At 44.6% G+C, this 71,215-nt stretch overlaps 2 protein-coding genes across 6 annotated transcripts in view; both read left to right on the forward strand.

Annotated features, from left to right (window-relative positions):
• Window positions 1-17,015: 17,015 nt before the first annotated feature.
• Window positions 17,016-58,254, forward strand: AGO1 (argonaute RISC component 1). Of its 5 annotated transcripts, none has more exons than XM_058442203.1 (19): window positions 17,016-17,232; window positions 22,191-22,374; window positions 26,475-26,595; window positions 27,023-27,204; window positions 27,599-27,735; window positions 27,962-28,096; window positions 28,240-28,327; window positions 29,044-29,191; window positions 35,445-35,564; window positions 35,919-36,050; window positions 36,175-36,308; window positions 40,876-41,060; window positions 47,826-47,985; window positions 48,165-48,255; window positions 49,330-49,524; window positions 51,569-51,703; window positions 52,298-52,399; window positions 52,982-53,229; window positions 53,473-58,254. In XM_058442203.1, exons 1-19 carry the CDS (start codon window positions 17,208-17,210, stop codon window positions 53,579-53,581), a joined length of 2,631 nt encoding a protein of 876 aa, XP_058298186.1. In that variant the 5' UTR covers window positions 17,016-17,207; the 3' UTR covers window positions 53,582-58,254. The 5 variants fall into 5 exon arrangements, with proteins under 5 accessions (XP_058298186.1, XP_032016123.1, XP_058298187.1 ...); XM_032160232.2 differs by having other exon boundaries at window positions 53,030-53,229; XM_058442204.1 differs by having other exon boundaries at window positions 35,919-36,041.
• A 5,579-nt stretch (window positions 58,255-63,833) lies between these two features.
• Window positions 63,834-71,215, forward strand: part of LOC116472417 (protein argonaute-3-like) — a 41,749-nt gene continuing 34,367 nt past the window's right edge. The window contains exon 1 of the mRNA XM_058442213.1: window positions 63,834-63,906. The gene's annotated coding sequence lies outside the window, so the exon portion shown is untranslated. The remainder of the gene's footprint in view (window positions 63,907-71,215) is intronic.

Below are 71,215 nucleotides of genomic sequence, written 5' to 3' on the forward strand. Positions count from 1 at the left end.
ACAAAAAATTAGCCAGGCGTTGTGGCGGGCGCCTGTAGTCCCAGATACTTGGGCCGCTGAGGCAGGAGAATGGCGTGAACCCAGGGGGCGGAGCTTGCAGTGAGCCGAGATCCCGCCATTGCACTCCAGCCTGGGGGACAGAGCGAGACTCCGTCTCAAAAAAAAAAAAAAAAGAAAAAACAATAGGCATGGCGTGCTCCTATAGCCCCAACTACTCAGGAGGCTGAGGTGGAAGGATCACCTGAGCCCAGTAGGTGGAGGCTGAAGCCATGATTGTGCCACTGCACTCAAGCCTGGGCGACAGAGTGAGACAGTCTCAAAAAAAAAAAAAAAAAAAAGAAAGAAAGAAAGAAAAAGAAAAGAAAGAAGAAAGAAAATAGCACCAAAAATGTAAAATACTTAGGGATAAGTTTGAAAAACAAAATGTGCAAGACCTGTACATTGAAAACCAGAAAACGTTACTGAGAGAACTGAAAGACAACCTATCCAAATGGAAAAATACACTATGTCCATGGATGAAAAGACTCAATATTGTTAGGGTGTTATTTGTCCCCAAATTGATTTGTAGATCTAACACAACCCTAATCAAAAGTCAGCTGGCTTTTTTTTTTTTTTGGTAGAAATTTATGGTTGATTCTAAAATTTATAATGGGAATGAAAAGGACCTAGAATAGACACACACACACACACACACACACACACACACACACACACACACACACTTTAGAAAGAAAAACCTAAAAACATAGTTGGATAACTTATACTACCTGTGGAGGGCAAATTCTAAGGTGGCCCCATGACCATCTATTGCTTCTAACCAATAGAATATGGTGAAGGTGATGGGATGCCATTTGTGATTGCGTTAAGTTATAAAAGACTCTCTTGCTAGCAGATCTACGCTAGAGTCTCTTCCTCTTCTCCTTTCTGGCCATGTCGAGGAAGCTTATGTAGCAAGGAACTGGGGAGGCCCCTTGAAGCTAAGGGTGCCCACCAACAGCCAAACAACAAAAAACTGAAGCTCTCAGTTTCCGTTTACTAACCACCATGTGAGCTGGAAAGCGAATTATTTTTCAGTCCAGTCTCCAGATAAGAATCCAGCCCTGGCTTATATACACCTTGACTGCAGTCTCTGGGATTCTTCACAGAGGATTTAACTAAACCATGCCTGGATTCTTGACCCACAGAGACTATGAGATAATAAATATGTGTGTGTTAAGCCTCTAAATTTTTCTTTTCTTTTCTTTTTTTTGACACGAAGTCTCACTCTGTCGCCCAGGCTGAAGTGCAGTGGCACGATCTCGGCTCACCGCAACCTCCACCTTCCAGGTTCAAGTGATTCTCCTGCCTCAGCCTCCCGAGTAGCTGGCATTACAGGCTTGTGACACCATGCCCGGCTAATTTTTGTATTATTTATTTATTTATTTATTTATTTTTGAGACAGAATCTCACTCTGTCACCTAGGCTGGAGTGCAGTGGTGCAATCTTGGCTCACTGCAATCTCCGCCTCCCAGGTTCAAGCAATTCTTCTGCCTCAGCCTCCCAAGTAGCTGGGACTACAGGCATGTGCCACCATGCCTGGCTAATTTTTATATTTATTTATTTTTTTGTTTTTAGTAGAGACGGGGTTTCTCCATGTTGGCCAGGCTGGTCTCAAACTCCTGATCTTGAGTGATCCACCTGCCTCAGCCTCCCAAAGTGCTGGGATTACAGGTGTGAGCGACTGCACCTGGCCAAGCCACTAAATTTGTAGTAATTTGTTATGTATCAATAGATAACTACCTTACACTATCTGATCTCAAGATTTATTATATAGCCACAGTAATCAAGACAGTATGGTATTTGGCATAAAGAGATATGCGGAACAGAATAGAGTCCAGAAATAGGCCCAGACATACATAACCAGTTAATTTTCAACACAAGTGCTAAGGCAATTTAATGGAGGCAATGCTTTCCACAAATGATGCTGGAACAATTGGATAGCCATGAGCAAAAAATTGAACGTTGATCTTTACCTTTCACCATACACAAAAATTCGCTGGAAATGGATTAGGGACTTGCTGGGCATGGTGGCTCACATCTGTAATCCCAGCACTTTGGGAAGCCAATGCTTGAGGCCAGGAGTTCAAGACCAGCCTGGGCAACATAGCAAGACTCCATCTGTACAGGAAAAAAAAAAAAAAAAATTAGCCGGGAGTGGTGGTGTGATCCCAGCTACTCCGGAGGCTGAGGTGGGAGGATGGCTTGAGACTGGAAGGGCGAGGCTGCAAGCTGCAGTGAGCTATGATGGCACCACTGCACTCCACTCTAGCCTGGGTGACAGAGTGAGCCATTTCTCCAAAAAAAAAAAAAAAAAGGAAATGTTTAAAAGACTTTTATAGACAAATGGTCATAGTAATTTCATTTGTAATGGCATCAAGCTGAAAACAACCCAAATGTCCATCAACATGTGAATGAATATACAAATTGTCATATATCCATACAATGGAGCACACTCAGCCGTAAAATGGAACAAACCTTTTTTTTCTTCCTTTCTTGTTGGGAAAAGTGATGGTCAGGTCCAGGGAGACGAACTATTGATTTACACAACAACATGGGTGAATCTCAAAATACTTGTAGTGAGTGGAACAAGCCAGACCCCCTCTCCCCCAAATTATTCCAGTTATATAAAATACTATAAAATGAAAACTTATCTATGGCGACAGAAAAGAGATTAGCAGTTGCAGAGGGAAGGGCAGAGGGGGAAGAGAGGCAGGAAACAAAGAGGCAGGATTAAAGTTTGGCGGGGAATGAATAGGGTCGTTATATTGATTGTTGTGAAGGTTTCATGTGTGTATATTTGTTTCAAAACTCATCAGACCGCACACTTTAAACGTGTGTAGTTATTTTATTTTTTAATTTTTAGTTTGACTCTTGTTGCCCAGGCTGGAGTGTAGTGGTGCGATCTCGGCTCACTGTAACCTCTGCCTCCTGGGTTCAAGCGATTCTCCTGCCTCAGCCTCCCGAGTAGCTGGGACTACAAGTGCCTGCCACCGCGCCCGGCTAATTTTGTATTTTTACTAGAGACAGGGTTTCGCCATGTTGGTCAAGCTGGCCTCGAACTCCTGACCTCAGGTGATCCACCCGCCTCCGCCTCCGCCTCCCAAAGTGTTGGGATTACAGGCGAGAGCCACTGCGCCCGGCCATGTGCAGTTTATCGAATGTCAATTATGCCTTAACAGAAGTTGGGGGCTTGGGAAGGGGAAGAACTCAAACTTTCAGCTACTCCAGGATCTAAATTTAGGGACGGAGGGAGGAGCTAGGTCGCGCATGCTCAGTCCTTCCTCCACGCTCACCAATCAGATGCCAGTTGCGTGCGGCGTGGGTGGAGCCAAATGTGGAGCTGTGAGGACGCCACGTGAGAGGGAAGCCCGTGAGGCCCACGCAGAACTCGGGAAGCCTTTTATCCTGAGGACATAGGGGAACAATTGAAGGACTATATTCAGGCAAGTAATTTAATCCGGTGTGCATTTTAAAGCAGCAGTTTGTAGCTGTGTTGAAAATGGGCACAAGAGGGCGGGGAACGACCTGTTGTTGGCAGGCTGTGGAGATATCTATATATTTTTCTTTAATTTTTAATTTTTATTTATTTAATTTTTTTTCCTGTCAGCCTTCTCTTAAACCGTGGACTCTAGAGGGAAAGGACCCATATTTATCACCCAAGCGTTCCTGCCCTGCGTGTACCCCTCCGCCTGTGGCTGGGAGTCCATGTTTTTGTTGAAGGGGTTGACTAATCTCAGGTCACACTGCTTGTTAGAGCCTGGATTCAAATCTAGGTCTTTTTGTCGTCAAACCTTGAGGTCTTTCCTTTAAAGCACAATGAAAATCTAAAAATATTTGGTATTCGTTCTAGGATTCGTCAGTCGAATCCTTTCAATGGCATTGCTGACCCTAAAATGCCCACCTTAAGAAATGCGAGACCTGTGAGGGGGATTTGTGTGTTTTCAGAAATTACACAAGATCGGCCCAGCACGGTGGCTCACGCCTGTAATCCCAGCACTTTGGGAGGCCGAGGCGGGCAGATCACTTGAAGTCAGGAGTTCGAGACCAGCCTGGCCAACATGGTGAAACCTTGTCTCTACCAAAAATACAAAAACTAGCTGGGCATGGTGACAGCTGCCTGTAATCCCAGCTACTCGGGAGGCTGAGGCAGGAGAATCTCTTGAACCTGGGAGGCGGAGACTGCAGTGAGCCGAGATCGGGCCACTGCACTCCAGCCTGGGCGCCTGAGTGAGACTTTGTCTCCAAAAAAAAGAAAAAAAATTAAGAAAAAGACTATAACTTTTTTTTTTTTTTTTTTTTTGAGACGGAGTCTCACTCTGTCGCCCAGGCTGGAGTGCAGTGGCGCCATCTCGACCCACTGCCCGCTCCACCTCCCAGGTTCACGCCATTCTCCTGCCTCAGCCTCCCTAGTAGCTGGGACTACAGGCGCCAGCCACCATGCCCGGCTAATTTTTTGTATTTTTAGTAGAGACGGGGTTTCACCGTGTTAGGCAGGATGGTCTCGATCTCTTGATCTCATGATCCACCTGCCTTGGCCTCCCAAAGTGCTGGGATTACAGGCGTGAGCCACCGCGCCCGGCCGTATGTATGTTATAAAGGAGAGTATTTGAACAGACACCTATTATCCACCATTCATTTTATCTCCTCCCTACTGAGAGAGAATATGAATATTATTTTTACCTTTATTTTGCTTTTTTACCTTTATCTTTTGAGATATTCTGTGTGCTACTTCATAATCCATTCCCATTCTTTCCCCTCTGGGATGTAACTACCATCTTGACATTTGAGTTTACCCTTGCTTTTTCTGTATTGTTTAATATGTATATTTGTATCCTTAAACCACATAGTTTACTTTTGCATAGTTTTGAATTTTACAAATTAGAGTCATACCATAGCATTCTTCTGCAGCTTGTTTGTTGTCACTCAGTATCATGTTTCTGAGATTTATGTATATCACAATTCATTTATCTTTTCTATTATGGATGGATTTAGTGTAGTTTTCAATATTTTGCTATTACAAACAGTGCTGCTAAGAACATTCTTGTGCCTATCTCCTCTTGGCAATGCAGAAGATTTTCTGTAGTGGAATTGCTGTTTTATAGGGTGTGCACATCTTCAACTTTACCAAAGAGTCTATTGGTTGTACCAGTTTACACTCTCACCAACAGTATCTAATAGTTCTCATTATTCTACTTCCTTAACTTTTGCCTGATTTAGTGGGTGAAATTGATGTCTCATTGTGGTCTTTGTATTTTCCTTATAAATAATGAGATTAGGCTGGGTGAGGTGGCTCATGCTTGTAATCCCAGCACTTTGGGAGGCCAAGGTGGGTGGGTCACCCGAGATCAGGAGTTCAAGACCAGTCTGGTCAACATGAAACCCCATCTCTATTAAAAATATAAAAATTAGCTGGGCATGGTGGCGCACACTTGTAGTCCCAGCTACTCGGGAGGCTGAGGCAGGAGAATCACTTGAACCCGGGAGGCGGAAGTTGCAGTGAGCCAAGATTGTGCCACTGCACTCCAGCCTGGGTGACAGAGCAAGACTCTGTCTCAAAAAAAAAAAAAAAAAATTAAACTTTAAAAACATGATTTTTAGTCTGGGTGTGGTGGCCCATGCTTGCAATCTCAGCACTTTAGGAGGCCAAGGTGGGAGGATCACTTGAGTCCAGGAGTTCAAGACCAGCCTGGGCAACATAGTAAGACTCCATCCCTATAAATAATGATTTTTGCCCTTTTCTTCTTCTGTGAAATAGCTGTAAATAACTTTTGCCTTAAAAAAAAAATAATTGTTGGCTGGGTGTGGTGGCTCAGGCCTATAATCCCAGCACTTTGGGAGGCCAAGGTGGGTGGATCACAAGGTCAGGAGATTGAGACTATCCTGGCTAACACAGTGAAACCCCATCTGTACTAAAAATACAAAAAAATTAGCTGGGCGTGGTGGTGTGCGCCTGTAGTCCCAGCTACTTGGGAGGCTGAGGCAGGAGAATGGCGTGAACCTGGGAGGCGGAGCTTGCAGTGAGCCGAGATTGTACCACTGCACTCCAGCCTGGGCAACAGAGCGAGACTTAATCACAGAAGAAAAAAAAAGAAAGACTGAAGTGTTCTGTTATTCCTTGAACATTTGGCAGAACTCACCTGTACCATTTGAATTTTATTTTTTTGTGGGAAGATTTTAAACTACTGACTCAATTTCTTTTTTTTTTGTTTTGTTTTTTGAGATGGAGTCTCGCTCTGTCACCCAGGCTGGAGTACAGTGGCATGATCTCGGCTCACTGCAGCCTCCGCCTCCCGAGTTCCAGTGATTTTCCTGCCTCAGCCTCCTGAGTAGCTGGGATTACAGGCATGCGCCATCACACGCGGCTAATTATTGTATTTTTAGTAGAGACGAGGTTTCACCACATTGACCATGCTGGTCTTGAACTCCTGACCTCAGGTGATCTGCCCATCTTGGCCTCCCAAAGTGCTGGGATTACAGATGTGAGCCACTGCGCCTGGCCCGACTCAATTTCTTTAATCATCCTGGCTAAACCATTTTAGCTAATGGTTTGAAAGTTTTATTTCTATTCTTTTAAATTTTATTTCTATTCTTGTTTTTTCTTTTAGAGACAGGATGTGGCTCTGTCGCCCAAGTTGGAGGGCAGTAACGTGATCATAGCTCACTGTAACCTCAAACTCCTGAGCTGAAGTGATCCTCCTTCCTCAGTGACCCGAGAAGCTAGGACTATAGTGATGTGCCACTGTGCCCAGCTAATTTTTTAATTTTTTTGTAGAAACAGAGTCTTGGTATGTTGCCCAGGCTAGTCTTGAACTCCGGGCCTCAAGCGATTCTCCCACCTCAGTCTCCCAAAGCACCAAAGCACTAGGATTATAGGTGTGAGCCACCATGCTTGGTCTATTTCTGTTCTTTTCAGTTTTTATTTTGTGTGTGTGTGTGTGTGTGTGATGGGGGCCTTGCTATTTTGCCCAGGCTGGTCTTGAACTCAGGGCTCTGGTGATCCTCCCACCTCAGCTTCCCAAGTAGCTAAGATTACAGGATTGCGCCACCATCCCTGGCTACTTTTTTTTTTTTTATTGGAGTATTACTGTCTATGCTTACCAAAGTCTAAAGTTAATCAATACCTTTATCCTTGTCCTAAACAGTACAAGGACCTCCAGAACACTTTAGCTCTGATCACCCCATCTCCCAACTTACATGCTGTTGACCAATATTTTAGTTCTGTCCCATCAAAAAAATAATCTCTTTTTTTTGGATACAAAAAAGTTTTATAACCAAGCTGTATGGACATTAGGGGGCTTAGGTCTTGGCAGCAGGGCACTGGCTATGTCAAAACTGATTGCTTACTCTAATACCTCAGACCACTGATAGCACTGGATGTCCTGGAAGCTCTTCTTAATGGGCTGTATTGGTCAAGAGTAGATCTCACTCATCTCGATGATGGTGATGAGTTGAGATAACTTATATCGTGGTGATAGTCCCTCAGTTGTTTTGTTTCATACCAACTCTTGGTTTCATAGCTATAAGCTTTTTTCAATAAAGGCAAATTTCCTCTTTCAGTTCCTTGTTGCCCCCTCTGGTCTGTTGAGAGCACTGTGGTATAACTTACGGGGTATGACCAATTAATCTTCCTGGTTTTTCAGTCTGTCTTGACAGTTCTTTCAAAAGCCTCTGTTTTCCCGATCAGCTTCACCTCTTCTCTCGTGAAAGAGTACTTTTCCTAGATCAAAGTGATGTTTTTGCAATCCTTTTTATACCTAATTGCAGGAAAGCTTCAAATCTAGTCTTGTCAGCTTCTTCAGTGCTCTCCAAATATTCCTCCATACTTCTTGACCACTTATATCAAATATGCATATCTTGTTTTATCATGCTTTGCTTTACTGCACTTTGCAGATACCGTGTTCTTTTTATTTTGTTTTGTTTTTACAAATTGAATGTTTTTACCAACTGCACATCAAGCAAGTCTATTGGTGCCAATTTTCCAACAGCACGTGCTCAAATTGTGTCTTTTTCTCACATTTTTGTAAATCTCATGATATTTCAAATGTTTTCATGATTACTGTATCTGTATGGCAATCTGTAAGCGGTGACCTGTGATGTTACTATTGCAATTGTTTTGGGGCACCATGAACCATGGCCAAATAAGATGGCAAATTTGATCTATCAATGTCATGGGTTTTGTTGTTGTTTTAGAGACAGGGTCTCATTCTGTCACCGGGGTTGCTGAAGTGCAGAGGCACGATCATGGCTCACTGCAGCCTTGACCTCCTGGGCTCAATCAATCCTCTCACCTCAGCTTCCTGAGTAGCTGGGACTACAGGCATGCACCACCATGCCTGGCTCATTTAAAAGTTTTTTGTTGTTGTTGTAGAGATGGAGTCTCACTATAGTGCCTAGGCTGGTCTCAGACTCCTGAACTCAAGTGATCCTCCTGCCTTGGCCTCCCAAAGTGCTGGGATTATAGGCATGAGCCAACGTGCCCAACGTGTCCAACCTCATGTGTATTCTAACTGCTCCATGACAGGCCACTCCCCCATCTCTCTCCCTCTCCTTGGGCCTCCCTATTCCTTGAGACACAACAATACTGAAAGTAGGCCAATTAATAACCCTACAATGGCCTGTAAGTGTTCAAGTGAAAGGAGGAGTTGCACATCTCTTGCTTTAAGTCAAAAGCTAGAGATGATTAAGCTTAGTGAGGAAGAGATTTAGAAGGCTGAGACAGGCCAAAAGCTCGGCCTGTTGCACCACACAACTAACCAAACTGTCAATGCAAAGGAAAAGTTCTTAAGGAAATTAAGAGTGCTAATCCAGTGAACACATGAATAGTAAGAAGCAAAATAACCTTATCTGATATGGAGAAAGTTTTAGTGATCTGGAAAGAAGATCAAACCAGCCATAACATTCCCTTAAGCCAAAACCTAATCCAGAGCAAGGCCCTAACTCTCTTCAATTCTGTGAATGCCAACAGAGGTAAGGTAGCTACAGAAGAAAAGTTTGAAGCTAGCAGAGATTGGTTCATGAGGTTTAAGGAAAGAAGCCATCTCCATAACATAAAAGTAGAAGGTGCTTATGTAGAAGCTGCAGCAAATTAGCCAGAAGATCTAACTAAAATAATTGATGAGAGTGGCTACACTGAACAACGGAGTTTCAATGTAGATGAAACAGCCTTCTGTTGGAAGAAGATGCCATCTAGAACTTTCATAGCTAGAGAGAAATCAATGCCTGGCTTCAAAGCTTCAAAGCACAGGCTTACTCTTTTATTAGGGTCTAATGTAGCTGGTGACTTTAAATTGAAACCAGTGCCCCGTTACCAATATGAAAAGCCTAGAGCCTTTAAGAATTATGCTGTGTCTACTCTGCCTGTGCTCTGTAAGTGGAACAACAAAGCCTGGATGACAGCACGTTTTTTTTTTCAGCATGGTTTACTGACTTATTTATTTAGTTTTTGAGACAGAGTCTTGCTCTGTCACCCAGGCTGGAGTGCAGTGGTGGGATCTTGGCTCACTGCAACCTCCGCCTCCTGGGGTCAAGTGATTCTCCTGCCTCAGCCTCCTGAGTAGCTAGGATTAAAGGTGCATGCCACCATGCACGGTTAATTTGTGTATTTTTAGTAGAGATGGGGTTTCACTATGTTGGTCAGGCTGGCCTTGAACTCCTGACCTGGTGATCCGCCTGCCTTGGCCTCTCAAAGTGCTGGGATTACAGGCATGAGCCACCACGCCCAGCTGGTTTACTGAATATTTTAAGTCCATTCTTTAGATCTACTGCTCAGAAAAAAAGAGTTCTTTCAAAATATTACTGCTCCTTGACAGTGCACCTCGTCAGCCAAGAGCTCTGATGGAGTTGTACAAGGAGAATAATGTTGCTTTCATACCTACTTATACAACATCCATTCTGTAGCCTATGGATCCAGGAGTAATTTCAACTTTTAAGTCATTATTTAAGAAATACATTCCATATACAATGATTCCCATAATGGATCTGGGCAAAGTAAATTGAAAAACTTCTGGAAAGAATTCAGCATTTTAGATGCCATTAAGAACATTCATAATTTATGGGAGGAGGTCCAAATATCAACAAAAATAAGAGTTTGGAAGACATTGATTCCAACTGTCATGGATGACTTTGAGGGTTTCAAGACATCAGTGGAGGAGGTAATTGCAGATGTGGTGGAAACAGCAAGAGAACTAGAATCAGAAGTGGAGCCTGAATATGTGACTGAATTGCTCAAATCTCATGATAAAACTTGAACAGATGAGGAAATCCTTCTTTTTGTTTGTTTGTTTGTTTTTGGTTTTTTGTTTTTTTTTGAAATGGAGTCTCACTCTGTTGCCCAGGCTGGAGTACAGTGGTGCAATCTCAGCTCACTGCAAGCTCCGCCTACTGGGTTCACACCATTCTCCTGCCTCAGCCTCCCGAGTAGCTGGGACTACAGGCACCTGCCACCATGCCCAGCTAGTTTTTTGTATTTTTAGTAGAGGCCGGGTTTCACCGTGTTAGCCAGGATGGTCTTGATCTCCAGACCTCGTGATCCGCCTGCCTCGGCCTCCCAAAGTGCTGGGATTACAGGTGTGAGCCGCTGTGCCCGGCTGTAAATCTTTCTTATGGATGAACAAAGAAAGTGATTTCTTGAGTTGAAATTGACTGGTGAAAGTGCTGTGAACATTGTTGAAATGTCAACAATATATTTACAATATTGCATAAACCTAGTTGATATGGCAGTGACAGTGTTTGAGAGGATTGACTCCAATTTTGAGGGAAGTTCTACTGTGGGTAAAATGCTATCAAACAGTATTGCATGCTATAGAGAATTTTGTTTTTTAAGAGACAGGCTTTGGCTGTGTCCCCCAGGCTGGAATGCAGTGGTGTGGTGATGGTTCACTGCAGCCGCGACCACCTGGGCTGGGCTTAAGTGATCCTCCTGCCTCAGCCTCCTGAGTAGCTGGGACTACAGGCATGCTTCTCCACACCTGGCTAATTTTTGTATTTTTTGTAGAGAGGGATCTCACTCTATTGCCTGTGCTCATCCAGGGCAGGCTGTCCAAAGCTGCTAGGCTTTCCTGTTCTGCCAGGCCAAGTTTAGGGTTTTGGGGCCTTCATGTATGCCAGAGAAGATGCAGGAAAATAGGCTTGATCTGGGTCAGTTCGGTTTCAGGCTGGGTGAAACTGAACTGTGAATCTGCATAGAGTGTCAGAACCAGGGACAGCTCCTCCTGTCACCTTTGCTGCCTTTCCTCTGGCTTGGGCTAGGGAGCGAATGGGCAGATTTCGTGATGGTATACTTCTCTAGCTTCTTTTCTCACTGCTTCTTGCTTCCATTTTTATGCAAGAATATTACTACTGATAGTTCCTGGTGTAATGTGCTATTTCTCACTTCATACTTTCTGTTAATGCTGCTTAGTACAGCTTTCTCCCATCTTTCCTTTGCCTGGCTAATTCCTGCTCATCCTCACAGGCCTGTTTAAGTAGATATCTCTTCTGTGTAACCTACCCTGATTATCCCAGACTAGATTAGACATACCTCCTCTTAGTTCCCATGTCAACCATGTGCCTCTGTCATTACACTTAAAGTTTCATTGCAATTATCATCTATACTGTCCAGTACAGTAGCCACTAACCACATGTATTAAGCATTTGAAATGTGGCTAGTCTGAATTGAGATGTGTTATGTGTAAAATACACACTGAATTTCAGACTTACATAAAAATATAAAATATTAGTAATTTTTCTTTTTGAGATGGAGTATTGCTCTGTCACCCAGGCTGGAGTTCAGTGGCATGATCTCGGCTTACTGCAACCTCTGCCCCCTGAGTTCAAGCGATTCTTCTGCCTCAGCCTCCCGAGTAGCTGAGTAGCAGGCGAGCGCCACCATGCCTGGCTAATTTTTGTATTTTTAGTAGAGATGAGGTTTCACCATATTGGCCAGGCTGGTCCTGAACTCCTGACCTCATGATCTGCCCACCTCAGCTTCCCAAAGTGCTGGGATTACAGGGGTGAGCCACTGCGCCCGGCCCAATATTAGTAATTTTTATATTGATATGTTGATTTGGGGGGTTAAATGTATTACTAAAATTAATTTCACCCATTTCCTTTTTATCTTTATTTATTTATTTATTTATTTTTTGAGATGGAGTCTCGCTCTGTAGCCCAGGCTGGAGTGCAGTGGCGCGGTCTTGGCTCACTGCAATCTCTGCCTCCCGGATTCACGCCATTCTCCTGTCTCAGCCTCCTGAGTAGCTGGGACTTTAGGCACCCACCACCATGCCCAGCTAATTTTTTTTGTATTTTTAGTAGAGATAGGGTTTCAACTTGTTAGCCAGGATGGTCTCGATCTCCTGACCTCATGATCCTCCCGGCTCGGCCTCCCACAGTGCTGGGATTACAGGTGTGAGCCACCACGCCCAGCTCCTTTTTAATTTTTATAATGTAGCTAAAAGAAATTCTAAAATTACATATTTAGCTCATATGATACTCCTGTTGGACAGCACTGATAATATGTATTTGTTTCTTCTTAGCGCTATGGACTGGCTTAGTTACATCCTTGTATCTTTGAATTTCTGGGGCACACTACATAGGGATGGGTAGGGATACCTGATGCTCATCCTCAGAACTTGGAGGCTGGAGTAGCAAATGTCCAATAGACATTATTACATTATTTTCTGTCCAGGAACTCGGCCTCTTTCTCTTCTTAACTCAGGTTATTTTGTATGTCTTCTTATTGGTTCTTATAGATTTTCTCATACAAATCACAAACATCTCATGAAGTTTATTTCCAAGAATTTTGCATTGGATTTTTTATCATATAGTTTCTAATTAGTTATTACTGGTACCAGCAGTGAATTGTACAGATTTTTGCTTATTTTTTTAATCCTTTTATTTAATCTGTTAATTATACTACATTGATTTCTTTTTTTCCTCAGGTTTTTTTTTTAATATGAAAAAGAGGAAAATGTAGATGGGGATGCAAAGTTTTCTCAGGCCATTCTGATTATATTGGCTCCAGGAAATTCTTCGTATAGAGAAGATATCTAGGTAGAAGACTCTGGCCCACACAGCAGAGGCCCTTAGGTGTGAGTTAGCTATGGACTGAGATGGAAGGATGAAATGGAAACAGAAGGAGCCAATAGGTTTGGTGGAACATATATCAGGGATTACTGAAAGAAGTTTATCAGCATAAAAATGTAAAATGCAGGGGCTGAGCACGGTGGCTTATGCCTATAATCCCAGCACTTCGGGAGGCCGAGGCGGGTGGATCACCTGAGGTCGGGAGTTTGAGACCAGCCTGACCAACATGGAGAAACCCCGTTTCTACTAAAAATACAAAATTAGCCGGGTATGGTGGTGCATGCCTGTAATCCCAGCTACTCGGGAGGCTGAGGCAGGAGAATCGCTTGAACCCGGGAGGCAGAAGTTACTGTGAACCAAGATCACGCCATTGCACTGCAGCCTGGGCAACGAGAGCAAAACTCTGCCTCAAAAAAAAAAAAAAAAAAGCAAAATACTATCTGGATTTCCATTTTACTCTGCCACTTTGCCTAGCTGAGAGTGAATTCCCTGATTATAGGTGCACTCTGCAGAAAGACTTTAAGAGGCTGGGGCCAGGCTTGACTTCACTAGCCACTTTGGAGATGGGTCAGAATAGTGACTACTGCCTTTGCACAAAGTTAAGTATGAGGTTGAGTATTTAGAATAGGGGAGTCAGACTCTTCTTATGGAATGCTGAGGTTCCAGCTCAATTACATCAGGGCAGAGGTCTTTCTGAGACCTTTGAGAGTTTTTTGAGAGAGTTTTTCTGAGTGCTTTTTGATGCCATCTTGTTGATTCAGGTAAACCTAAATTTACGGATCATTCTAGGCACAGCTTGTGCCAAGCACTAAAGGAGGACAGCAGTGCATCTGATATTGTCCCTGTTTTTAAGGAACTTATAGTGTGGAGCCAGGTGTGGTAGCTCACCTTTGCCCTGGTGTAACTGAGCTGGGACCTTTGCCCTAGTGTAACTGAGCTGGGACCTCAGCATTCCATAAGAAGAGTCTTTGGGAGGCTGAGACAGGGGGATTGCTTGAGCCCAGGAGTTCAAGACCAGCCTGGGCAATATAGCAAGACCCTCATCTCTACAATAAGTAAGTAAATAAATAAATAAAAAGTCAGGCGTGGTGGCATGTGCCTGTAGTCTCAGCAACTCAGGAGACTGAGGTGGGAGAATTACTTGCGCCTGAGAGGTGGAGACTGCAGAGTCCAGATTGTGCAACTGCACTACAGCCTGGGCAACAGAGTAAGACCCTGTCTCAAAAAAAAGAATATAGTGTGAGAGGCAAGTAATGATTATGATAGCAGCTGATACTTTGCTTGCATTCTTTTCAGGCACTGTTCTAAAGTGTTTTTGTTTCGTTTTGTTTTTTGTTTTTTGAGATGGAGTCTTGCTTTGTCGCCCAGGCTGGAGTACAGTGGCATGATCTTGGCTCACTGCAACCTCTGCCTCCTGGGTTCAAGCGATTCTTGTGCCTCAGCCTCCTGAGGAGCTGGGACTACAGGCATGTGCCATTATGCTCAGCTAATTTTTGTATTTTTAGTATAGATGGGGTTTCACCATGTTGGCCAGGCTGGTCTCGAACTCCTGACCTCAGGTGATCTGCCCGCCTTGGTCTTCCAAAGTGTTGAGATTACAGGCGTGAGCCACTGCGCCTGGCCACTGAAGTGTTTTTATGTATTAACTCATTTAATCTTCACAACAGCCGAATGAGGTAGGTACTATTACCACTGCCATTTTACAGAGGAGGAAATTGAGACACAGAGAAGTTAAATAATGTGCCTAATATTACATGTCTAGTAAGTAAATGCAGGGCCAGTATTGAAACCGAGACAGTCTGGCTCCAGAGTCTTTGTTCTTCACCTCTACTTCGTATGTAGAGCAGTAATTCTCATAGTCCCCAGATTGGCAGCATTATCAGCCTTATCTGGAAACTTGTTAGAAATGCACATTTTTGGGTCCCACCCAACACCTACTGAATCGAAAACTCTAGAGGCAGGGCTTATCAATCCAAGTTTTTTGTTTTGTTTTGTTTTGTTTTGTTTTGTTTTTTTGAGATGGAGTTTCACTCTTGTCGCCCAGGCTGGAGTACAATGGCGTGATCTCAGCTCACTGCAACCTCCCCCTCCCCGGTTCAAGCGATTCTCCTGGCTTAGCCTCCTGAGTAGCTGGGATTACAGGTGTCTGCCACAACACCTGGCTAATTTTTTGTATTTTTAGTAGAGACGAGACTTCACCATGTTGGCCAGGCTGGTCTTGAACTCCTGACCTCCGGTGATCCACCCACCTCGGCCTCCCAAAGTGCTGGAATTACAGGCATGAGCCACTGTGCCCAGCCACCAATCCAAGTTTTAACAAGCTTTCCAGGTGATTCTGATGGTTGCTGTTTGAGAACCTCTAGAAGCAAGGCATGGTATAAGTGTCAGAAATTAATCTCCTTATGAGTAAGGACTGGTTATGGTCCACCCCTTAAGTTCCCAGCCTCTGCATGGCATCTAGTGTAAAGCAGGCATCAAAAATTTGTGTGAGTTTATGGGAAAGTGATGTTTGAGCTGGGTCTCTTACCCCGCCTATCACTGCACCAGACCGAATAGGAGGGAGAATGGGAGTTCCCAGAAACTTTGAAACTAGCAAGGAAGTGGTTGTGATACTTCTGGCAAGATATGATAAGGGTCTGCACCAGCATAAGAAACCATCAGAATGGCAGTGAATCATGTGAGAGCAGTTCAGAAGGTAAACGTGTCAACACGTGGTGAACAGCTGAATAGATGGAAAGAACAAGGGATAGAGGAACTGTCATTTCTGACATGAAGGCGCTATTCACCGAGATAGGAAGCACAGGGCAAGTATGTTTGTGAGTGAAAGATAAAGTGTTTGGTTTGGACTTCTTAAATTTGAAGTGCTGGTAGGATATCCAGGTGGAGCTGTCCAGCAGACACTTGGAAATGCGAGTCTGAGACATGGTTGGAAACAGAGATTTGGAAGGATAGTTGGGCCGTAAGAGTGGATGAGACCTTCAAGGGGAGAGTGGAATGAGAAGAGAGCTGGGTTTGGAACTACAGTGAACAGTTAATGAGGCAAAAGCAAAAGGGGCCCTTTAAAAAGACTGAAAAGGACTTAGGCAATAGAAGACTGCAGAAGATGCTGCAGCCAAGTAGAAGGCTCAGAAGGGAAGTAGAGGCACAGTGACAGATGCTGCAGAGAAATAATTGAAAAGTATCCGTTGGATTTCAACCCCAAAAGTCATTTAAGTGACGTGGTGAGGGCAGAAGCTGATTGACAGAGTTCAGGCATGAGCTGTAGATGAGAAAGTGGAGGCGGTGCTTCCCAGGTCCGGCAGATAGAGCTCTGTAGCGGCACTTAAGTTCAAACTGTGACATCTTCCAGGGTAGGCAGGGTCTCTACTTATCTGTGGCCTCAGCGTCCAGCACACGGCCTGGAAGAGGGGGTGGCGTCAGTGAGTTCAGTGACTAGGGACGGAGAAAGACTTCGTGGAGGCAGTCGCTTTGCAGCCAAGGCTTGAAGGATGAGGGTGATTGGGAGGAGAGGTGGGAGGCAGGGCCCCTGGGCGCTGGAGTGCCAGGGGGTCTGGGAACGAGGTGGGGTTCCCATAATGTGTGCGCGCAGCTTGGTGCGACAGGCGGGGGCTGTGTGTAGGTTTGGAGGGACCTATTTGGGGAAAAGACACAGGGCTGAAGGCTGCTGTGGCGGGATGTCCCTTCGCCCTACCCCACTTACACCACTGCGCGGTTCCAAGGCACCTCCACCGGCGCCGTCCCGCCGGGCTGCATGGCGACGGGTGACCGCCAGGGGCCGCTGCCTTGGGTCCCCGGTGCCCCCGCCCCTCTCCATTGGCCTTTGTTGCCGTCGGAGCGCCCTGCTTGACTCGTTCCGGTCCGCCCCCTGGGCCCGGCGGTCGCGCCTGCGCACTGGCAGCTGGCCGGGCGCTCGCAGTGGGAGCTGCTGCAGGCTCCGCGGCGGCGGCGGCAACGGAGGCTGCGGGGGCGGCGGCGCGAGCGGCCGGGCTTGGTAAGGGAGCCGAGCCCGGCCCGGGAACCCGAGCAGCGAGAGTGCAGGGTACCTAGGCCCCTCACGCTGGACTTCACAGTCTCCGGGCCGCCTGACCTCCGCACGGGTATATGGGATGGAAGCGGGACCCTCGGGAGCAGGTAAGGGCCCCCAGGAGGCGGAACGGTGCATGCTCCAAGGACTGGGGGCTCCCGCTTGAAAAGCGTGGTTTCCAAGTGAGGGAAGCGCTCCTGAGTGAGGAGAAGGGCTCTCCCACGATGGGGGCCCAGTTTGAAGGAGGCTGTGTGCAGTTCCGGGGGAGAACCATGTGAAGAGAGCCCTGAGATGGGGGCTGTTTGTCCAAGGAGGCTGTATACAGTCCTGCGGGTTGGAAGTAATCTGGGAGAAGGGCCTGCACGCACGGAAGGACTCCCAGACATCCGTGGAGGCCTACGGAGAGGCCCGGCAGGTGGCAGGGGACGGGCTCCAGGTGTCCAGGAGAGGAGGGGGCGACACAGATGGGCCTGGAGCTACCGCATGCCGGGGGCGGGGGCTCCGCTGGGCTGGAATAGGCTAATGTCTCTTGGGAGAAGGCGCCAGAGCTGGACTGTGAGCTCCGCCCCACCGGGTCTGACGCGAGGGCGAGGGTCAGGGGGCGGTGGGTGGGGACCCAGTCCCGGGATTCCCCCCCGTGGGTCTGGGGAGTCGGAGCGGAGGCTCCGGAGCATGCGCGGAGGTGGCAGCTGGAAGGGGCTGCCCGACGTGGTGGGGGCGTGGCTGTCCGAATACCCCCACCTCTCCACCCGCCCCCTGCCCCCCGCCCCGTTTGGCTTGGAAAAAGGAGCGCGCTGATGGGGTGCATTCTCTCTTAGGTTATGCTGGCAGAGTGCAAATGGTTATGGTCCCCTCCCCCATTTTAGGGGCTCTTATACTTGGCCCTCAGTCACAGTTTGCTAAGAATGGGTTGAGGGACGCTGCCAAAGTGCATTTTTCTGCCACAGGAAAGGCTGGGACCGAAGCAATGGGTTCTGGGGGTGGGTCCTCCTGAAGATAGGCCTTAGGAAAGGTATTGGTTACGGAGGAATCAAGGACAGAGCAGGGGCTACCTGGAAGGAGTTGTCTGCTTGGTTTGCAAGTTTCTGCTCCAATACTGAGTAGAGATGGGAGCTTTTAATCCAAAGATAATGACCTTTTCCAATGAATTGTCTGTTAAGGTTACACTCTACATTTATAACATTTATTCTAATATTTCTTAATATTTTCATGGCTCCTGTCTTCTATGGATATCTTTCCATTTTCCTCTCCCCACTCCCCAGAAACTGTCAGGGCTGTGTTTAGAGTCAAGATCTAAACCCTACAAACAAGTTGGAGGATGGGGGAGTTTATAGCCTTCACCCTGGTGAGGCCTAGGTGATAGTCTTAACTTCTTATTTGCAGGCAATGAGGAGGAAAAGACACAGGAACAGAGGATAAACTGAGGCAGGATTGCCTCAAGAAAACTGGAGTTCTTAGGATGGACTGTGGGGTGGTGATACCTCTTGTGTCTTAAGTGTCTTACCCTGTGATGGGACGAGGAGCCTGGACCTGGGAATCCTTCAGGTCATCTCTCACCACTTCCTTACATTTGGTCTGGGGATGGGAATCAAATTTCCATTTGGGACATGAACTTCATTACTTTCCTAGTGGAATTATTTTGTTTTTTTGTAGCAGAGCTAACTCCCTCCCACCCTCCCAAGGAAATAGTTCCTACCACCTCACTCAAGTTATCCATTTAGTGATCTCTAAGTACTTAGTGACTGTTTTCCCCCTAACAACCAACCTTGTATAGACTGTGTAGTCCTAAGGATAAGAGCAGGGAGCAACTGACTTGAGTACTTCCTCTCTGTCAGGCCCCTCTCTCCATCCCAGGAACTCCTGTTTTTCAAGGCTGGGGACTATTTCCAACAACCCATGAACTAGAGTAGTGGGGTAGGTCATTGAGGCCCACATGGATTGCTGGTTGCTGGTACCCATTCTAGACTAATGATTTTTATCCTGATGAATTCCTAATAGGCTCCGGAGTGATGAAAAGTTGACTTTTTAAAAATTTGTTACAAAAAATAAGCTAGGAAAAGAGCTAGAACCTGCTGTTTGGAGTCAGCCATAGCCTTGGGAAAAGCCTAATAGAACAGGCTTTGCCTCAGTAAAGGGTATAATTGAGATTCAGTCTGGAAGCTGCAGATTGAGGGACCCCATAACTGCCTCCTTCCTAGGCCCGGACTGTTCTCTTGTAAGAAGTTAGAGTGGTGTCCCAAGGTGGCCTGAGGACATAATACATGAAACTAAAGCGTTGTGTAAAAAACAACAACAAAAAACCCCCCAAAAACTAAAGCATTGTTGCTAGCCCCACTGGGCTTATGCCCAGGTCTGCCCTCTGTGCTCAGGTGTGTTCCAAGCACATACACTGGACTGGGTGCTCCCTGAGGGTAGAAGCAGTGTCTGGTTTATTTGTAGAACTAGCAAGTGCCTAGTGTATAGGCCTTGGCACAGAATACATGTTTATTAATTAAATCAAATCACATTCAAGTGTGAACATAAATGGTTAAGCACGTATATGGATATTTAATAAAGTGGATACTCACATGGGACAGATCCTTTTTGGAGAGATTGGCCTGTTAGTCTTTGCTTGCCCACCAGCTAACCTAACCTAACCTAACCTTGAATTTGTGTCTTTTGAATGGGCAGTCTGGCTCCTTGGGAGGTGTGTGGGCCTCAGAACTGCAAGAAAGGAATCCTGAGCCAGGGCTTTCAGCTCTGTTACTTTTCCTCCTCTGGGCTCCTTGGGGATGGGGGAGGGGGAGTGTCCTTTTCAGGGCCCCTCCCTCCTTGCTTTTGTCTGAAGAGAAGGGCCCCGCCCCTTTCCCCCTAGGCCCAAGCTTTGTCCTCTGTGCTGGGGCCCTCATCTGCATCACAAAGTGGCCGTCTGTCCCTGTCTGGGTCTGTAGGGAAGTGTCTCCCTTTCTCAGACTAAAAGCTGGGGTAAGGGGGGCGGGGAGGAGACTGTGCTGTTGTTAGGCTTTCAGGGGGATGGAATGGGAGAGAGGTTCCTGCTTCCTGCTGTCTTTCCTAGTTTGGAGATGAAGTGGGGGTGTGGGGTCCCCTGTTTTCCCAAAGCCTCTTTGGAGAGGAAGGTGCTCTAAGGCTATGTGTGGTATGTAGTCGGGTTTCTGGGGAAGAGAAGGCTTTGAGGCTAGAGTGTCTGTCCCATCCCCCATCATTTCTAACTAGCCCCCCCAGCTCTCGGGGTTATCTTTTTCCCAAGGCCCCAAATGATTATTCAGTGTGAGAGGGGAAGAAGGTGAATGAAATATAAGAACTTGGGGAGCGAAAGGATGTCTCTTACTGACTACACCCACAAACATGTATGTTTGTCTTGTGTAGTGTTTATAATTGTTTCTGGGCAATTGCAGGTGTTCGTGTGTTTGTGTGCTGTGTGTTTTTGTGGTGTGTCTATGGATATGTTTGTTCATTCATTTCATATCAGTATGTTGAATACTTCCTGTGTGTGTGCCAGACACTGGAGATTAAGCAGTGACCAAGGCCTTTGAAAAACTCAGTGTAGGGCAGTGAAGGATATGTGTGTAAGTGTAAACTGCCAAGGTCTAAGTGTGTGTTTGGATGTGTGTGATGGGAATGTGTGTCTGTCTGTCCGTAAGCTTGTGTGCAATTTCTGTCCAGCACTTTCTCAGGTAGGCAGCCAGGCGCTAGTAGATAGGTTTTCACTTCCCCACGTAGCTGAGTTTTGAAGACCTTTTCCATCCGGGCTGGGCCTTCATTTCCCTGTCTGCAGAGTGGGACTGGGCTTGACAGGGGGTTAGAGGGAAACAGAGCAGCTTAGCTCTGGGAAGCTGCCCCTCCCATGAATGGTTCTGACCTCTTCCTGACCCCCAGCTGAGGATATGCCCCATCCCCCCAGCTTGTCTGACTGTGAAAGCAGAGGTCTGGTAATGGGAGGTTCTGGGCTGGTTTATCCCTCTCTTCTCCCACCTGGGCTGGTTCTCTACTACCAAGAACAATAGTAGCATATTATTCCCTTTTTTTCTCTCTTCCCTCCAAGCTAGAAAATAAGACTGGAGACAGCAAGCAGCCAGACTGGCAAAAGAGGATAAAGGAGCTGGATCTGGCCCTACCCTATCCCTTTCCCAAGGGCCCTCTCTGTCTTGAAACTGATCTCTTCTGCTGCTGTCTGGACCTTCTGTGTGGAAGGATCTGTGGGGCATGGAGAGAATCTTGTGTTATTCCCAGAGCCAGTGTCTCTTCTCCAGCATTCTAATTGCCACCTCTTCTTCCCAAACTCATTAGTTCTTTCTTTAATCGAGCTTTTTTTAATCATTGTCTCCCCGGTTGCTGCTTTGTTTCTTCATGCCTGAGCTTCCAACCCTAACCTCTTTTGCCCCACCCCTTGACTCCAGCCTTCTCTTTCTCCTGGCCTTTTTCTATTGTGACCTCCAGCTCTGTCCTCTTCTCCAACCCCCTTTCTCTTTTCCTTAGTCTCCAAACTCTATCCTTTGAGCCTTTTCTCCTTTTCCCTTTCTCCAACTCTCGCCATTCAGTTGCCTTAATCCTGCCTCAAACACTGACCCTGCCCTCCCCAGCCTGGCCTTCTCTGGATCTTCTTCCTGCCCACCTATAAAGGAATATCAAGGTTATGCCATTTTGTATTCAGCATGGTGACGAATGGAGTGAGCATCTGGCTGGCAGAGAATAGAAATTATTGGTCTGCTAGATACCTGGTGGAGGCAAGTGTCTTACTCTAGTAGAAGAAAGAAAGGGTTTTGTTACTAGGAGCCAGATTTAGTCTCTCTGCTTAACATGCAATAGGAACTTATATATTAACTTAATTAAAAATAGATGATAAGGATAATTTTCCTAACTGGAGAGAGATTAAAAAAAAAAAAAAACACACACACACACAGATGAACTTGAGGTGTCCCCTGGAAGCCCTTGGCTGGGTTGGGTAGCAGGAAAGAGGCATTCTCTATACTCTCTTGTTCCTTTTCTGGGAGGCCTTGTTCCTTCTCTGATAAGAGTAGTTAGGAGATTGCCAGACTTTACCCTCACCAGCCTCTTTGTCTTGTAGCTGCGGGCGCTTACCTGCCCCCCCTGCAGCAGGTGTTCCAGGCACCTCGCCGGCCTGGCATTGGCACTGTGGGGAAACCAATCAAGCTCCTGGCCAATTACTTTGAGGTGGACATCCCTAAGATCGACGTGTACCACTACGAGGTGGACATCAAGCCAGATAAGTGTCCCCGTAGAGTCAACCGGTAAGTGATGCACACCCAAGCCACCAAATCTGAAAGACACCAACCTTGAAAGAGGGGCCAGAAAGGTAAAAGAAAAACCAGTAGAGGCTATTATCACCAAATCTAAGGAAGTTTTTGAGAGGGAGATGCCAAGTAGGGTAAATGCTGAAAAATAGTCCAATTGGACATCGTTATTGGAAGATTATTAGTGGCTTTTGCCAGAGCAATTTCAGCAGAAAGTAGTTGATCTAGTTAATCTAACTACATTGAGTTAAGACATAAGTACAGTGCCTACTACATTTCAATATTAGTTGAATGAATAAAGAGTTTTAAAGAATGAGATATGGGTATGTTTACAGATTAAGGAGAAGGAGCTAGTAAAGAGGGAGAGGTTAAAGGTATGGGACAGAGGGGAGAAATGAATGGGATGTCCTTGATGAGGCAGAAGGACATTGTAGGATGCACAGTTGGAGGGATTAGCCTTATTTAGAGGAAGTGATATTTCCTTTTTTTTTTTTTTTTGAGAGGGAGTTTTGCTCTTGTTGCCCAGGCTGGAGTGCAATGGCGCAGTCTCAGCTTATTGCAACCTCTGTCTCCCAGGTTTAAGCAATTCTCCTGGCTCAGCCTCCTGAGTAGCTGGGATTACAGGCATCTGCCACCATGCCTGGCTAATTTTTTTGTATTTTTAGTAGAGACGGAGTTTCACCATGTTGGCCAGGCTGGTCTCTAACTCCTGACCCCAGATGACCTGCCCACTTCAGCCTCCCAAAGTGCTGGGATTACAGGCGTGAGCCACCGTGCCCGGCGTCTGTGGTATTTCTTTAATTAATTAATTTTATTATTTGAAAATTATATGTATAATATTAAAAAATTCAAATATTACAAAAAGAATGATAGTGAAAAATGTCTCCTTACTATCCTGGTCTCTAGTCCCCCAGTACCATTAATTGTTACCTTTTTTTGTTTGTTTGTTTTTTGAGACGGAGTCTCTCTCTGTCGCCCAGGCTGGAGTGCAGTGGCGCCATCTCAGATCACTGCACCCTCTGCCTCCTAGGTTCAGGCAATTCTTGTACCTCTGCCTCCCATGTAGCTGGGATGACAGGCAAACCATTCTCCTGCCTCAGCCTGCTGAGTAGCTAGGACTATAGGTGCCCCCCCACCACACCCAGCTAATTTTTTGGTATTTTTAGTAGAGACAGGGTTTCACTATGTTGACCAGGCTGGTCTCAAACTCCTGACCTTAAGTGATCTGCCTACGTAGGTCTCCCAAAGTATTGGGATTACAAGCGTGAGCCACCGTGCCTGACCAATTGTTACCATTCTTTTTTTTTTTTGAGACAGAGTTTCACTCTGTCATCCAGGCCAGAGTGCAGTGGCGTGATCTCGGCTCACTGCAACCTCTGCCTCCTGGGTTCAAGCGATTCTCCTGCCTCAGCCTCCCTAGTAGCTGGGATTACAGGCACCCACCACCACGCCTGGCTAATTTTTGTATTTTTAGTAGAGACGGGGTTTCACTGTGTTGGCCAGGCTGGTCTGAAACTCCTGACCTCAAGCAGTCTGCCCGCCTCAGCCTTCCAAGGTGCTGGGATTACAGGCATGACCCATCGTGCCTGGCCAGTTGTTACCATTCTTGAATATGCTTCCAGATACTTTATACGTATATACAGGCATATATGCACATATAACTTTTTTTTTTTTTTTTTTTTGAGGCAGAGTCTCGCTCTGTCGCCCAGGCTGGAGTGCAGTGGCGCAATCTCGGCTCACTGCAAGCTCCGCCTCCTGGGTTCACGCCATTCTCCTGCCTCAGCCTCTCCGAGTAGCTGGGACTACAGGCGCCCGTCACCACGCCCGGCTAATTTTTTGTATTTTTAGTAGAGACGGGGTTTCACTGTGGTCTCGATCTCCTGACCTCGTGATCCGCCCACCTCGGCCTCCCAAAGCGCTGGGATTACAAGCGTGAGCCACCGCGCCCGGCAACATATAACATTTTTAAACACCCAAAACTTAGAGTTCTTTATACATTGTTCTGTACTTTGCATTTTTCCACTTAACAATATATTTTTGAAGATATTACATACCAGCACATGTGGATCTGCCTCATTCTTTTGCATAGGTTGAGTGGCTGTAATATAACTTATGTAATAAATCTATTGAGGAACATTTGAGTCTAAATTCTGCTACAAAAATGAAACTGTTGAATATTATATATAGACTCATTTTTGCACTCAAATATGAGAGTATTTGTAGGATAAATTGCTAGGAGTGGAACTGTTGGCCTAATACATTTCAGAGTTTTCAGATATTGCAACTTGTTTTTAAAGGTAAGTTGTATCAACTTATACTCCCATTAATAAGGCATCAGAGTGTCTCTTCCTATACCTGAACCAATCTAATATTTCAGATTTTTTTGATCTTTGGCATTCTGATCTTGGTCTAATTTTAAATTGTATTTTTCTAATAAGTGAAGTTGAATATATTTTCATATGTTTAAAAATAATACATGGAAGGGGCATTTTGAGTGTAAGAAGAAAGGAGAAAAATTGATGCACACACATATAAATATGTTTGTGTATATGTCTGGAAACGCGAGGGTGGCCTTGCCTACTATCCTCTGCCTTTTTCAATATTAGAGCTGCTTCCTGATAGGAGACAAGTATGGGTTCTGGAGTTAGAGGCTAGTGGAGAAAGTTCTACATGGTCTACATAGTGTAGGAGGGATAGAAGTAATCAGGGACATGAAAAAGATTGCTAGGCAGCACTGAAGCCTAATTGAGATTGAAACCATACGATCACAGTTGCTTCTAATGTACCATTTTGAGTTATCCAGTAGTATTCAGGAACTTTGATTTAGAAAGTGTGAAGGTCAGTTGGTTAGATAAACTGGAATTTTGAAGGAATAATGGACACCCTGGGGTCTGAGTTTCAGAGGTCAGGAAGTAAGAGATGGTAATGGAGAAAAAATAGGATGGTGAGACTAAGTGCTCCAGAGAGATGGAAGAGATGAGATTTTTCTTCCACAGTTTATTCTTATTCCAGTTCACATCTCTTCTACCTTTTTTGCTTATCAGATCTCGGATTAGATTGGAGCAGCCTAGATTCTGTTCCTGATTTTTTTGTTTTGTTTCGTTTTAATTTTTTTTTTATTTTTTTTGAGACAGAGTCTTGCTTTATTGCCTAGGCTGGAGTGCAGTGGCATGATCTCAGCTCACTGCAACCTCTGCCTCTCAGGCTCAAGTGATCCTCCCACTTCAGCCTCCTGAGTAGCTGAGACTATAGGCACACACCACCATACCTGACTAATTTTTGTATTTTTTGTAGAGATGGAGTTTCTCCATGTTGCCCAGGCTGGTCTCAACCTTGGGAGCTCAAGCGAATTGCCCGCCTTGGCCTCCCAAAGTGCTGGGGTTATAGGCATGATCCACTGCACCTGGCCATTCTTTTTTTTTTTTTTTTTTTTTGAGACAGGGTCTCACTGTGTCCCCCAGGCTGGAGTGCAGTGGTGTGATTATAGCTCACTGTAACCCCAAACTCCCAGCCTCAGGTGATCCTTCTGCCTCAGCCTCCCAAGCAACTGGGATTATAGGCACATGCCACCATACCCAGCTAATTAAAAACATTTTATTTTTTTGTAGAAGATGCGGTCTCACTCTGTTGCCTAGTTTAGCCTTGAGCTCCTAGGCTCAAGTGATCCTCCTGCCTTGGCTGCCCAAAGTACTGGGATTACAGGTGTGAGCCACCATACTTAGCCCTATTCCTGATTCTTGATAGACCCTGGAGTCAGGCTTTTCTCCCTTTAGCCTCCCCCTCTTCTCAGAAAGCACTCACACCACTTTTTCAGGTCCATTACAGCCTTGGTGATCTGAGGACCAGCAGTGTCACTTAGGAGCATGCTAGAAATGCAGAATTTCAGGCTTCACTCTAGACCTGCTGAATCAGAAGCTACATTTTAATAAAATCTCCAGGTGATTCATAGGAATGTTAAAGTTTGAGAAGCACTGTCGTAGAGTAGATGTTAGGAGTGAGTATAATAGATGGGACGTTGCCTGGACTTTGAATTACTTCCAAAATCTTGAAGTGGTGGTAGTCTCTCAGCTTCCACAGGCCACTCCTATCCCCCACAGGGAAGTGGTGGAATACATGGTCCAGCATTTCAAGCCTCAGATCTTTGGTGATCGCAAGCCTGTGTATGATGGAAAGAAGAACATTTACACTGTCACAGCACTGCCCATTGGCAACGAACGGGTAAGGTTGGGAGTCAGGCTAGGCCTGTGTCAGGGGTCTGGGGTAGAACCAAGCTCATGTAAGCCTCTTTGGAGTCTGGTGATCCAGAGATCCTTTTCATCTTTTGTGCTGAGAAAGTATGTTTTAGGGTGAGGGGTGGGTAGGTGCTGATGTTTATTTAGTCTATCATGTGCCTGTCCGTGTCCTAAACAGATTGAGATTAGACTTAAAATAGACCTAAAGGACTTCCTGCTAGGCTAAGAGGTAGTTGAGAGGAACAGAAGCACTGAGCCAAGGTGGCTAGAACCTAAGGGGCTGAACTTACTCTGGATTTTCATTATGAGCCCCTATCAACTTGAGGAACATGTTCTCAGCAAATCCATGGAGTTGGGGGTCATTCTTGCAGAGCAATGGCAATCCTTCACCCCTTTCTTTCACCCTCCTGAAGGTCGACTTTGAGGTGACAATCCCTGGGGAAGGGAAGGATCGAATCTTTAAGGTCTCCATCAAGTGGCTAGCCATTGTGAGCTGGCGAATGCTGCATGAGGCCCTGGTCAGCGGCCAGATCCCTGTTCCCTTGGAGTCTGTGCAAGCCCTGGATGTGGCCATGAGGCACCTGGCATCCATGAGGTATTGGGTGTAGTTAGTATCTGGGCTACTAGTGTTGGCAGAACTGCTGTCAGGGGAGGAGGGGGAGCACATGTTAAGGTCCCACAGTGTGCCATTAAAAAAAAAATTATTTGAAGCCCTACCACTTGCCAGGCAAGTGTGTATTTATATTTAGATGGTTTAAAGCCCTGGCCCTGAACTTCTTAGATATCTTTGGGCCTCATCCCATCTGTCCCTGCAGGGCAGAGAGAAGGTAGAAACTTGCACAAGGTCAGTCATACAACTAGTAAAGCATCAGAGCTGGCATTAAAGCCCCGGTGTCCTGCCTTTCAGGCCAGGGCTCCTCCGTGCCCAGGATGCCTCACAGGGTGGGGGCCTGTGCCCGAGGGACCAGTTCTCTGCCTGTCCCTGCCAGGTACACCCCTGTGGGCCGCTCCTTCTTCTCACCGCCTGAGGGCTACTACCACCCGCTGGGGGGTGGGCGCGAGGTCTGGTTCGGCTTTCACCAGTCTGTGCGCCCTGCCATGTGGAAGATGATGCTCAACATTGATGGTGAGTGGGGAGAGCTATGGAGCCAGGGGCACCCCAAGTCCAGTGACCACACTCCCAGCCTCATCCCTCCCAGCTCTACAACCACACTCCTAGTCTAATTCCTACAGCCCTGGCACCCCCTTCCCCCATCCCAATGCCCTATAAGGAAGAGGGTATAAATTGCTGTGCCTCCATGTATTGTGGAAGACAGAACCTGAGCTGAGCTATCTTTACCCTGTCCCCACAGTCTCAGCCACTGCCTTCTATAAGGCACAGCCAGTGATTGAGTTCATGTGTGAGGTGCTGGACATCAGGAACATAGATGAGCAGCCCAAGCCCCTCACGGACTCTCAGCGTGTTCGCTTCACCAAGGAGATCAAGGGTGAGGACCCAACAGGAGGGGATGGGAAACAGCGCCACTTTAGCCCTAAGAAGAAATCCCCTTGGGGTATGCTCAGGGGAGAGACCAAGCCTGGGCATGTGAGCAACCTATTTTAGCCCTGACAAGCAGTGTGTGTATCTCAGGCCTGAAGGTGGAAGTCACCCACTGTGGACAGATGAAGAGGAAGTACCGCGTGTGTAATGTTACCCGTCGCCCTGCTAGCCATCAGACGTAAGTTGGCAGGGGTGCTGAGTCATACTTTGTTGGTGGAGAAGGGCTGAGATTTAAAACTCACTATCTTTCCCTCCCTTCCTCCCCCACTGGCCTTGAGAATGAGCCTTGGGGACTGGCCCTGTTTTTGAAGATAAGCTGTGGGAATTTGGCATCCTTTCTCAACCTTCTCTGATCTGTTGATATTCTCCCTACCATTTTTACCTTCTTGATCTCCTTGCCTCTTTGGTTCTTTACTTGAGAGCAAGTGTGTTCTCTGATTCCTGTTAGGGTTAGGCAAATGTTAAAATCTCTCTCAAATTATTCTTTCTCTTGAAAAAAGAAAGCTAGGCTCCTGGGCTCCTTGGGGAAGCTGTCATTGATTCCATTCCCATTCTTGACCTTAGGCTATACTAATTGTTATGAGTGTCTACTCTGTGTCAGGCTTTATGCTCAACATTGGACATAAATGAGTCAGATAGTGTCCTCACTTTTGTGGAACTTGCCTTTCAAACCTTTGGCTTCTCTCTTGGAGCCCTGTATGTCCTGTTTTCCCATGAGTGGCAATGCTCAAAGAAGTTGGATAGGATGAAGCAAAGTCTGGGACTTCCTTCCTGCACATCATATTGGGGTCAAATAAAAAAGAAAAAAGTCTGAGGCTTCCATGGTTGTGGGTCTAGAGAAGTGGGACTGAGTGCTGGGTTATGACACCGCCTTCCTTCCCTTCTTCCGAACAGATTCCCCTTACAGCTGGAGAGTGGACAGACTGTGGAGTGCACAGTGGCACAGTATTTCAAGCAGAAATATAACCTTCAGCTCAAGTATCCCCATCTGCCCTGCCTACAAGTTGGCCAGGAACAAAAGCATACCTACCTTCCCCTAGAGGTGAGATTGCCAAGTAATGGCTGGGGAATAGGCATTGTATATACCTGCATGCTGATCATCAGATGTCTGTTCTTTCATTTTGCATTTTGGAAAATTGACATTCTGAGAAGGTATGAGGTAGTTCTCCTGTGAAATAGAGGCCTCATTCTTACCTGCCAAGTTGTTTCCTTACCCCCATCCTACTCTCATGTTCTTTCAGGGCTGCCAGGCAGAGACAAGCTGAATTTACTGTTTAATAAGTAATTAGTTCGTACAGGACAGAGATTTTAGATACCCACACTCATGTTCTCTTAATTTCTCTTCCCCTGTTGTTTAGAGCTGGGATCCTAAGTGACCTGAAGATATAAGTGTACCTTATTCTACACAAACTGGTGATAAATATTACCTATAATGTAAATCATGTTTCTCCAAGGATTAATGTGTTCCTTTTGAAAAAGTTTTAGCCCCAAGATTGTCATACTTTTATAAGTCAGTAGACCTTTGGAATTCTGCAACTAGAGAAGGAATAGTAACTAACGCTAAGTTATAGAATACAAATACAGAATCACTAGGCTATATTTTGTTTGGTATATACTAGCCAAAATATTGAATGAGAAACTACTGCCTACTGCTTCATTGTCTCGTCCAGTGCTACTCAAAAAGTGTGGTCTTGTGTACCAACAGGATAGGCATTACCTGAGAGCTTGCTTAAAATTTAGATTTCAGGTTCCACCCATACCAACTGAATCAGAATCTTTTTTTTTTTTTTTTTTTGAGACGGAGTTTTGTTCTTGTTGCCCAGGCTGGAGTGCAATGGCATGATGTTGGCTCACTGCAACCTCCACCTCCCGGGTTCAAGCGATTCTCCTGCCTCAGCCTCCTGAGTAGATGGAATTACAGGCATGCACCACCACACCCAGCTAAGTTTGTATTTTTAGTAGAGACGGGGTTTCTCCATGTTGGTCAGGCTGGTCTCGAACTCCTGACCTCAGGTGATCCGCCCACCTTGGCCTCCCAAAGTGCTGGGATTACAGGTGTGAGCCACCACGCCCAGCCAGAATCTGTCCTTTAACAAGATCCAAAGGGGATGTACATTAACGTTGGAGAAGCACTATACTAGACTACCCTCTTTTTCTTTTTTGTTTTTTTGAGACAGAGTCTTGCTGGAGTGCAGTGGCACCATCTCGGCTCACTGTAACCTCCTCAACCTCCCAGGTTCAAGCAATTCTCATGCCTCAGCCTCCAGTAGCTAGGATTACAGGTGTGCGCCACCGTGCCCAGATAAGCTTTTTTTGTGTTTTTAGTAGGGATGGAGTTTCACCATGTTGGCCACACTGGTCTCGAACTCCTGGCCTCAAGTGATCTGCCTGCCTCGGCCTCCCAAAGTGCTGGATTGCGGGCATGAGCTGCCACACCTCGCCTACCCTCTTACTTTTATCCAACAGCGGAAGTCAGATAGCCCAGACCAAAGCTCTAGTCTTCTGGTGAGCTTCTAGGATTTCAGAACTAACCTGAGGGAGTTAGGCTGAAGGGAGAAGAGATCCCCAAAACCAAGAACTCTGACTTGGTTAATAGCTACTGATGCACGTGAAGGCAACATGTTCACTGAGGTATAAACAGAGGTCTTTAGGGACAATCTTAGCTAAGTAGATAGTAGCTGATATTTACTGTAAGCAGAGATTTGTTAGCAAATTAACATTATTTCTATTTAAACAATAGTTTCCAAAGGGTATAATTTATGTTATGACTTAGACCTTGATTTCTGTTGTTGCTTATTTAACATATATTTATTGAGCTCCTACTATGTGTCATATACTCTTAGGTGCTAGGAACATGGAGATTAACAAGACAGACAAGGTCCCAGCTGTTATGGAGCTTACATTCTAGAAGGGGGAGATAGACAATAAGTTGATAAACACATAAGGTAGTTTCAGATGGTGATAAGTGCTATAAGAATAATAAAATAGGTTAAGGGGATAGAAGTAAGGGAGGAAGAGGGTAGAGAGCTATTTTAGTTGTTAGGGAAGTCCTCTTTTAGGAGACATTTGAGCTAAGTCCCAAATTATGACATAGAATCAACCTTGTAACAACCTGAGAGAAGAGCTTTCCAGGCAGGAGGAAGTACAAAGTTCTAAAGCAGAAGAGAATTTGGATCTTTTTGAGGGATAGACAGAAGGCTATGGTGGCTAGAATGTATTGTGTGAGGGGAAAAGTAGTAGGAGATGATTCTGTAGAGGGTCAAATAATATAGCCTGTTGAAACCACGTGGCATTTTTTTATTATTTTTTGGAAAAGCCTTATCCAGGTTGGCTGTGATGGCTTATACCTGTAATCCCAGCACTTTGGGAGGTCAAGGCAGGAGGATTGCTTGACTGCAGGTGTGGTGTGGTCCCAGCTACTTGGGATGCTGAGGTGGAAGCATTGCTTGAACCCAGTGAGCTGTGATTGTGCCACTGGATTCCAGCCTGAGCAACAGAGGGAGACCTTGTCTCAAAAAAAAAAAATAAAAAACAGCTTTATCAAGATATAATTCACATAGCATAAAATTCACCATTTTAAAATGATTAGGTAGTTTTAGTATATTCACAGAATTGTACAACAGCCATCACCGCTATCTGATTCCAGAACATATCACTCCGAAAAGAAAGCCTATATTCATTAGCAGTTACTCACCATCCGTTCTCTCCCCAAGAGCCTGTAGTAACCACTAATCTAATTTCAGTCTCTGGATATACCTATTTTGGACATATCATATATGTGAAATAATACAATATGTGGCCTTTTATGACTGGCTTCTGTCATTTAGCATAATGTTTTCAAGGTTTATCCTCGTTCCATCAGATGGATATGTCATATTTTGTGAATTCATTTATCAGTTAATGGACATTTGGATTGTTTCTACTTTTTGGGTATCATGAATAATGCTGCTGTGAACATTGATGTACACATTTTTGTGTGAACATAAGTTTTTGTTTCTCTGGAATATACACCTAAGAGTGATATAATGTATAACAATGTTTAACATCTTTTTTTTGGGATGGAGTCTCGCTCTGTCACCTAGGCTGGAGTGCAATGGCGCGATCTCGGCTCACTGCAAGCTCCGCCTCCTGGGTTCACGCCATTCTCCTGCCTCAGCCTCCCGAGTAGCTGGGACTGCAGGCGCCCACCACCACGCCTGGCTAATTTTTTGTATTTTTAGTAGAGATGGGGTTTCACGGTGTTAGCCAGGATGGTCTTGATCTCCTGACCTGATCCGCCCGCCTCGGCCTCCCAAAGTGCTGGGATTACAGGCGTGAGCCACCGCGCCCGGCCGATGTTTAACATCGTGATGAGCTGCCTGATTGTTTCCCAAAGTAGCTATGATATTTTACAATCCCATCAGCAAAGAATGAGAGTTGTAATTTCTGGCCAGGTAGGATTTTATTCTAATTATAATATGAATCCATTGGAAAATTTTAAGTAGAAGAACAATATGGATTATTGTTGTTCTAGTTTCTAGTTGTGAAGATTCAACTAGAAACTAGAAGTAGTGCCTCCAGTCCACCTCTGTGTCTTCCTTGAATAGTTATGTAGGTCAGTGAGCGTCCACAAAATGATTTATTCATGTCAAATCACAGTTCATTCCTTCTTCCGTCTTTTTCAAATTGTGGTAAAATATACTAATATAAAATTTACCATTTTAACCATTTTTAAGTATATAGTTCTGTGGCATTAAATACATTCACACAGTTGTACAACCATCACCATGAACAATCTCCAGAACTTTTTCATCATTCCACACTGAAACTCTATACCCATTAAATGACAACTCCCTCCTTTTAATCCCTAGCAACCACCATTCTACTTTCTGTCTCTATGAATTTGACCACTGTAGGTACCTCAAATAAGTAGAATCATAGTATTTATCCTTTTTTGACTGGCATATTTCATTTAACACAATGTCTTCAAGGTTCATCCGTGTTGTAGCATGTTAGGATTCCCTTTTTAAGGCTGAATAATAGTCCGTTGTATGTATATATCATGTTTTGTTTATTCATTCATCTATCCATGGATACTTGGGTTGCTTTTTCCTTTTGGTTATTGTGAATAACGCTGCTGTGAACAGAGATGTACAAATATTTGTTGAAGTTCCTGTTTTCATTTTTTTTGAGTACATACCCAGAAGCAGAATTGCTGGTTTATATGGTAATTCTGTGGTTAATTTTTTGAGAAATTGCCATACTATTTTATATTCCCACTGGCGTTGTACAAGTATTCTAATTTCACCACATCCCTGATTTAGTCTTTTGCTAGTGTTAATTCTGTATCTGTAACCACCTGTAGAGAATGCTACAACTTTAAGACACCTTTAAGAGAGCAATCTCACAAATTTCAATAATTTTGGATTTTCATTAAGTGAATTGACTATTTTGTTTATTCTCTGGAATATGGAGTTTGAAGGCAGGTGACCCTGGGCTGGTTTTCCTTCCCATTGTTTACCATGAACTCTGGGAATTAGGACGAGAACTAGTATGCAAAGAATGTTGGCCCTATGGGAGCAAGTTCCACATTTCATCTCATCTAAATCCTTACAACAACCTCATGAGACAGCTAGTGTATTTTCTTTTTCTCATGTTTGAGATTAAAGAAGAAGATTCTCAGAGTGGTTAAGAGTCCTGTTTAAGGTAACATCACCTAGAAATGGCAAAGCTGGACTTCAAACAGAAGTATTTCCAGACCTACTGGCTCTCTCAATTCTAGAAGCCTTCCTGTTCACAGCATACTGAATATAGTATATTGGGGAGTGGAAGTCTTGTATGTCACTAGACAGCTTTTTATGATCTCTATTGTTTTCCGTTGGGCCCAGAACAGATGAAGTAAATGGCAGGATGTTTCTCACACCAGCAGAGGACACTGTCAGCCAACAGAGACAGTGATAGATGTAGGCTGGGGGCTCAGGAGTTTAGAACCAACCCTAGTCCTGATGGGTTGCAGGATGGAGCAACTGCCTACCTGCCACCATTGGACAGCTGCCTTAGAAATCTAATTTGTGTATATTGAGTTTTTCAGTATTCAGAAGAGCTCTATATATGGTCCTTTGGTAAATAATAATCTGTGCTACAATTTATTGTTTACTGTGTTCCAGAACTATACTCAGTCCTTTAAGTGCTTTATTTAATCTTGAGACAACTCTTAGATTGTTACAATTATCCTCATTTAAAATATGAAGGTCAGGTGTGGTCACTCACTCCTGTAATCCCAGCATTTTGGGAGGCCGAGGTGGGTGGATCACCTGAGGTCAGGAGTTCAAGACCAGCCTGGCCAACATGGCAAAACCCCATCTCTACTAAAAATACAAAATCAGCCGGGCATGGTAGCACATGCCTGTAATCCCAGCTACTTGGAATGCTGAGGCAGGAGAATTGCTTGAACCTGGGAGGTGAAGGTTGCAATAAGCCGAGCTCGTGCCATTGCACTCCAGCCTGGGCAAGAAGAGCAAAACTCCCTCTCAAAAATAAATAAATAAATAAATAAATAAATAAATAAATACAAAAATTAGCCAGGTGTGGTGGTGGGTGCCTGTAATCCCAGCTACTTGGGAGACTAAGGTAGGAGAATTGCTTGAACCCGGGAGGCAGATGTCTCTGAGCCAAGATTGCGCCACTGCACTCCAGCCTGGGTGACAGAGCGAGACTCTATCTCAGAAAAAAAAAAAAAAAAAAAAAAAAAAAAAAAAAAAAAAAATAGATAAAATATGAGACCTGAGCCCAGATCTGGCTCTGGATCACAAGCGGTTGAATTGCCCTTTTTTTTTTTTTTTGAAACAGAGTCTCACTCTGTCACCTAGGCTGGGGTGCAGTGGCGTGATCTGAGCTCACTGCAACCTCCGCCTCCCAGTTCAAGCGATTCTCATTCCTCAGCCTCCTAAGTAGCTGGGATTACAGGCGCAGGCCACCATGCCTGGCTAATTTTTGTATTTTTAGTAGAGGCTGGGTTGGCCAGGTTGGTCTTGAACTCCTGACCTCAAGTGATCTGCCCGCCTTGGCCTCCTAAGGTGCTGGGATTACAGGCATGAGCCACCGTGCCCGGCCTGAATTGCCTTTTACATTGCACATGAATATTTTCTAATTTACCTATCAAGTGATACTCAAGAGGAGAATACATGTATGTACAAAGGATTTTGCAGTATCTTTCCCCATGGCTGACAGCCAAGGTATCTTTCCTTATTGTGGGGCTCTGGGTACAGGGTGGACTGTACTCAAGCCAGAGCTACCTGTCCTTCTTGTTTCCTCAGGTCTGTAACATTGTGGCTGGGCAGCGCTGTATTAAAAAGCTGACCGACAACCAGACTTCGACCATGATAAAGGCCACAGCTAGATCCGCTCCAGACAGACAGGAGGAGATCAGTCGCCTGGTCAGTGGGCCTACTCATTTGCTCAGTCACGGGGGCCGTTGGTAGCATAAATGTTTTAACACCCCAGCAGGACCTTCCTTCAGGAGAACCCAAGTCTAGATTTGTTGCCTAGGACTGTATAAGGCTGCTTTTGCTTCTTGACCGTATAGCTACTTTGCTTTCTGTCTCTTTTTCTCTCCTGTATTACTTTGCTGTGTTATTCCCTCACTTCCCTCATCTTCCACTTCCTCTCTCTTTTTAGGACTATTCCATACCAACCCCAGCTTCTCCTTAGGGTTCTCTCCTTGATACCCAGAGGGTGAGCAGTATTGCCAAGCTCCTGCTCTCCTAAGATTGCTCTCTTTTGTCCTGCAGATGAAGAATGCCAGCTACAACTTAGATCCCTACATCCAGGAATTTGGGATCAAAGTGAAGGATGACATGACGGAGGTGACAGGGCGAGTGCTGCCGGCGCCCATCTTGCAGTACGGCGGCCGGGTGAGCAGGGTCAGGGCTAGACAACATCTCGGGGCATATGGGGGTGGTTGGGTTGTATAGCCAGGGGCTTTTGCTCCCCTACCCACCTGACTCTACTGAGGCTCACCTGGGCGCCCCCTCTACCTATCCCCAGAACCGGGCCATTGCCACACCCAATCAGGGTGTCTGGGACATGCGGGGGAAACAGTTCTACAATGGGATTGAGATCAAAGTCTGGGCCATCGCCTGCTTCGCACCCCAAAAACAGTGTCGAGAAGAGGTGCTCAAGTAAGGAGGGTTTGGTGTAGGGGTGGAAGGGTGGGAAGGACCCTGGAGCTGCCTGCCTTCCCATAGTCCACAGGGGCTGATATTGATCAGTAATGTGTTCTGTCTTGACTCTGCCTGCATTGTGCTTTCTGGCTCAAACCTCTACCAATTCCTTTTCTATCCATCTGTGGTCAGGGGAAGTTAATAAGGAGCCATATCTGTGTCAAAGATGTTGATTTTAGGGCATGAATCTCCTAAGAGAGGCCTGAATTATTTTATTATTATAATTATTATCATTGGTAATAAATAGTGATGACTGTAATGTTTACGCCAAAATTATACGTAAGTACCTAATTTATATTCTCTCATTTCATCTTTACAGTGAGTAGGTGGTGATATGTCCATTTTCAGTAGACTGAGGCTCAAAAGAGGTTAAGTAACTTGTCCAAAGTTTGCACATCATCAGGAAAGTGTCAGAGTTGGAAGCAAATCAGATCTGAGCTTCAAAACTTGTGTTCCTAATTGGAAACAAAATAGAGCAGCTTGTTTAGCTGGTTGTCAGGGCCTCTGTGCCACTGTAGCTGGGAGTAGATGGCACCAATGAGGAAAGTGTCATAGCCAAATGGTTTAAAGAAACTAGGCAGTAATGGCTTGAGAAGTCAACAACCCCTCACCTGGAGTCTTTTTTTTTTTTTTTTTTTTTTTAGACGGAGTCTTGTTCTGTCGCCCAGGCTGGAGTGCAGTGGCACGATCTTGGCTCACTGCAAGCTCCACCTCCTGGGTTTCACGCCATTCTCCTGCCTCAGCCTCCCAAGTAGCTGGGACTACAGGCACCCGCCACCACGCCCGGCTAATTTTTTGTATTTTTAGTAGAGATAGGGTTTCAGCGTGTTAGCCAGGATGATCTCGATCTCCTGACCTCGTGATGCGCCTGCTTCGGTCTCCCAAAGTGCTGGGATTATAGGCATGAGCCACTGTGCCCGGCCTTTTTTTTAAAAGTTTTATTGACATAGGTTTAAAATGCCACAAAACTCACAGTTAGTTGTTTCATACATACAACATACAGTTAGTTGGTTACTGCCATCTTTTGAAGTGGTTTCTTCTCATATTCTCTGGATCTGGAGTGGGGTCAGTGCACTCTAGGGATGAGGAAGAGTTGATGGAGCCGACCATTTTGGCTAGACAAGGGTAGTGGGGAAGTATGCCATGACGAATTCAGCTGACCTTGGAGTCATCATGAGAATTCGTTCTTAGCTGGGGTGCAGTGGTGTGTGCCTGTAGTCCTGGCTACTCAGGAGGCTGAGGCAGGAGGATCACTTGAGCCCAGGAGTTTGCTGGGCAGTATAGATCCTATAAGTTCTAGGCCGGGCACGATGGCTCCTGCCTGTAAACCCAGCACTTTGGGAGGCTGGGCAGGCGGATCACAAGGTCAGTAGTTTGAGACCAGGCTGGCCAATATGGTGAAACTCCGTCTCTACTAAAAAATACAAAAATTAGCCGGGCGTGGTGGCGCGTGCCTGTAGTCCCAGCTACTCAGGAGGCTGAGGCAGGAGAATCGCTTGAACCCGGGAGGCGGAGGTTGCAGTGAGCTAAGGTTGTGCCACTGCACTCCAACCGGGTGACAAAGCGAGACTCCGTCTCAAGAAAAAAAAAACAAAAAAGTTCTAACAGCTCCTGATGGATCTGGGGACTATGGGACCTGCCCTTGCTCTTCTTCCCTTACCCCTCACAGATACACAAACACCATCATAATTGTAGTTCTTGCAAATGGGTTCTTGTCTCCTTTCCTGAGTTCTTTTGCTCTGTCGTCCAGGTGCAGTGGCGCCATCTCGGCTCACTGCAAGCTCCGGCTCCCAGGTTCACACCAGTCTCCTGCCTCAGCCTCCCGAGCAGCTGGGACCACAGGCACCTGCCACCATGCCCAGCCAATTTTTTGTATTTTTAGTAGAGATGGGGTTTCACTGTGTTAGCCAGGATGGTCTCGATCTCCTGACCTCGTGATCCGCCCACCTCGGCCTCCCAAAGTGCCGGGATTACAGACGTGAGCCACCGACGGGCCTGGCCTTTTTCTGAGTTCTTTAGCCCCCATTTAAGCCAAGCTGGTTGGCAACATTGGAAAGGATCCCAACTTTTTGCCTTTGTGCCATAGTCACTTCATTGTAGTTCTATTCTCTATGTGCTCTTGTCTTTCTCCCATGTCCTTCCCTTGTCCATTTCTTTTGGGATAATCTATTGTTTGGCCATTTGGGGTATGGGCACCAATAAACCCAGAAACTCAAACTTGGAAGAGTTTATCAGTGACACCTAGTTGTAAGGGGTAAGAATGTGGCTTGTGCATCTGGGTCAGTAGTAGCCAGTTAAATCTGTGGTTCTGACTGGGCTAAAGTTAAAGATTTCCAAGTCATCTATGGCAGTGGCTGAGATTGTCCAGGGAGAATGTACATAGTAAGCAGAGATTGAAGATATAACTCAGAGAAACTGGAAAATAAATAGAGCAAAGTCCCTAAGTATGTATGAGGTGATGGGATCCAGAGCACTGAGAAAGGATATCCTTTCCACTGATTAAGTGGGGGAAAACATGAAGGTGCTATGGGGTTTGACAAACTAATAGTTGGGGGATGATGGATGAGAGAGTTCTAGATGCAACCCTCAATTTTTTTCTGGCTAAAGAGGCCCTATTACTTTAGCTATATCACCTTTAAGATGGGATTTTAGGACCTTCCTCATCTTAAACATCTCACAATACTTTGTGGCCCCCAGCATTGGACACAATATTCCAAGTGTAGTCTGATAGTAGAGAGAAGATTGGAAATACGTCTTTCCTTGAAGTTGAGACCCACTATTCATGAAATCTGGTAACATACTGGCTTTTTAATAGCTACATTGCAGTTGTATACAGGGCAGAAAAATGGAAAACATACTATTAATGGTCAAAGCCCTAGCTGTTATTTACATGAAACAGTGGTTAGGTCGTGTTTTTTTATTCTAACATTCATTTTGAAAAGTTTTTTTTAAGATAATAAATGTAGAGAATAACATGTATCCATTTTTGTCATATTTACTTTATCCTTTTTTAAATGTAAATATTACAGATAAATTTGATGTTCCTTCATGTCCTCCACCCTAGTCCCATTCCTCTCTTCTTTTTTTTGACAGCCTCGCTCTCGCCCAGGCTGGAGTGCAGTGGCGCAATCTCGGCTCACTGCAGCCTCTGCCTCCTGTTTCACGTGATTCTCCTGCCTCAGCCTCCTGAATAGCTGGGATTACAGGCACTCGCCACCATGCCTGGCTAGGTTTTTTTGTATTTTTAGTAGAGACAGGGTTTCATCAGGTTGGCCAGGTTGGTCTCGAAGTCCTGGCCTCAAGTGATCCACCCACCCTGGCCTCCCAAAGTGCTGAGATTACAGGTGTGAGCCACTGCGCCAGCCCCATTCCTCCCTTCTGTTGAAGCCACTGTTATGAATTATTGTAACCATCCTGCTCAATTTATATACCTATATATAAATGATTTTAAATTTTGCATAATAGTATCAGACTTTCTTGTGTGTTTTTACTAAATATGTGAAAAAACACTTTCTCACAAAACTATCACATTGCTTTTTGTATGCTATATAATAACATCTCCTAAACAGCTGCTTCCATTCTCTTCTTGTACATTGTTTTTAAATTTAAATGGAAGATTATCACAAATTAAATTTCCTGCTGCTTATTTCAGTTTTTGAGTATCTTTATGTAGCTTGATTTTTTTACTCTACTGAGTGTGTGTCCTCTCTTGAAACCTTGTCTTCCTCTCCAGGGTAAAGCCCTAAAGCCAAAGGAAGCTTAATAATTGGCTCTTAGGTATTAAAGAACCAGTTGGGAAGGAGGGAACTCATTTTTACTGAGCATCTCCTGTGCTCCCATCACTCTTGGAACCTCATTTGCTTTGAGCAGAAAGGCCTTACACGTGGGCATCTTTCTATTTCTTTGGACATGTAATGAAGTGCAGGAATCAGCTGCTTGAGTGGGGCAAGGTGGGAACCCTGAGAATTCCCATAGGTCCCTTTTCTGGGCTTCCTCATCTCCTTGCTTGTACCATTGAACACTTAGCAAGTACTCTCTTACCTTACTCAACTATAAACGTATTTTTTACATTAGCTATTATTGTGTATCATTCATGTTAGAATCTCAGTGTTAGCTGGGTGCGGTGGCTCACGCCTGTAATCCCAGCACTTTGGGAGGCCGAGGTGGGAGGATCACTTGAGTCCAGGAACTTGAGGCCAGCCTGGGCAACACAGTGAGATCCCATCTCTACCAAAAAGAAAAAAAATTAGCCAGGCATGGTGGCATTCCTCTAGTCCTATCTACTCAGGAGGCTGAGATGGGATGATTGTTTTAGCCTAGCAGCTCGAGGCTTGAGTGAGCCCAGATTGTGCCATTGTACTTCATCCTGGATGACAGAGCACCCTGTCTCAAGAAAAAAAAACAAAAAACAAAAAACCAATCTCTCAGTGCCTCTTATAGTGCTAAGCACCTAAGATGGATGGATTTTTGTCAGAAGAATTCACGTGAGACTCACTGCCTCCTTTGTGACCATGCGTGTGTACAGGAACTTCACAGACCAGCTGCGGAAGATTTCCAAGGATGCGGGGATGCCTATCCAGGGTCAACCTTGTTTCTGCAAATATGCACAGGGGGCAGACAGCGTGGAGCCTATGTTCCGGCATCTCAAGAACACCTACTCAGGGCTGCAGCTCATTATTGTCATCCTGCCAGGGAAGACGCCGGTGTATGGTACAGTTCTCTTGGGACAGTGATAATGGTGATAGGACTCTTCTCAGCGTAGTTCCCTGGGGTCTCCTGGGAAGGACTCAGTGTAGATTCTTGGCTTTGACCAGAGCTGTTACTTAATGTCAGTGCTCCTCTTGTAGGAGAAATAGCATGCCTGAGCCATTGAGTTATCCCAGATCCTAATTACCTGCACACACTCCTTCCCAGCAACATATACTGGGGTCCTTTGTGTGCTGGTCCTCATGCCAGGCTAAGCTGGGCCAGGTACAGAGACGGGTTGGTCTAGATTCCTATCCTTAGGAGTGCGTTTCTATCCTCAGGAGTGCATTGTTTATCTGAACATCGTGCAGCACAACCAAGCAGAATAGGTGGTCCTGTTAGTATCGTGTTGCCTGGTAATTACTTGGACTTTTTGAGAGGCTTGCTATCTCTCCTCTTTTCCTCTCATTTTTTAGAATAAGATTGATTATATAAATTTCTGTCACAGCACTTTTCTTTTATGCCATTTTCCATCTCCATCTCTCCTGCTTCAAACGAATAAGAGTTTTTCTTACCTTGCTCAACTAAACTCCTCTGTGCTCTTATTCCCAGCCCATCCTGCTACCTTTGAGACTTTATACCTTTCAACCCTCAAATATATTCAGATTCCCCATCCTAATGCACATTACCACAATCTTGCCATCTCTTTTAGCTTTTGTCTTCCTATTTCCTTCATTAAACCTTCTGAAGCCTGGTACGGTGGTTCACACCTGTAATCCCAGCACTTTGGAATGCCAAGGCGGAAGGATCACTTGTGCCCAGGAATTCGAGGCCAGTCTGGGCAACAAAGCAAGACCTCATCTCTACAAAAAAATAGTTACCCAGTCATCTTGTGCACCTGTGGTCCCAGCTACTTGGGAGTCTGAGGCTAGAGGATTTCTTGAGCCCAAGAGGTTGAGGCTGCAGTTACCCAGCTTGGGTAACATAGTGAGACCTTGTCTCAAAACAAAACAAAAACAAACTTTTTGAATGAGTTCTCTATATTCTCTATGCCCTATACCTCACCAGCCACTTATTCCTTAGCCTCTTTCAGCCATCTTGCCTTCTGTCTACCTTTCTCCTAAATCTCCTCTGCACAGGATTGCCAATGACTTTTCTCAGTTGTCCTCTTGACTTCTGGATATTTTCTTCTATCTCTCCTTATTTATTTTTGTCATTACCAGGAATCCTTGGTATTCTACAGGTTCCTATTGTCTGCCTTCTCATTCTGCCTTTACATTTTATTAAAATTCCCATTCATTTCGGTTGCTTTAATCATCACCTATTGTTATTATAGGTGATTAAAATCTTGATTCAATCCTTGAACCCTCTGCAACTTCTGTCTGTCCCTTTGGCCTCTCTCCCTTTCTTCAAGAGTTTATTGATCACCTATTATGTATGGAACACTGTCCAAGATGTGGATATATTGATGAATAAAATAGATATAGTCTCTGCTCTTAGGAAGTGTTTTGTTGGACCATCTCTTCAGTAGTTTGCCCTCTCTACAAACCCTTGTCTTTACTACTTCTGTATTTGACATCACAGTTGCTTCTAAGTACCTTCATTCAGTCTGTCTTTTCACTTCACCTTCATTGTTCTTCACATTTTTCTCAAGATAATATGCCCTGCTCTTGATCCACACTTCTCAACCGAGTTCTAACCTTCCTTTTTTTTTTTTTTGAGACGGAGTCTTGCTCTGTTGCCCAGGCTGGAGTGCAGAGGCGCGATCTCAGCTCACCGCAGCCTCCACCTCCCGGGTTCAAGTGATTCTCGTGCCTCAGCCTTGAAAGTAGCTGGGATTACAGGTGCGCACTACCAAGCCTGGCTAATTTTTATATTTTTAGTACAGATGGGGTTTCGCCATGTTGGCCAGGCTGGTCTCGAACTCCTGACCTCAAGTGATCTGCCTGCCTTGGCCGCCCAAAGTGCTGGGATTACAGGCATGAGCCACTGTGCCCTGCCTTAAGACTTTCTCGAATGGGTTCCAAGTAAGACTTTTTGTGACTCTGCTATCAAAAAAACCTTCATTGGTTCCTATTATTTACTGCATAAAGGGTTTTCATAGACCTGATCTTAGTTTAATGTTTTCAGCTTTATCTTGCACTGTTCACTTGCCACTCATACTGGAATGATTGCTGGTTCTGGAATTGTTGAAGAGAGCTGAATTTGAATTTAATCCTGGCCATACCAGTCAACTGGCTTGGACATATACCTAACCTTTCTAAGCATCATGAATTAATTATATAAGAAGCAGAATCTAGCACAGTGCCTGGCATGTAGCTGACACTCTGAGTGCTCATTTCTTGTCTGTGGTTTTCAGTCTCTGGTGTTGTACACATTATTTGCCTTTGCCTGGAGTATCTGCATCCTCTTCTTCTTGTCCCCCACCTTGCCCTTAAAATTCTCTCCATCCTTTAATACCCAGTTTAAATACTACTTATTTTTTATTCTGACATTTCACCTGGAGAGTGAACTTGTCTTTTTCTGGATTCTTCTAGTTTATCAGGCCACTGATCAGTTACTACCTTACTTGATACTTTGTTGTGGAGTGGATCTGATTCTGCTCTGAAATCTTTCCTCTCTATATACACACCTAAGGTAATGCCTTTCACTGATACAATACTCAGTAATTAACTTATGGAGAGAAGTTGTTTGATCTTCAGTCCTTGTCTTTCTTGGGCTCTTGTATGGATGATAAGGATGCTTTTTAGGAGAACTTCCTTGAGTAAGTATTCATGTTTCTGATTTCCCTCCATTAAAGGGAAAATCCAGTGTTTTGGCTTAGGAATGGTACAGCATGCTTGGGAAAGGCAATACTTACGCAAAATTTTCCCTTTCCTGGGCTCAATTATGTTACACTTCTCTCTAGCCTCAAATATTTTATTGGGACCTCGAGTTTCTTTCATTTACATGTGGTTCCTTGATTATACCACCTGGACAATCTGACTGGTACTCTTTTCTGCTGGCTTAGTTCCTAAGCAGTGGAGTCATTTGCCTAGGAACTAAGCCAGCAGAAAAGAGCAGCAGTCAGATTCTTCTAAAGACCCTTCACCATCCCTCCTGGGAGGCTGGGTAAAATGGAATCCTCCTAGTGATGGTCAAAGCAAGGTCCCATTGGCATTTGGTTGCCCTGAGAGTGTAGAAGGACAGTGTCACATTTGCCCTGTTCTGATCAGGTACTATACCTATCCTGTCTTTAGTATATTTAATTGCTTCCTCTCCACTAAACTGATATTATTGTTTTTTTAATGTAAACTTTTTATTAAACTGTATATATAGAAATCTTACATGTTCAGCTCAGTGATATTTCATAAAGTGTCACAGCGTAACCAGCACCCAGTTCAGCAGCAGAACCTTACCACAGCCCCAGTCACTACAACCTCCTACCAGTGGTAACCACTACGCTGGCTTCTAATACCATAGGTTAGTTTTGCCTATATTTAAACTTTATATAAATAGAATCATATAGTATATACTTTTTTTGTGTCTGACTTCTTTCATGCAACATAAAGTTGTGGTTTGTTATAGTTTTTCCATCATATGAATATAGCACAATTTCCATCTATTTATCCATTCTGTTAATACACATATTTGGATTGTTTCCAGTTTTTGACTGTTGAAAATAATGCTTCAGGCTGGGTGCAGTGACTCAACGCCTGTAATCCTAGCACTTTGGGAGGCCAAGGCAAGTGGATCACCTGAGTTGAGGAGTTTGATACCAGCCTGGCCAACATGGTGAAACCCAGTCTCTGCTAAAAATACAAAAAATGAACCAGGTGTGGTGGCGGGCGCCTGTAATCCCAGCTACTTGGGAGGCTGAGGCAGGAGAATTGCTTGAACCCGGGAGATGGAGGTTGCAGTGAGCCAAGATTGTGCCACTGCACTCCAGCCTGGGCAACAGAGGAAGACTCTGTCTCAAAAATAATAATAATAATAATAATGCTTCAGTGAACACTGTTCTGTGTGTCCTTTGAACATGTATAACCATATTTTTGGGGAGTATATCTAGGAGTGGATTTTAAGTATACCAATTTATCCTTTCACCAGCAGTGTATAAGAGTGCTAGATAGTTCATATCCTTACCAAACTTGGTATCCGTCTCGAAAAAAAAAAATGAAAAAGATTGCCAGGGTCATGAAGTTACTATTTTAAGTGTTTTTTTTGAATGATTAAAAAAATCATTCATATTTAGAATTAATTTATCTCTAAACAGAGCAAAAACTGTTGCTTTTCTTTTCCATGGCAGTGGTGCAGAGCTTAGACTCTTAGCTTCCTACCCACACCTAGATTCAACAAATGTACCCAAGGTAAAAGCAACTGCCAGAAGATAGCTCACCGCTGAGATTTTTTTTTTTTTTCTCCCTCTCTGGAATTTTACCCCCTCTAGTTCTTGTTTTCTTAGCATTCTCTGCTGCCTTTAAATTTTTATATTTTATCTGGCTTTTCTGAGTGTCGTCTGTAGAACTGGCTTGCCACTATTCCGTCTCTCTTGGAAGTAGATATGATCTTTTCAAATATGCTGAAATCTCTTCCACTGAAAGCATACCAAATTCTTGGTCAGTCCTACATTTTCTTCCTGGTACCTTAAATCACCACAACAATTTTTGCCTTTATACACTAATTTTTTTTTTAACCTTAATATCACTAACTCCAGAGGACATTTCTGGTCCTGATTTTACCTCATCTCTTAGACACATTTCACTTTGTTGACCACTTGCTCCTTCTTGAAACACTCTCTTTCTTCCCTTGGCACTTGTGATACAACACTATCTTAGTCTTCCTTCTAGCTTTCTGGATTTTTTGTCCTTTGCTGACTCATCTTCTTGTTCTGCCAATACTGGGAGTTCCTCAAGATTCAGATCTAGGTTGTCTTCTCTTTTTACTATGTTATCTTCTTTAGTGATCTCAAGATCATGCCTTCGGCTGGGCATGGTGGCTCACGCCTGTAATCCCAGCACTTTGGGAGGCTGAGGCAGGTGGATCATGAGATCAGGAGATCGAGACCATCCTGGCTAACATGGTGAAACCCCGTCTCTACTAAAAACATACAAAAAATCAACCGGGCGTGGTGGCGGGCACCGGTAGTCCCAGCTACTCGGGAGGCTGAGGCAGGAGAATGGTGTGAACCCGGGAGGCAGAGCTTGCAGTGAGCCTGAGGCAGGAGAATGGCGTGAACCCGGGAGGCGGAGCTTCCAGTGAGCCGAGATCGCACCACTGCACTCCAGCCTGGGAGACAGAGTGAGACTCTGTCTCAAAAAAAAAAAAATGCCTTCAACTACTACCTGTACCTAATTATCACACAAATTTGCATCTCCATTTCAGACTACTCTTTTGAGCATCGAACCATGAGACCCATTTGCTTAGTTGATATCCTCACTGAGATGACCAAAAAACTACTTCAGACTCAAAATATCTCACAAATAATTTATGGCCTATTTTTATTTTATTTTATTTTTATTTTTATTTTTATTATTATTATTTTTTTATTTTTCCGAGACGGAGTCTTGCTCTGTCACCCAGGCTGGAGTGCACTGGGTGTGATCTCAGCTCACTGCAACCTCTGCCTCCCAGGTTCAAGCGATTCTCCTGCCTCAGCCTCCTGAGTAGCTGGGATTACAGGCACATGCTACCACACCCAGCTAATTTTTGTATTTTTAGTAGAGACGGGGTTTCACCATGTTGGCCAGGTTGTTCTTGAACTCCTGACCTCGTGATCCACCCACCTCAGCCTCCCAAAGTGCTGGGATTACAGGCGTAAGCCATCATGCCCGGCTGGCCTATTTTTATTACAGAAGCTGGAAACTTAAAAGTTATCCATAAAAATTTTCTTTTCCCTTACTCACACACGTAGTCTATAATTTGAGTCCCTTAAATATCTGTGGAATCCATTTGTTTTTCTCCATCTCAACAACTCACCCGTCTTTTTTTTTTTTTTTTTTGTCTGGAGATGGAGTCTTACTCTGTCGCCCAGGCTGGAGTGCAGTGGCACAATCTCGGCTCACTACAAGCTCCACCTCCTGGGTTCACGCCATTCTCCTGCCTCAGCCTCCCGAGTAGCTGGGACTACAGGTGCCCACCACCATGCCTGGCTAATTTTTTTGTATTTTTAGTAGAGATGCGGTTTCACCATGTTAGCCAGGATGGTCTCGATCTCCTGACCTCATGATCCACCTGCCTCGGCCTCCCAAAGTGCTGGGATTACAGGCGTGAGCCACCACGCCCGGCGTTCACCCGTCTTGTTAATCTAGGCTACCCTTATCTCCTCTGGTAGGTCAGTCTAATGACCACATTCTTTCTCTTACAACATGCTCCCCTTGCTCTTCTTTTTAGCTGCTATGGCCTTTCTGTTTCTCAAACACATCTTGCTATCTTCTAGCAGGGTGCATTTTTGCATGTTGTTCCCTCTGCCTGGAATGCTGTCTCTCAAACTCCCCCTCTCCTCTAAGTCCTTTGCTGTCCTCAGATTTCATTTCAATCATTACCTACTCAAGAATCCTTTCCTGACTAGGTTTTTATTTCCTGTTTTATGTTGTCATTGTTCCATGAAGTTTTCTGTTGTGTCATTTATCAGTGTTGTAATTTTCACGATTTTTAAAATTAGTCCCTATTTAGTAAGCACTTTGAGAGTAGGGACCTTATGTGTTTCCTGTCATTATTGTGTTCCCTAGCACCTCATACACTGCCTGGCATCTAGTAGGCATTCAGTAAATATTTGTTGAATGCACTAATCATTTCTCTCCCCGCCCATAGCTGAGGTGAAACGTGTTGGAGATACGCTCTTGGGAATGGCTACGCAGTGTGTGCAGGTGAAGAACGTGGTCAAGACCTCACCTCAGACTCTGTCCAACCTCTGCCTCAAGATCAATGTCAAACTTGGTGGCATTAACAACATCCTAGTCCCACACCAGCGGTATGAACTCTGTTGTCCACTTGCCCTTGTCAAGGTACCATGCTGGGAACTGATGAGATAGGACCCTGGCCAGGCAGAGTGAATCAGACACAAGGGGGAGAAGAGCAGAGTGGGTACTGGATGGTGCCAGCTAGAGAAGACCCAGCGCCTCACCATTTTGTTTTCTCTTCCTTGCTCAGCTCTGCCGTTTTTCAACAGCCAGTGATATTCCTGGGAGCAGATGTTACACACCCCCCAGCAGGGGATGGGAAAAAACCTTCTATCACAGCAGTGAGTGATATTCTGTAGCTGCTTCATAAGGTTCTCCTCTTCGGTCTGAGTCCTCAAAACTGCCCATGATTTCCTTCCCTCAGCGCTGGCTCTTGAGCCTTCATAAGATCTCCATTTAGCTCACTATTCCCAATTCCCATTCCCTTGATATCTCATAAAAGTAGCTCTGTATGGTGTCTTTTTTTCAGGGAGAGTAGTGAGAGTGTAGCCAGAGACTTGACTCATTCTGCATCACTCTTGCTCTGCATTTGAATGTCTCTCTTTCCCCATGCCTGCTTTTGGGATGTAGGGGAGGGACTATATCTTCTCTGAAATCCCTTTAAAGGGAGTTACATAGTTGCTGGGACTGTGCTTTGCTCTGCCCATCCTCACCTCGATCTATATAATAGATTAGATATTTCTCTTATCTCTCTCCTGACTTTTCTGCTCTTTGTCTCTTAGGGGCTTCCAAATTGCTAGGGATCAGACCTTCTTCCCCACTTATATTTCCTAAACCCTCACACTTCTGTAAGCACACTGGTCTTAACCTCAGTAAGTGCAGGGAAACCCTATAATATGCTTATCCCTGTTTTCCTTGTGGCCATCTCTCCTAGGCTTTGGCCGCTGTCTCCTTTATAAATGGCATTTCTTCCATCAACCACAAGAACACTGTTACTATGGTCATGATTCCTGGGTAGATTAGCATTTGAATGGGAAAAAGGATAAACTTGGGACTGGATGAGGCCATTGTTTGATTTAGTAGTGCTAAACCTTCACATGCTCCTCTGCAAAGGGGAGAGAAATCAATTTATCAAGTACCTACTATGGGCTAGGCCCTGTGTAAGGTGCTTAATATGGACCCCAGTAGCACTGCAAGCAGGTGTTCTTATCACCATCTAAGAAGAGGAAAAAAGATCAGAGAGATTGAGTAACTTCTGCTTGTGTGATAGAATAGAGATTGAAACCAGGGCTCATTGAATCTCAAGCCCTAGTCATTCAGTTGTAGTTTTCTTGCTAAGAAGCCTTTCCACAAACCCATAGCCTGACAGTGAGGGTGAAGGTTCTAGGAGCTAATCCTTTCTCTCTGACTCTCAGGTGGTAGGCAGTATGGATGCCCACCCCAGCCGATACTGTGCTACTGTGCGGGTACAGCGACCACGGCAAGAGATCATTGAAGACTTGTCCTACATGGTGCGTGAGCTCCTCATCCAGTTCTACAAGTCCACCCGTTTCAAGCCTACCCGCATCATCTTCTACCGAGATGGGGTGCCTGAAGGCCAGCTACCCCAGGTAGGGCCCACAGTAGGTGGAGAAAACCTTCACATCATGACTGGAAAGCTAGGTGCTACTACATTTTCTAAGCTATTGGCACTGAGAGGTGTGTCACTTCTTAGGGAGCTTTGCTAAATGGGGCAGACTTGTGGGCAAAGATCGCAACTGAGGGATGGAGTGTACAAGCATCTGTAGATTTTTCTTCTCATAATAGAAGACCCTCAGTGTCTATTTAAGTAGTTGGTTCATGTTGGAGACTGATTGTTTAGACCAGTGATCCTCAAGTGCGAGCTTACATTAAGATCACCTGGAGGGCTTGTTAAAACAGTTTTAAGGGCTCTACCCTTAGAGTTTCTGATTCAGTGAGTCTTGGATAAGGGCCAAGAATTTACAATACTGACAAGTTCTTAGGCGATGCTGATAGTCTGGAGACTACATTTGAGAACTAATGCTGTTGACCCTCCTTGATAATATTCCTCCTATTCCTTCTCACTGCCAGCCTTCATTTTTTTTTTTTTAACTTCTATCCTGAACTGGTATCCTTGACTACCATTTAATAGTATTATAACTACTGTTCCAATGAACTTCCTATGTGCCATGAACTGTCCTAAGCACTTCATGTTTTTTTTTTTTTCCTAAATCTGAGTGGAAATATGTGTTCTATTTAATGCTTTACAATAGTCCTTTGGAATAACAGTGTATTTCCATTTAACAGATGAGAAAACAGGCTTGGAAATGTTACATGATCTTTAATGTCATCAAAGATAATTAGGAGTAGGAACTGGGATTCAGACACATTGGTCTGATTCCATAGTTTATGCTCTTAACTGTTATGCCCAGTTTCTTTTTTTTTCTTTTCTTTTTTTTTGCGGGGGGAACAGAGTCTCGCTCTTGCCCAGGGTGGAGCACAGCGGTGTGATCTTAGCTCACTGCAGCCTCTGCCTCCCGGGCTCAAGCGATTCTCTTTCCTCAGCCTCCCCAGTAGCTGGGGCTGCAAGTATGAGTCACCACACCCAGCTTATTTTTGTATTTTTAGTAGAGATGGGGTTTCGCCATGTCGTGGTCTCAAACTCCTAACCTCAAATGATCCACCCGCCTTGGCCTCCCAAAGTGCTGGAAATACAGGCATGAGCCACCGTGCCCGGCCATTATGCCCAATTTCTAAGTCATCCAGTATTTTCTAAAATATCAGACACATTTATCATATCACATATCTGTTCAGAAATGTCTAGTGGCTTCACATAGCTTTGGGTTAAAATTCAAACTGCTTAGCAAAGCAATCAGCAGTTATTAAGCCCTACTAGGTTTTCTATGCTTTTACTTAATTGTCTATCTTAGTCTTCATAACTGCTTTGTGAAGCAGGTCTTAGTGACATTAATAGACGTGGAGAAAATGAGACTTAGTGGAGTTGAATAACTTGCCTGATGTAATACAACTAGATAAAGCTTGGATTTAAATCTAATTGATTCCAAAGTCTATCCTTCTCTACCATACAGTTTTGACCCTCTATATCTGACATCCACGGCCACAGGCAACTATTGCCTATGATTATTTACTTCTAGCTTTTCCCTTAGCTAGCCTATTTTCTTATAATCCTGTTGCTTTGCAGGACTGAATTCACCTACTCTCTCTGCACCCATTATGGAACTATATGTCTGCTCTTCTCTGGTGGTCCACAACCTGTCTGCTCTTGGAGCCCAAAGGAGAACTCTCATTAGTCACCTGATCCTGAGTGAAACTAACTTTGGGCATTGTGATTTTAGTGATTTCTCTGTGAACCTTGGTTCTGTGTCTTGATATTAGGTCTCTTTATACACAGGAACCAGATGAGTGTTGTCTTCTGATGCCAAGCCTCCTGGCCAAGGTTTTATAGGAACATATTAAGTGAACTGCGTATAAGGCTGCTTTTGACAAGAAGGGCCTATCATCTCTAATTGTTGAGCATCAGCATATAAAGGGAGACTGAGCCAAAAGCTATATTACAAGTGGCAACTCCTTAGTTCAGAAGGGTATGTGAAGGAACTGTGTATTTCTTTGTTTCCCTCCCCATTTTGTGCCCAGATACTCCACTATGAGCTACTGGCCATTCGTGATGCCTGCATCAAACTGGAAAAGGACTACCAGCCGGGGATCACTTATATTGTGGTGCAGAAACGCCATCACACCCGCCTTTTCTGTGCTGACAAGAATGAGCGAGTGAGTGAGGGACTAAGGCCTCCCATCCCCTCCTTCTGTTTGCCTTATCTTAATAGAGAAGAAGCCCTTGAGATAAAGGCTGGGGATTTAGTCCTTGTCCTATCCATCCTCCCTGGCCCCTTCCCTCCTCCTAGCTTTTGTGGTCCTTCCTCTGCCACCGCCTTCACTAGTGTCCACCTTCTCCCCTCCTTCCCTTATACTTCCTTTCCCTCCTCCTAGCTCCCTGGCCTAGACCCCATATATAGACCAGCTCCTAGAGAAGGGAAGGGGAACTACCATTTATTGAACTCCTCCTATGTGCCAGATACTGTACAAGGCGTCTTCCTCACAGCAGCCCTGTGAGGTAGGTATTATTATTATCTCCAATTTAACCTCAGAAAGGTTAAATGACTTGCTAAGATCACACAGCTAATAGGACTTGAACACAGGTCTGTGTGACTTTAGAAGCATATTATTTTAAGATTCAGTACCCTCAGGGAATAGCAACTTTGGCTTTGTTCCTGGGATTTTGGTGAAGTCAGAGTAGAATTGAGCCAGGGTCCTGGTTAGGGCCAGGCAGGTCTTGGGATCTTGGTTGTGTTTGTCTCTATACAGATTGGGAAGAGTGGTAACATCCCAGCTGGGACCACAGTGGACACCAACATCACCCACCCATTTGAGTTTGACTTCTATCTGTGCAGCCACGCAGGCATCCAGGTAGCTGGGCTTTATCTTGGGGTTCCAGTGGGTCAAAGATGAGTTGTTCATTCACATTGCCTCTAGACTGTATCAGTCATCACTGAAGGACATCCAAATTAGGATTGCTCTCTTTTCTGTTTGTTTTGTTTTGTTTTGTTTTGAGGCGGAGTCTCGCTCTGTCCCCCAGGCTGGAGTGCAGTGGCACAATCTCATCTAACTGCAACCTCCACCTCCTGGGTTTAAGCGGTCTTCCTGCCTTCCCGCCTCAGCCTCCCAAGTAGCTGGGATTACAAGCATGCGCCACCATGCCCAGCCAATTTTTGTATTTTTAGTAGAGACAGGGTTCACCATTTTGGCCCCGCTGGTCTTGAACTCCTGACCTCAAGTGATCCACCCGCCTTGGCCTCCCAAAGTGCTGGGATTACAAGCATGAGCCACTGTGCCCGGCCAGGACTGCTCTCTTAATAAGCCCTGAGTACACTTGCAGGTTGCTTATAAGAAGAGTGCTTTATGACATTGGTAGTTTTGCATCTGTCTGTTCATGGGTGAATCATCTACCCAGCCATATTCTTAATAGTGATCCTGTTCCCCTATTATCAGCCATCTCCTCTGCCCAGCCTGGGACCCCTCACCTTCCTATCTTCCCAGGGCACTAGCCGACCATCCCATTACTATGTTCTTTGGGATGACAACCGTTTCACAGCGGATGAGCTCCAGATCCTGACGTACCAGCTGTGCCACACTTACGTACGATGCACACGCTCTGTCTCTATCCCAGCACCTGCCTACTATGCCCGCCTGGTGGCTTTCCGGGCACGATACCACCTGGTGGACAAGGAGCATGACAGGTGAGGCCTGGGATCAGGTTGGCCTCCTTTTTGCTTCAGCCTATTGTGCCAGATCTTCTCAACTTTTCTTGGGTAGCAGGAAATGAGTGCTGTCCAATTTGGTGTCATTGGGCTCGTCTGCCCAATCCTGGGTTGGGGTTTTCTCTTAAAGTTGGTATGGGAATTGGCATCCCAGGGCTGGGTGAGGGAATTAGCAGCAGCTCAGTTCACCAGGAAGGACTTCTTTCATTTTTTCCTTTTCAGTGGAGAGGGGAGCCACATATCGGGGCAGAGCAATGGGCGGGACCCCCAGGCCCTGGCCAAAGCCGTGCAGGTTCACCAGGATACTCTGCGCACCATGTACTTCGCTTGAAGGCAGAACGCTGTTACCTCACTGGATAGAAGAAAGCTTTCCAAGCCCCAGGAGCTGTGCCACCCAAATCCAGAGGAAGCAAGGAGGAGGGAGGTGGGGTAGGGAGGAGTGTAGGACGCCTTGTTTCCTTCTGTAGAGGTGGTGTAAGAGTGGGGAACAGGGCCAGCAAGACAGACCACCAGCCAGAAATCTCTGATATCAACCTCATGTCCCCCACCCCTCACCCCATCTTGTCACATCTGGCCCTGACCCCACTGGACCAAAAGGGGCAGCACTGGTGCCCACCATACACACAGGTGTCTCATGTGACTCACAGTGCTAAAGACTCATGCTTGACAGCTTGGTAAGGTCAACTCTGTAGCCCTGCAGACAAAAGCTGGTTAGGTTTGGGTTTGATACTTTAGATGGGAAAGTGAGGGGCTTGAGAAAGTGGGTGGGAGGAGGGAAGGATTTTTTAGGAGCCTTAATCAGAAAAGGACTAGATTTGTTTAAGAAGAAAAATGAAACCAGACCCAGATCAATATTTTAGGATACTAGATGTTTTAATGGGTTCGGAATCCAGTTTGTAGGAAGATTTTTTAATGGTTTTGGTTGCTCCTCCCCCAGCTGCCACCCCCTACCTTCCCCTTATTCCTCTCTGTCCACATTTTCTGCCCCACCTTACTTCTCCTCCCTGACAGACATCCAGCCCCTAGTAATACTTAAGGCACTATGGCACTTAGCTTTGAAGTGACACGACCCTGTCTTCCTTCCGCCCGCTGGTGGGTAACCAGTGCCTTCCCTGTAACGGTAATGCTGCAGAACTGCAACCTTTTGTACCTTTCTTTGGGGAATGGGGTGGGGGTGGGAGAGGAGGTAGATGGGGAAGAAATACCCCAGACCCAACAAACCTCCAGCCAGAAAGCCAGCTATTTTGCATTTGAAGGAATTGACTTCCTCATTCATTGAGCTTTTTAAAAGATCACAACCTCAAGATGGTTATAATCCATTGACATTTGCACTTTCAAACATGACAAGTCTCGGAGCTGCTGAGATGACTGGCCCCTGGCCTTTCCACTTACGCCTCCTTTTCTCCTCGTTCCTCCTACCTCCTGCCCCACCCAGGTCTGGAGTTACTTTCATAGCATTTTTCACTCTTGGCTTATTTTCTCCCTTGATGGTCAAGTCTCTTATGTTTCAATATTTCTAAACTGGGGTGTCTTATAACAAAAAACTCTTAGGTCTAAAATGAGAAAAAAGAGAGAAAACAAAATGTTATTTTTATACCATAACTTGAGTGTATTGCCAAAATTTGGAAATCCTTCCCATGCCTGATGAGTTTATATCCCGGAAACATTGAGCCATCAGAATGAACTGTGTACCTGACCTGGCTAGGTAGGGAGGGGGTGGTTATCGCCCCAAGATGGGGTCCAGGCTCCATCCTTCCTCTGTGCAGATAATACCTTTTGCTTGCTATAGCCTCCCTCCTCTGCACTGTCCTGCACTCTTTCTTGCAAGTGCATCTTTTTCCTTCCCCTGGACTGTCCTCTGACCCTTTGGCTCATCCTAGATTCCAGTGTGTCCTGTGGACAGGCTGGGGAATTTTGCTGCTCCCTATTGCTTCTGTTTACACAAATGAATTTTTCCTGGTTTCCCACTAGGGCATGTGAGTGGGTGGCATGGGCTTTTTTTTTTTTTTTTGTCATCTTGAGACATGGGGTTTGGCTGTCTTGCAGGACTGGAGAAGGTGGTGGTTCTAGCTTGGTCTCTGCTGGCCTTGAAGCAAGCATCCCCCACTGCCCTTTTTCCTTGACTGTTCATTTTTTTCCTGCCCCACTGCTTGGGATGGGGAGTTGCAACTTCAGTGTGGAATTTCCTCTTTTTGAGGAGGCTGGGCTTGGATCTATCCTGATCTGGTGATGAAGCCATGATTACTTTAGACCTAGCCCAGGCTTGGAGGCCAGCTGGAGGAAGAAGGGTCTAAATCCTGGCCTGTAGAGTTAGAACTACCATTTCCTCCCGTCAGCTGCCCTTGTATGACCCAGATTTGCTATGCAAAACAATCTATCCCAGGTTCTGTTCTGGTTGGCTACATTGTTCAGCAACTCATAAAACGTAGCACAAACATTCATTATGGAGAAAGCATCAGGACTGTTGAGTAACTCCTCCTTTACTTTTTTCCTGCTGGCTACAGCATGGGGTGCCCTATATAGGCACAAGCCCAGCTGAAGAACAGAATGGAGGGCTCTGGGAGGAGGCAGCTCACTGGAGAGCCTACATTCCTTACACAAGTGCCTAAAGAGAGTGATGCTAACACTCCATCTGCCCTGTCCATTGCCTTCATATACAGTCTACTTCGTGTTCTGTCACCCTTTGGGGAGGGGAGCTCTCCTGGGACAGTGGGCTCTGCATGTTCTCTACTTGGGTACATTTTGGGGCTAGGATCAGGGCACTATTCCTGGAGGGTCCAGTCATTCACCAGCATTTGCAAATGTCCATAGGGAGTAGGTGGCAGCCTCTACTCCCAGCAACAAGTTTGTGTTCTCTCCTTTTCTCTCTTTGCCTCACTCTCTCCAGTTGGTTTTCAGCTGGGGCTTGAAATGCATTTTTAGCCCTTTGGCATGGCATATGCCATTCAAGAAATAAAAAACAAGAGAATCAGCTTTGGGCAATGACAAGAAATGACTTCTTACTCTGATTTTTTTGTAAAAAAATAATTTTTGAGACTTGAAAAATACCCCGACCTTGAGGATTATTCCTGTTTGAAAGGTGGTGCATGCAGATGGAGAAGTGGTGTTGGCAGCAAGCTTTGGCTCGTGTGGATTTGGTTTAAGTGGTGCTTCTTACCCAAGCTTCAAGGAAGTGCTTGGGGGACCCCCAGCCTCATCCTCTTAGTTGGGTCTCTTGCTCCCTTTGTACCACTGTTTTGCCTTCCTTTTCCTCTTCTCTCTTTCCCTGGCTTCCTTTCCCTTTTCTTCTATTCACTCTGCTTGCTTGCTGGCCGGCCTGCCTGCCTGCCTGCCTGTCTGCCTGTCTGCCTATGTGATGACAAAATCTCTGCATGACTGCAATGATTCCACTGTTAGCTGGCAGGGTCAGGCTTAGCTCCTTGACTGCAGAAGACCAAGAACCTGTTCCCCAAGCCCAGAGATGTCCACCTGGGCTGGACTGCCCTCAAGCTTACACTAGAGAAGAGCAACTGACCTGCCTAACTTGTGTGAAGTCAGGAGGGTTTCTGGCATTTTCCACACCTGTCCACTCCTTGGAGCTGGTTTCTCTCATTGCTTTTTCTAAATCTGGTTCTTTTTCTCTTTACCTGGGCCTGGCTTTTCTGAGATCGTCTTAGGGTTGAGCTACTTGGGTATCCTGGGTTTGAGTGTTAGGGGATGGACATAAAGGAAAAAGAGTGATGAGAAGAGAATGGAGAGAATTTGAATAAAAGGTGGGAAAGGAGAGCACTGTTCTTTGATTGTTTATCCAGTCCAACCTGATCCATTAGGGATTGAGGTGCTACACTGGCCTCCAGGGATAAGCCTGGGGCTATTGTTGCTGGGAATTTAGGCTTAACATAAAGCCGAAGAAGAAGATACCTAGAAATTTGAAACTTCCCTTAAAAGCTCCTAATGCCCACCTGCTAGATAGCTTCTCCGTGGCCTCCTATTTAGCTAAGCAGCAGTGTTTTTGGATACTTTTTTTTTTCTGTTTGTGAATAAGGCCAGCACTCAAGATGGGCAGCCAAGGGCGCACTGACTATTAGCTGGCCCATAGGATATCTGTAAGGCTGGTGGGACAATTTTGGACCTGGAATCATGTGTAACTAACAAGGTTGGAAGTTTCTTCCCCATCGGGGTAGAAAAATCATCTCAAACTAGCCAAAAGGCAGTTTTGGAAACTACATTGGGGGAAGTTATTTTTATTTATATATGGGGCCTAGGCCAATCCAGGATGGTAGCTGGAATACCTTCCTTCTTAAAATCTGATCATGGCAGGGATATGCAGGGCACTTTTTACTATTTGGCCTTCTAAGCAGATTGGGAAGGAGGTATTTTCTGTTCTTCTCTTTCCTCCGACTTAATAGGACTTGCCTTCTCCCTGGGCAGGGAGAGAGGCTGGGTTGGTGCTCTCCCCTTACTCTATTCATACTGACTTAGAACCTCTGGCTGCTGTTTGGGTGTCCAAGAAAGGGAGGGGAAGGAATGAGCTAGAAACAAAACAGAATGAGGTGGGAAAGGGAGATTTCCTTCTTTACAGAGGAAAATAGGAAACCCTCCAAGAATTGTGCAAGTAAAGACATTTGTTGAATGCACTGAGTCCCTTGGTGTAGTAGCAATAAGGAAAAATGAAATTACTTTCCTGTGCACACAGTCCAGCCTAATTGGTATGTGATGTTGCACTTAGCAGCCATGTGGTGGGCATGTGTGACTACTCTGGTTTTCACTTTAGTTTCTAAACTTTTTATCCCTCTCAAGTCCAGCATGGATGGGGAAATGTCTCTGGATCCCCACAGCTGTGTACTTGTTTGCATTTGTTTCCCTTTGAGACTTGTGTTTGTGTCCTGCTTTGAGCTGTACCTTGTCCAGTCCATTGTGAAATTATCCCAGCAGCTGTAATGTACAGTTCCTTCTGAAGCAAGCAACATCAGCAGCAGCAGCAGCAGCACAATTCTGTGTTTTATAAAGACAACAGTGGCTTCTATTTCTAAAGTGCGGTCTTTCTCTTTTTTTACCTACCAGCAAAACAAACTTTTGGGACTGATTACATCTCTAATAGATTTTAGGTGAGAATAATACTGTAGACCGTTATGCAGGAATACTTCACAGAGCCTTCATTTATTCTTCAGCAAACATGCAAAGCACTGTGCCAGCAGTATTGTGGGGAGGGCAGGCACAATTCAAAATGAGGAAAATCGTGTCTGTCTCATTAAGGGAATTAAGTTTGGTGGGGGATATGATTAGCCAAATAGTCCCCTGGCATAGGAGGAAGATAGTGAGGGAGTGGAATAAGGCTACAGCAACGAATATAGGGAGGAAGGGACAGATTTGAGAGACAAGATAGAATTAATAGGACTCGATGGCTGGTGGGAGGAGAAGACAGGAGTAGAGGTTAGCTCCCAGGTTTCTCCTTGACAATAGGAGTGTGTTGGGACATTCTGCCAGTCAAGATGGGGGTGACGGGGAGACTGTAGAAGGAAGGTGGGGAGTTTTTGAAGAAAGACAATGTCGTGTAGACTGAGTTTTGAGGTTTTTGTGGGGCAGTAAGGGTAAGGTGTCCAGTAAACACAGGTTGGTGCTCAGGTAAGACTGTAAAACTGCATTTATAGATATGGGAGTCTTATAGATGGTAGTTAAAGCCATAGGCATGAATGAGATAGCTTAGAAAAAGAGAAGAGAAACATAGTATACAGCCCCCTAAGAAACTCAATTTAAAGGTTCGGGGGAGGAAGCAGATCTTAAGGTGACAGATCACTGGTAGACAGTTTGTGGGTTTTTTGTTTCTTTGTTTAACCAGTTTAGTGAGGTAGGAGAAGAAATCAGAGTAGAAGAAGGTTCATGAAGGGAGTGATTAACAACATGAACTGCTGCAGAGAGGGAGTTCTTTTTTTTCTGTTTGTTTTACCTTTCTACTCCCCATCTTTTGGGGATCTTATAACTCTATGACTCACTTAGGTTATTCTCCAGTATTTCTTGAAAATGAGCATTGGAAAAGCCAATTCTAAAATGGCTAAAACTAGGACTTTCAAGTTCACCACAACTACCACCAATTAGGAGATAATTGTAAAGGAATAAACAAAACCTAATTTTGTTCCTAGCCAATATTATAAACCGTGTTCCAGTGTACTAGATAATAGTAGCATACTATATTTATTTCCATAACTTGTCTTCTTTAGCGCCTGTGAACTCCTAGGAGCAGAAGCTACATTCTCTTCATTTTTGTCATCTCAGGGTCATGGCATATACCAACGGATCAGTATGTGCAAATATAATTGAAATAGGCTAGTAGTCTGTGGTTTATGAGTATGGGCTGGGTGGGCAGCAGATCAAGAAGTGATAGGCGTACACAGGATGAACTCAGAATTCCTGAATCTTCAGGTAAGCAGATACTTAACCAGATTATCATTGTCTTTTCCCACTCACCCCAAGTTGGAGGTTCTATGGTTTTGTACTTTAAGCTGGTGGTATAATTGTCAAGCATGTAAATTCTGGCATTCTTCCTGGTACTGCTAGAGCATTGTTATTTCTATGCATGGGGGTAAGAAGGCTCAGAGAAGGATTCTGGCAGATAGCCCAGTGAGAAATCGTCAGTGGCAGCCAGTGTGTACATACGTGGACCTAGCATTCCTCTGGAGGCCAAGTGTTGTGAATTGGCCTGTAGCTATCACCTGGCAGACTCCCTTGGCAAAGAGGAGTCTGTTGTTCTGGACTTTAGCACCTTCACCACCATCCTCTTGGCAATGGTTTTTTGTTTGGGCTTTTTTTTTTTTGGACAAAGTGTAATAATATTGAGGGACCTTTCTAGGGAGCCGTTGGTCCTTCGTCCCCATTTTCCAAAGGGAGGGAACTTTCCTCTTAAAAGAGACAGTGGGAACTTTTAGCCAGGTTTCTGGAAAAGGCCTGTGGGCTATTAATGAGAGTGAGCTGCAAGAGGAGGAAGGGTTTGTTTGGGTACTTTGAAGTACTTGGCTAGGTATTTTCTACAGTATCTTATATAATTGCATCTTACAGCATCTTTACATGCGAAATAGTTTATCAGTTATCTTCAATTGCATATTACAAAATTCTGATTAAATTTTTCTTAAATAAGAACACTATCATTTCATATGGCAAGAAATCCTAATTTAATGTTACTCCAAGGTTGGTTAATTCAGTGGCTCAGTGATAACAGCAAAGACTCAGTTTCTTGAAATCTTTTTGCTCTGCCATCCTCCATGTTTATCCTCATGCCAGTTCGCCTCATGGTCTCAATATGGCTACTGTAATTCCGGGAAGGAAATGCTGACAGAACCGTGTCTGGCAAAAGAGAGACAAATTTTTCTGTGTCCTTCTAAAGCAAGGAAGTCTTTCCCTGGAAGCTCCAGCAGATATGGCCTCATGGCTTTGCTAGAAATGGGTCATCTCACTCCTGTCATTGGCAAAGCAAGTAAGATCATCCATCAGGAGTGGCTTAATGAATTATCCTTTGAGTCACGTAGACTAGAAAGTTCAGTCATGTCTACTAGCAAGAAAGAAGATAAGGGCTATTGGATAAGCAGCATCTAGTCTCAAAGGGACTTCAACTTTTACAGATGAGAAACATGAATCTGAGTGACTCTCCCAGGCTCACAGCAAGTAAGAGGGCCTTCAGTGTTAGCTGTGTCTGTCCCTAAAGCCCATGTTTTATATTGTATCTTGCTAGAGTATAAAGTAACTTACTTTCTACCTTGTAGAAACTGATGGTCTAGGAGAAGAGATTTGAACTCAGGTGCCCAGTTGACTCTAATCTTGGCCCATGCGAGAGGATTGTACTCAGTTGCTCTCCTCATCCAGTGATGTTTCTTGTCTAACACAAGAAGCCTAGGAGTAGAAAGTCCTAAGTGGAGTAGAATAATAGCGGCAGCAGGGCGGGAAGTGTGCACTGTGTGTCCCTGAGCCTGACTTACTGGGCAGGGACGTGGCACTTAAAAGTGGCAGCTGGCCACCCTGTCTTTCCTGCATGCACTGAGTATTTGGTAGCTCATTATGCCTTTCCTTAGCGACCAGTGATATTGATCATCTTTTCATGTGCTTACGTACTATCCCCATATCTTTGTTGTTGGCATCTTTTACCCATTGTATTTGTTGTTTTTGAGACAGTGTCTCACTCTGTCACCCAGGCTGGAGTGCAGTGGCATGATCACGGCTCACTGCAGTTTCTGCCTCCTGGGCTCAAGCAATCCTCCCACCTCAGCCTCCTGAGTAGCTGGGCTTACAGGCACACACCACCACGCCCAGCTAATTAAAAAAAAAAAAAATTTTTTTTTTTTTTTTTAGCGTTCGGTCTCATTATTATTGCCCAGGCTGGCCTCTCTTAGCTTCAAGCTATCCTCCCGCCTCGGCCTCCCAAAGTGCTGGAATTACAGGCATAAGCCACTGGGCCCAGCCTCTTTTACCTGTTTCAAAATTGAGTTTTATTGAGTTGTAAGAGTTCTTTATTCATTTTGAACACAAGTCCTTTGTTGGATATATCTTTTACATCTATTTTTCCCAGTCTGTGGCTTGCCTTTTCATTTTGAAGAGCAAAAGTTTAAAATTTTGCGAATTTATTAAAGCTCCGTTTGTTGCTTTTTTCTTTTCTAGTTTATACTTTTGTATCATATTTTAGGAAATTTTGCACTGGGTATTTGATGGCTCCTGAGGAGATTCAACTTTCAGAGGGCACTGATTTCTCTGCACCTGAGATTTTGTACTATTTCTGTATTTCTTTCTTCTCAGAACAACCAGTGTCACCAGGTATGAGAGCAGAGTTTTAGTTTGTTTGCTCAGTCCCATTCTTGAGGCTTATTTATTTATTCATCTATCTATCCATCAATCCAACAAATATACTGAATGCTGCTATGTGCCAGGCACTGGCACTGTTCTAGGTACTGGGGCAATGATAGTTAAGATAATACCCAATGACCCTGCTCTGTAAGAGCAGACTCAGTTGGGAATGAGTTATCCAAATATAGGGTGTACATGTAGTCAGGAGAGAGCCTCATACAGCTTTGCCTTTGGCAGAATCCTTCAAACCTCTTTGTCTTCCTACTTCTTGATATTACAAATCATGAGCCTTTCACATGCGTTCACTCTAAAGAGGTGGGTTCCTGGATAGCAGAAGTAGATAGGAAGGCATCATTGACATTTACTGAGATGGATTGAATCAGAGGGTGTAAATTCTGCTCCATCAATGTCGAAAAAGACTAGCCCACCCCAAGGGTTTATCACTGTCACCATGTCTAATGTCTACTCTGGAAGAAGCTGAAGAAGTCTGCCTTTGTTTAGGGAACCAGTTCCAGAATCAGAGGGGTTGAGGATATAAAAGACCCTTGCACAAGAGTTGGTATTTACCCTGTCAGATGCTGCTACCAAGATTTGGATTGTGTACAGTCGAGGATTAAAAATGACTTTTAAGATGCAGTGTTTCATCTGGTGACATTTAATTTGATATTTTAAAATTGGGGAGGGTATTTTCAGCCACGGGGGTAGGGATGTGAAAGAAGAAGAAAGAAAGACAGAATTGGAGTCAGATGTGGTTTTGAGTCCCATACACTTATTAAGTGTTTAATATTATATGGTAAGTGCTTTAAAATGGTAAATAGTAAATACTTCTGTTATTCACTAATATTTGGGGAGGATTTTCTCTGTGCTTTATGTACATCACCTAACCTTACAAACTGTGTAAGGTACATGCTGTTCTCTCAATTTTTCAGATAAGAAAATTGAAGCCCAGAGAGATCAAGTGACTGATCCAAAGTCCCACAGTGAGGGGAACTGAAGATAGGATATTCTTTCTCCTTTTCCTCTTTAAAAAATTATTTTGATTTAAAAAAACCGTATTACTGAAGCATAGAGACATGGGGAGAAATTATGAATGATTCCTCAGCCTGAATAAAATCGTATGTTTCATTAAGGCAACAAATATTTATTAAGGACCTACTATTTGCCTGACATTCAAGTGAGGTGGGGGGCACACAAGTAGTAAATAAATAACAGACTGGGCAAAGAGCTACCAAGGTAATACTGTAGTAGACTAACAGGTGCCCCACCATAGATGGGTGGTCCGGAAAAGGCGTCTCAGATGTCTTTCGTTGAGACGCAAAAAGAAACGGGGGGGTAGAGAGTAAGGGGAGGGTGGAGAGGAGAGAGAGGGTTCCTGGCCAAGGGAACCAACCAAAAGCAGAGAAGCTCCAAGTCAGAAAAAAGCAGCGGTTGGCCCGTTGGGGGAATTGGAAGCCGACCAGTATAGCTGTAGCACAGGCGGGGCCCATTTACGCCGTGCGTTTTCACTCTGGAAAGGAGTTTGGGTTTTCCAAGTGTGACGAGGCGCTATTAAAGAGTTTTAAACATGGAAATTACTCGATCTGATGTTTGTGTAGTGTCCTGTTAGTCATCTTTTCCAAATTATAATACATTTTTTTTCCTCCTAAAAATGGTCGTTAAAGCAGCCTAGGACTTAGGTCAATTGCGGTGGTCACTTGACCGCCTGGGAGGAGGCGGCGCGTGGGGCGGCTCGGACTGGGCGTGGCGGGGGGCTCAGGAAGGAGGGTGGCCCTACCCCAGCGGGCTCGGTTCGGGGCCTCCGCGGCAGGTCTGGGTCCTTCACCCGCCGGCTCCAGGTAGGCTACTCCTCAGGTAAGCCCCGCCGCCAGCTGCGACGTCGCCGCAGATAGGCGCCGCCCCCAATCGTGCGGCGCGAGGAGTCCTGCCCCTCCGCGTTGTCTCCGACCGGCACGGCCCCGCGGGGGACGGCCGAGCGCGCCGCATGTGGCCCGGTTCCCGGACACCTCCCCGGCGTCCTCCGCGCCGGCCGCTCCCGCCTCGACGTCGCTCCGGCACGGCTCGGGACCCAGAGGCGAGGCGAGGACGCCGGGCAAGCCAGGCAGCGGAACTGACGCCGGCGCGCTTCCGGGGCGGCCCCGGGCAGGTCAGCGGCGGTGGCCCGCAGTCGTGGAGGAGCGGTGGGAGCGTCGGCGGCCGCGGGCGATGCAACTTCCGGACGGGACTCCCCTCTGTCCGCGCCTCACATCTCCCCTTCCTCTCGCCTAGTCCCGTGCCGTTTTCCGTCCGCGACTCTTCCGGCCCAGAGCTTTCGGAGTGCGGTTGCTCAGGGGAAGCCGTCGCCGCCCCCGCCTCGGGGCCGAGTGAGAGTGCCCGTCGCGTCGCGCCGCGCCGCGCCGCGTCGCCCCCTGGGCCGCCTCCTTGCCCCCAGTGGCGGGCTCCGTTCTCCCTCGAAGCACTCCCCCCAGCTCCATGAATGGAAATCGGCTCCGCAGGTGAGTCAGAGTCGCTGGGCCAGGTAGGCGATGTCACCCACTGTCCTCTGAGCATCCCTGCTCCTCCCGCCCGGCCCAGGTGCGCGAGGTGAGCGTCGGGCGGGCATCCCCCGGTCTCCCGCCCTTCGCCCTGCTCCCCCGCGACCTCCCCGCGGCCCAGCCGCAGTTCCCCGGAGGCCCCTGAGTCGGCGAAACTGCGAGGCGGGGAAACGCTTGGAGGGTTTAAGTTTGGGGTTATCTAGGCGGTATTACTCTTTGCTGGAGTACCCTTCTTCTAGACTTTAGAATGGTTTGCCATTGTCTAGTTGGAGTGCGTGTCCTTTAGCCAGGTTGTGTGCTCCGTAGAGGCTGGGCAGCCAGCCAGCTCCCTTACCTACCTCTTAGGGTAGTTGTGAAGATACACTGAGATAACGGATAACTTCAGATTAAGTTCGAAGGAGGTGTTGGTGCAACGTTAAATTCAACATGGCATTGCTCCTACCCTCGAGTTCTTTTCTGTTGTTTGTGGCAGCATGGTAGATAGTTTCTGAGGAGCTTGGAAATGTCATAGCAGCCTGGATCCCTGCTTATACGAGGAGGTGGATCTTAAAATTGCTGACAGTATTTTTTTTTTTTCATTCTCTATTCCTTAGAGAAGTAGTTGTCGTATTCCTGGAAATTTGGAATTTAAGAAAACTGCTTTATGTCTGGGGGGAAGAGCAGCAGTCTTGCAGTCTTAAGAGAAAGTTGCAACATGGATAGTACTTGTCCTTAAAAAAGGAAAAGTATTGTTTATGGTTCTAAAGTAATTAATTCAGGGACAGAAAGGTGTTGCATAACGGTTTGCCTAACAAATGATCGTGCTTGGCGTGTTAAATTTGAAAGTATGCTTCAGACGATCACAAGTTCGTAAATTAATTTTCAAAATATTTGCGAGGCTGTCTTGTTACTAATGATGTTACAAGTTCCTGAATTCCATATCTCTTTTTGCCGATTTGATATAAGAAAAACTTGTGTAAAAGAAACCAGTGACATAACGATAGCTAAGAACTTTGTTGAATAGATTGAATATTAAGTGTCAAATGGATGCAAAAAAGCACTCAAACTGGGGAGGTGAGATGGGGAGAGAGTTAAAAAAAATTTTTTTTTTTACAAATTTTGTTACATGGAAATTTCGCTAATCAACTTATACCTTATCTCTTTTTCCTGCTCCATTGTTCGCTTTCCCTCATATCGTCTTAAAAACAGAAAGTCTGTCTGGATTGTGAAAAGATTTCGACTCTTAACTCAGTTTTGATTTGTGTATTTCTAAACTGTCCTGCCCTTTTTAAAAAATTATGATACTACTGTTTTACTGTACAGGAAATGTGATTATTTGGGACCATAGGTGATCTTTGTACGTAACTGTCCTGTTGTCAAGTCTGGAAAACAAATCATGAAAGTCAGACCCTTTATTAATCATCCTAAAACTTTTAAAGATGTTTCAAAAAAGTTTTTAAAGTTTTTTCTTTTTCTCCTTAAGGTTTTTCATATGATATTGTACCCATATATATGGGCAATGTCTTAGAAAATATTTGTAACATCAAACCACCTAGTCAACTGGTACAACTAGCCAAGTACAGCTCAGAAAATACATTTTACCTCTTCTTTTTTGGGTGTCCCATTGCTGAAATGGATACCCATTTAGCTGTCTTCACATTTGGGGAAGTGTGTAGTTAGATTATCAACTATATGCTTGGGTCTCTTGAAAAGTAAAGTTTTTTTTTTCAGTACAGTTTATACATGATTGAATGTAGCCTAATAATGAAGATAAGCTATACTTTGGCTCAAGATTGACATTATCAGAAACAAAATTTTCATTATTCCTGAGACTTGTATATAATTGGTATGCTTAGCGTAAAGTTGAAAGCATAGCTGTGCAACTAAATTTTAAATACATAATTTAGGCTGGGCGTGGTGGTTCATGCCTGTAATCTCAGCACTTTGGGAGGCTGAGGAAGGATGATCGCTTGAGCCCAGCAGTTGGAGACCAGCCTAGGTAACGTAGTGAGACCTGCCTCTACAAAAAACAGAAAAATTAGCTGAGAATTGTGGCACATGTCTGTAGTCCCAGCTACTTGGGAGGCTGAGGCAGGAGACTGGATTGAGCCCAGGAGGCAGAGGTTGCAGCGAGCTGTGATCACGCCACTACACTCCAGCCTAGGTGATGGAGCAAGACCTTGTCTCAAAAAAAAAAAAAAAAAAAAATCATCATTTGACATGTATTTTGATTTTAAAATTTTAGTATAAATGTTCTGAAAAAGTCTATTGAGTCAGTATTGAATCTTGGCTTTCCAATTCTGTCGTAAGTTTTTCTTTTGTGTGGAGATTCTTAGGAATCATCTTGTGATAGGATATTTTAAATTCTAGTTGTTTGGTGGATACATAGAAAACTGTTAAATTTATTTACATTAGGGAACCTCGAACACAAATACCATATAAGTTAGTATTTGTCTGTTCTTTCATATGAAATATTTTAAATGCTTTTTAAGGATATCTCGTGCAATCTGCTGATTTAGTACCATCAGAACTTTGATTTAACAAAAAAAGGCAAAATTAGTTAAAAATTAATCAACAGTTTAACATCTGTGTCTGTGACTCTTTAGTTAGGGGAACATCTGATGAAACACCATTTTTTATGGTCTAATTACTGCTGAACTAAGAGTATAGGTTATGTTTCAGTTCTAAATAAAGTGGGAATAGGGAGCTGCAAAAATGCTTGATGATATTACTTCTCCTGAGTACTCATTTTTTAGGTCCATACTATTCTAGTCTGTGTTTTCAGATACTGTTAGACTACCGTTTAGGACAGAGGAACTATACTTTATAATGGAAGAAAAACATTTACTTTTACCTTAAATTAATGACATGCAAATTGTTTGATGTTTGGCGGAAGTTTTATACAGTCTTGCAAAAGTGAATGGACTGTTTCTTTCTTATTTATACTTTTAAATTCGTGTCTGAAAATAGTTGTTTTAGAGTTCTGCATTTATTTAATAATAAAAGTTTTAGAAAAGTTACTTGGAACCAAGTTCCAAAGGAATAAAAGTTGCATATATGGGAAGCTAGAACTAAATCAAGACTGGGATTTGAATGATGTAGATAAAAATTATGGGTTAAAAATACCTACTAAAATATATAATGCCATCAGGGTCCCAATTTAGTATTTAAAACAATCTTCTTTTTATTTATTTATTTTTTTTGAGATGGGGTCTTGCTTTCTCTGTCACCCAGGCTGGAGTGCAGTGGCGTGCTATTGGCTCACTGCAACCTCCGCCTCCTGGGTTCAAGTGATTCTCTTGTCTCAGCCTCCTGAGTAGCTGGGATTACCGGCGTGCACCACCATGCCCAGCTAATTTTTTGTATTTTTAGTAGAGATGGGGTTTCACCATGTTGGCCAGGCTGGTCTTGAACTCCTGACCTGAGATGATCTGCCTGCCTCGGCCTCCCAGAAAACAATCTTCTCTAATAACTTTGAGAAATGTTTTTGTTGTTATATAAATTTTCTCACTTGTAGTTCTTTGCCTTGAAGGAAAAAATCAAATTAGTGCTCTGTCTGTGGGCATGAATCTTGAAAGTGATAAGGGTTTTCCTACTGGGTTGTCACTTAAATTTTGGCTTGTGCTGCCCTGGAGTGACCATTATGACTTAAAAAAAAAATATTTATTGCACTTGACTGGCAGTGGGACTTATAAAAATGTGCAAGATTGTTTTGATATTTGGTTTAGAATTTCTCTTTCAATGAAGGGACTCCGAGGGAAAACAGAAAATGAGACATAAAATAAATTTTTCCTTCTAAAAAAAGACTTAAGGGAAAAAATGTATAGATAACCTTCAAATATAATTCAGTTATATGAAGACGTTTACAAAATTACCCACAATTCTATCAGCCTCATATAACCATTCTTTACATTTTTAAACCAAATTCTAAACTAATCTGTTTAGTTTTTTAAAAATTAAGGAATTAAGTTATTTAGGAAAGCCATTTGAATGAAAAGATACCTAGATGCTACTTCATTTTGCTTTTTTGGAGAATTGTATGTAATAAGTTGGTAATTTAGAATTAATTTATATTAGTTTATATCTTCCAATGGGAACATTGCGTTTTTTAGTTACTGCCTGGCCTGACAGTATGCAAAGAGGCCTGGGGCCCTGTAAAGGGGACATTTCCTGGAAGAATTCTCTGTTGTATATGGAAAAACCCTGGCCCAGAGTAGATTTCTTGCCAAATTGTCTAAGCTGATGGATTCTAGTTGAATACCATTTTGCTTTATAATATAGCCATCTAGTTTCACATCGGTTTCTATATTCTTAAAATACTTGAGGATCTACCTGAAAGATGAATTAAAATATTGTTAATCTAACAAAACATATTATCTTACAGTACTTAAAACTATAATCTTAAAAAGTAATTTATAAGTTTTTGTTGTTGCTAATGGGTAGGAGAAAAAAGACCAAAGTGATAATTCTGTTTTCAGGAAGGTGAAACTAAAAAAGATAATTTATTTAAGATCAGTATCCTTTCCAGACCTGTGTAGTCTCAGACTGTTGAGATGAACAGCATTTACCAGACATTCCTACCTTCTAATTCAGTTGTCTTGGATACTGAATAGACCCTCATTCTTGGCTCATTAACAAAACAGATGTGAGAAAGAATATTGTGCGGTTTTTCAGCCATAATGGTTATGCTGTTAGGATACATGAACAGCCTTTCTGTATTTGGAGTTTCTGTGGTTTTCTGCCATTATCTGTGTTAATATTAATGACTTTCTTTGGCTAGCCACTGCTTAAAAAAAAAAAAACCAACTATTGAGATTCAGCAAAACCTTGTCACACAACTGATGCTTTCTCTTATACATTAATGTGGGCATTTTGTGGTTTGATTATAATAAAAAAATGTGTACATTAGTCTGAAATGTCAGCTTAAGGAAATGAAGAATTCCTTGTTTTTTGTTTGAGTCAGAGTTTTGCTCTCGTCACCCAGGCTAGAGAGCAATGGCGCGATCTTGGCTCAGTATTTTTAGTAGAGACGGGATTTCACCATGTTGGCCAGGCTGGTCTCGAACTCCTGACTTCAGGTAGTCCACACACCTCGGCCTCCCAGAGTGCTGGGATTACAGGCATGAGCCACTGCGCCTGGCCTAGAATTCCTTGTTTTACATCAGCCAGTTATTTTATACATCATTTCCAAATTGTCAAGTTCTTGGGAAATCAGAACGTGGTATCTACAGTCTATTGATGTGAGATATTTTTAGATTAAAAAAACATTTTTTGTAGAGACAGGATCTTACTATGTTGAGCAGGCTGGTCTTGAACTCCTAGGCTCAAATGATCCTCCTGCCTCAGCCTCCCAAAATGCTGGTATTACAGGAGTGAGCTACCATGCCCACATATTTTTAGGTTTTTCATTTGTAGAAGAAATTTTACAAGAGTGTGTTCTCAATTGTAAGCTTACATAATACTACCTTTGAGTCATTACTAATACTTGATATTTTAACTGATTTCTGAATCTTCTAACAATATGAGAGAGACATAGTATTTCTGTGAACTTTAAAAATGATGAAAGAATAGATGGCAAAATGGGCTCTTACTAATAACAAGGGAAATGTCCCCTTTTATTTTCAAGGGAGGAAATGCCTTTAAAAATTTTTTCTCACTCCTGTAATCTCAGTGCTTTGGGAGGCCAAGGCAGTGGATCAGCTGAGGTCAGGAGTTCGAGACTAGCTTGACCAAAATGGTGAAACCTCGTCTCTATTAAAAATACAAAAAATTAGCCAGGCATGGTGGCGGGTGCCTGTAATACCCACTACTCGGGAGGCTGAGGCAGGAGAATCCTCTGAACATGGGAGGTGGACATTGCAGTGAGCTGAGGTCACGGCATTGCACTCCAGCCTGGGCAACAAGAGTGAAACTCCATCTCAAAAAAAAAAAAAAAAAAAAAATTGTTTCCCAGCCAGATGCGGTGGCTCACACCTGTAATCCCAGCACTTTGGGAGGCCGAAGCAGGCAGATCACGAGGTTAGGAGTTCAAGACCAGCCTAACCAACATGGTGAAACCCCATCTCTATTAAAAATACAAAAAATAGCTGTGCATGGTGGCGTATGCCTGTAATCCCAGCTACTTGGGAAGCTGAGACAAGAGAATTGCTTGAACCTGGGAGGTGGAGGTTGCGGTGAGCCAAGATCGCCCCACTGCACTCCAGCCTGGACCACAGTGCGAGATTCTGCTCAAAAAAGAAATAAATTGTTTCACATACTGCCACCTGATAAGCTTAACCCTCAACTGGCTGGATGTTCTATAAGTGGTTATTTAATTGTAGTGAGCCTAATAATAAGTGCAGTATGTTTGGACAGATTCATTGAATGAAAAAGTGGAATTAGCAGGTGGGAGGTTCCTGAAGTTCCATGCTGTTTACTACGTAGCTTTGCAGACTTAACATGTATAAAATCAGAGACATTTCATTAAGTCAGATTTTGAGATCAACACAGTATATTTCTTTTTCCAAAACAAAAATGTATTCTTTTTTTTTTTTTTTTTTTTTTTGAGACGGAGTCTTACTCTGTCGCCCAGGCTGGAGTGCAATGGCATGATCTCGGCTCACTGCAACCTCTGCCTCCTGGGCTCAAGCAATTCTCCTGCCTCAGTCTCC

The sequence above is a fragment of the Hylobates moloch genome, unplaced genomic scaffold (genome assembly GCF_009828535.3).
Source record: "Hylobates moloch isolate HMO894 unplaced genomic scaffold, HMol_V3 SCAFFOLD_8, whole genome shotgun sequence".
In the NCBI taxonomy this organism is placed as follows: Eukaryota; Metazoa; Chordata; class Mammalia; order Primates; family Hylobatidae; genus Hylobates; species Hylobates moloch.

Excerpts from the sequence above, each read along its gene's own strand:
- AGO1 (XM_058442203.1), top strand. The coding sequence starts at position 17,208 with ATGGAAGCGGGACCCTCGGGAGCAG. Across the intron at positions 17,233-22,190 it reads AGCGGGACCCTCGGGAGCAG|CTGCGGGCGCTTACCTGCCC; the intron begins GTAAGGGCCCCC and ends TTTGTCTTGTAG. Across the intron at positions 36,051-36,174 it reads ACGGCGGCCGGGTGAGCAGG|AACCGGGCCATTGCCACACC; the intron begins GTCAGGGCTAGA and ends ACCTATCCCCAG.